Source organism: Ambystoma mexicanum, chromosome 5p (assembly GCF_040938575.1).
Source record: "Ambystoma mexicanum isolate Mex_15411 chromosome 5p, UKY_AmexF1_1, whole genome shotgun sequence".
Lineage (NCBI taxonomy): Eukaryota > Metazoa > Chordata > Amphibia > Caudata > Ambystomatidae > Ambystoma > Ambystoma mexicanum.
Genome location: NC_090930.1, coordinates 873,560,794 through 873,632,882, shown reverse-complemented (window position 1 = coordinate 873,632,882; position 72,089 = coordinate 873,560,794).

The window sequence follows — 72,089 nt, the reverse complement described above, 5'->3', positions numbered from 1 at the left end:
TGCGCCCTGACCATTGTGAGCCGTGCCTCTTCCGCCCGCTGCCGCTCCGCATCTATGGCGTGGCCCAACCGCTGCCACACGGAAGACACTCTCTGTCCTGGGTCCTCCTGCCCTCCGGCGATGCCTGCCCCTCCGATGTTGAAGGCCCCGAGCCTTCATGGCTCCCACCACGTTGCTGCTGCTGCTGTGCCTCTGCCCGTGCACTGCCTCCTGCTGCCTGCACATCCTCCGCCGCTGGGGTGCAGTCGTTGATGGGGCCACCCCTGCTGGACGTCCGACTCCCGACTGTGGCAGGGATGCCTCCTCCACCAGCCTGGCCGCACCGTCAGAGGCAGCTCCACAGGGCACCCAGGTGACTGATGGGTGGGAAGATGGCACGGAGGACGACTGGCGCGCAGGGGGTTCAGTTGAGGAGGGGGGTCGTAGCAAGCCCCATTAAACGGAGGAATCCGGCCTGGGTGACCTGTCCCAGCAGGCTGACGTGGTCAACGAGCCATTCAAGATGACGTGCAGTCTCCTCATGAAAAGACTGCAGGTCACCTCGCATGGCCCGTTGACGCAACGCCACACCAGTCAGGACAGGCTCAAACCGGACCCGGATAGCCACGTCCGCAGGCAGAGGAAGGCCAGTTGTCGTTTGCTCATCCCCTGCCTGAAAACGGGTCTGGACGTAGGCATCCCTGCTGGTGCAAGATGATGCAGGGACAGGATCAGGGACAGGATTGCACACAGGCACCTCCGCGGCGGCCTGTGCTGCCTCCTGTCCCTGGTCCTGCACTGCACCACTAGCACCAGTGGGATCCCCACCTCCAGACCCCGTCTCTGTTGCTTGCACGGCCTCCTCCTCCACCAAACCCCCCACCAACCTGGATGTCTCCGTGCCATCTTCCCCCGTTGGGCCCTGTGGGGTCCCAGCTGCCCCTTCTGCTGCCGAGGAGTCCAACTCCAACCTCCGCCTCTTGGACCTCCCCCCGGCAGCTGCGGCCTGGGACGCGGCACCGGACTCCTCACTCCCCGACGAGATGACAACATGGGAGGGGAGCCGGGCCTTGCGTCTCCGGCTGGCGGTGGGATCCCCGCCGCTGTGCTCCACAGCACCTTCTCCGCCCTCTTCATCAGTTGACGCTGCAGACAGGGAGAAATAAAACACAGGCATCAGGGCACTGTACAATGGACACATACACACATGACAGTTGTACATGAGTGGCATTGGCAAACCTCAGACATGCCTTCACAATCCCCAACACACATGTCATTTCAACTCGCACACATGAGCCATACCACAGCCATATCGCAACTGCCAGCACCATCCATACCCATACAACATCATGAGCAGGCAAAGCTGAGCCAGACATCACATGCAACACAGGAAGTGCACCACACATGTACACACACCACCACACGTGCATGCATGTGTACACCTCTGCCAAGTGTCGCAGTGTACAGATGGGCATCCATGTCACATCTGGCAATCAGGCTTCCACATCCCGCTATCACATGCATCCATGTTGCATCACTGTTGCACCCTTGTCAAATACACACAAATGCACATGTACACTGTGCTGATACATGCAGCTGAAAACAACATACATGCGTGACATCACGGACATGTCTACTTACATACACATTCATCCAAACATGTGTGCCCACACAACTGCATCTGGCATGCAAGCCTACACACACAAGCACCATCCATGTCTCACACATTCCAGCCCTCGCATGTGTTAGCCCCACGGCCCTGTACACCCCACCCATACTCGACCCCATACAAACAGATGTGCAACCTGCACACTACTGAAACATCACCACACGCACAGCTCACAATCAGGATGCATGTACACTTACCGCTCGACTCCAGACGGGTCTGCCTCTCAAGGACCTGGACGTGGAGCACTGGGGATATGCGTTCCATGACCCTCATCTGATCTTCTGACAAGTGGCCCCGGCGCCCCTTGGCATCCGCTGCCTTCAAGAGGCGCCGGGCCTTGTTCAGGGTCCTGGACCTGAAGTCCTCCCAGCGCTTCTTGACATGTTGGAAGTCGCGGACTGCCAGCCCCTCCGCGTTGATGGCAGTCACGATGTCAGTCCAGATCCGAGTCCGTCCTTCCTTGTCGGCGCGGGAACTTCCAAAGAGGGCATCATACTGCCCCAGGACTTGCTCCACCAGGACACCAACTTCGGTGGCACTGAAGCTGGTGGCCCTCTGCCTCTCTGGCCGGGGGTTGTCAGTGGTGCCAGATGTTGCAGTGCCCGACATGACAACCCCAGAGGCAGGAGTGGGTGGGCAACTGGGTCCTGGGGCTGGGCTGTGGAGCGATGGAATCCCAGTCGGGAGTCTTCGGTTCCAGCAGGGGTGGTCACAGCAACAGCACCCCTGGCTGATGTGCAGGCAGCAAATGGCAGGGCACATGGGCAGCAGGCAGTCAGGCAGCAGCAGATGGCAGGTGGGAGCGTGCTCGGGGCTCTGGGGGGCAGTAGTTCGGCCTTCTGGGCAGGAGCGTGGTCTTCCGTGTGCTTACGCGTGGCCAGCTTGATACGGAGTGATTTGGCACGTGAAAATTCTGCACGTCAGCGTGTAATTCGAGGAAAGGCCCTTAGCGCGTAAGCCCGTCAGCACGCATACGCGATTCCATTGGACCAAAGGCCCTTAGCGCGTATGCGCGTCTGTGACGTATCGTGCACGGGCGTTGCTTTTCGTGGGGTGCGGTGCGTGTGTTTTACAGGCGTTGGGGTTCACACGCTATCACTTCACAGCGGGTGGGTGTTGGCTACGCGTTCTTCTACACGCAAGGCAGACGGTGAGTGGTACCCTGCTCCCCTAGGCCCGATCGCGTGTGAAACCGCCCGCGAGCCACAGAAATACACGTACCCAGCTCCCCCAGGCCTGATTGCTTGTAAAACCACCCGCGAGCCCCTGAAATACACACGCCCAGGCCAATCGCGTGTGAAACTTCTCGCGCACCCCTGAAATACACGCGCCCAGGCCAATCGTGTGTGAAACTTCTCGGGCACCCCTGAAATACACGCGCCCAGGCCAATCGCGTGTGAAACTTCTCACGCACCCCTGAAATACACGCGCCCAGGCCAATCGCCTGTGGAACTTCTCACGCACCCCTGAAATACACGCGCCCAGGCCAATCGCGTGTGGAACTTCTCGCGCACCTCTGAAATACACGCACACGCTCCCCCAGGCCCGATCGCGTGTGAAACTTCTTGCGCACCTCTGGAATACACGCACAAGCTCCCCCAGGCCCGATCGCGTGTGGAACTTCTCGCGCACCCCTGAAATACACGCACCCAGGCCAATCGCGTGTGGGACTTCTCGCGCACCTCTGAAATACACGCACACGCTCACGCTCCCCCAGGCCCTATCGCGTGTGAAACTTCTCGCGCACCTCTGAAATACACGCACACGCTCCCCCAGGCCCGATCGCGTGTGAAACTTCTCGCGCACCTCTGAAATACACGCACACACTCCCCAGGCCCGATCGCGTGTGAAATTTCTCGCGCCCCTCTGAAATACACGCACACGCTCCCCCAGGCCCGATCGCGTGTGGGCCTTCTCGCGCGTGTAGAACTTTGGCGCACATTTTATTCCTGCGCAGGGACGCTACCGCCTGCTTTCGTGTGGCGGACATGTATGGGCCTGTGCGCGTCTTTGGCCGTGCGCTGTTTTTCCCTATTCGATTCCATGAATACGTGTTGTAGGCGAGCGTATGGGCGTTCTGCGCACTTGCCTCCTGTACTTCCCCCGTGACGCCCACATTTTCACGAGTTGTTCCCCATTCTGCGTGTGACGCCCCGTGTTACGCCTACTTTTGTTATGTGCGCCGAGCTATGTGCGAATTCGCTCTGAAATACACGCACACGCTCACGCTCCCCCAGGCCCGATCGCATGTGAAACTTCTCGCGCACCTCTGAAATACACGCACGCGCTCCCCCAGGCCCGATCGCGTGTGAAACTTCTCGCGCACCTCTGAAATACACGCACACACTCCCCAGGCCCGATCGCGTGTGAAATTTCTCGCGCCCCTCTGAAATACACGCACACGCTCCCCCAGGCCCGATCGCGTGTGGGCCTTCTCGCGCGTGTAGAACTTTGGCGCACATTTTATTCCTGCGCAGGGACGCTACCGCCTGCTTTCGTGTGGCGGACATGTATGGGCCTGTGCGCGTCTTTGGCCGTGCGCTGTTTTTCCCTATTCGATTCCATGAATACGTGTTGTAGGCGAGCGTATGGGCGTTCTGCGCACTTGCCTCCTGTACTTCCCCCGTGACGCCCACATTTTCACGAGTTGTTCCCCATTCTGCGTGTGACGCCCCGTGTTACGCCTACTTTTGTTATGTGCGCCGAGCTATGTGCGAATTCGCTGTGGCCTTATCGCACGGCGTTCGATGACCTGTGTGCCAGCGTGCGCCAGCGTGCGCCGCACACTTTTTCAGCGCACATCCCACATTTTGCGCGTGCACGGACTTCCATGAATAGATGTGCAATGTTTTCTGTGCGATAATCGCACTTGCACTGCGATTTTCGCTATTTCACTGCGAATCGCACGTTTTCGCACGCGTGCGCCGTTTTTTTGGCGCACATTAATTCCATGAATCGGCCTGTTAGGGACAATGGGGTGTGACAAAGTATTAGGGGGGATTGATGGTGACAAAGGGAAGAGGCCTTGTCTCCGTTCCGAAGGAGCAAGCCCAGAGCAGGAGGCACTGTGGAACGAAGAGGAAGATACAGAAAGGGGAAAACGAGAACTTTAGTGATGCCTTGAGTGCTCCAAAGGCAGATTGCATAGCGCAGATGATGTCACCCCATATGAGCAGAGGCTGAAAGCATTACCAGGACGAAAGAGGACTAGCATGATGAGAGCATTTACAGTTACAAAGGACATAGGGAAATATGACAGCGGTGTGGGGCTGACACAGTTTCCACTGCTAGAAAAGGGTGGCAGACAACCACAATATATACCGTGGCATCAGATGAACAAAGATCATTTGAGGTGTATGTTGTCATTGTTGACTGTAGGAGCAGGGAAATGGATCTATGAACTAGAACGATTGAGAGCAGGGATAGCACTGGCAGTGGGGGACATGAAGAGCTTACTCTCTGCCATTCTTAGGGAGGTAACTGATGATGTTTGGAAATGGGCAGGATATCCTGGAGTGACAGCCCAGAGCACAGGCAACAATGGGGTGCTGTTCAATAACTGCAGAGTAGCCATATGGCAAGCTCTGAGGGTACAGTACCCAGACATATCTGGCATAACCACAATTATGGCATGGAATATGTGTGAGGACAAAGACCCACTTCAACATATTCAGGAGCTACAAGAACCTTGGCATCCAAAGACGTGTGAACCGTGGGATAAAACAGTGGGTTTATTTTACCACATTAGCCAGGGGTTACCAGAGCAGGTGCAGAAACAATTGAAATAATTGGTGGAGGTTTAGGCAAAGCCATGGTCAGAAATTCAGTTGACTATAGTGTATTATTGCCGACTCATGCAGGAGAACGCAAGAAAGAAACGCAAGGAGAGAAAACAGGAAGAAGAGAAGTTAGTTCTATAAACAATATCAAAGTATACAATGGGAGGGCCGATGTTGACCAGTGGAGAGGGAGTGGTTACCCAGAACATGCAGTATCAGCAGCAAATGACAGGGTGAAGCTTTGTAGGAAGGAGGGACACTAACTATTGGCCCCAGGGAAGAGGAGGTGTTTCCAGGGGGAGAGGATCAGGGTACCCAGCGCAGAAGCGATGAGACGAGTTTAACGGGGGACAGCTTAGACCCATGGGAGGTCCACCACAGTTTTGGATGTACGGAAAGGTAGGCCATATATTCCGAGTGTGTCGAAACAGAGAAGGAATGCAACAGAGTGGGAAGGTGACATACCCACCAAGATACAATACTGAGCAACCCGACTACTATGCCCAAAATCACACACAGACGCATGCAAATGGCAACAGCACAACATGCACCAGCCCAGTCACAACAGCCCATGACATATACATTGCAGGCGCCAGTCTACACACGATTACCACAAGCAGCCTTGCGAGATCCGGTGCAGCAGAACACTGCAGCCACAAGGCAAGCAGACACCGCAATGCACATGCAGGTTAAACATGGGTGACAAGACTTTCTCTTTTTTCGTGGATATGGGGGCAACCGGTTCCTGTATTAGGAAGGGGAGATACCCTATCCCAGGCATTGCCATGAATGCTCAAGTCTTCTCTGGGGCTACAGATTTGGTTCCATTTACTGACGAATTGCCACTGTGGAGCATAACCTCACTATGCCACTGTTATATTCCCACCAGACAAGAGTTAACATAATGGGAAGGAAGATGATGAGTAAACTCAATATGACCATCTTGTTTGCTGAGCAAGGGATAGTGTGTTCTACTCCAGGAATCCACTATATGAATATGCAAGAATGCATTCATGCATTTTGCATTCAGACTGTGCAGAGGGGGATGCCCCTGGATCCCGAAGTATTCCCATAAGGGCTGGAAGTGTTGTTAGCATGCCTTCTGATGATACAGGGCAAGCTGCTTCACCTGCCCAATGAAGTGTTGTTCAGACCAGAAATTCCCTTGGACGAGGAAGAAGGACAGGTGTTGCCACTAGAATTGTCGACAGTTATAGTAAGGGATGAGAGACTAGTATTGCGTAGGACTGATGATAGAGGCCAAGCTTGGAGAGTAGTAATTGCAGTAGGAGAAGGGCACAGACTGACTGACCAGAAAGATGAAGAATTGTTTTGGGACTACTATTCAGATCTTGAGACAGTGTTTTTCATGAGCATCACTTACTGGGTGAGAATTAATTACAGGGAAGTCGCACAGATAATGGCCCTGATGAAAAAAACACCACTGCAATTTCTTGAGGAAGATCAAGCACAGGTACAGAGCATACTGTGGACCAACAGCCTGTATGACGTTGGCCTGTTGGCGTGTCACCCTCTGTCACAATGTCTAGATATTGTTCACCACTGCAATCATTTAATCAAATCAAGAGATGATTTTCGTACCAGCAATTTATAATGAGTAGGCCATGTGAATTCCTAGATATGAGCATTGTCTTCCTGCTCTACATGAGTGTATCCACAAAGAAGGATGGATATGGTAACGTAAATGAGTAAGCCATGTGAATTTCTAGACACATGCACTGTCTTCCTGCTCTGTATCCACCAAAAGGCTTTCATACAAAAGCATCACTAATGCAGTACGTTATCCCCAATTTAATCTCCACACATACTCTCTTTTCTGACAGGCAGCGCGGGGTGTGGGGTGTCAGCAATGTCATCACATGCCCACATGTGTGACATCACAACACCATGCGCTAACCAAGGGATACCTAACAAACATTAACAGCGTTCTCATGCGAGACAGCACCATACATTGCATTCACTGAACACTTCTGCATGTATTCAACTCTAAATACACTATTTTTTGTATATAAGGGACTGTGATGGAACCGCATTAAGATTTTGCAGCAACTGCCCAGGTAAGGGCTGCGAGCCACCATATACATGGTAATCTATGTAAATCATGGGATAGTACAAGGTAACAGAGCAATTTGGCATTTTCCTATTTCTGATTTCCTTCATAGATGCATGTATAGGCCTCGCACAACAGGTAGTCCTTCGATATATCAAAGAAGCTGTATTGAACTGTTAAAATGTGGATACATTGGGCCTCATTACGAATTTGGTGGTAGCCGTGCCAGTTTTACAGGCACGGCTACCGCCAAGCTCGCTACTGGTACCGCCACCCGTGATTGGGCAATAACCGGCCCATTACGAGTTGAATGAGCCGGTTATTGCCCATTCGTGGGTGGCGGTATTGCCGGGCTCCTGATCCCCATTCTGCCCTACAGGGCAGAATGGGGTTGGGGAGCATGGTTGCACCGGCACCATTGATAACGGGTCCGGTGCAATTATGAGTTATGCTCGTGGGTGCTGCAGGCTGTCAGGCACCCGCAAGCAGCACTCGTAATTCGGCAGTACGGTATGCACGGTGCCAGTGCCTTACCAGCACAATTCATACCGTATCCGCCAAAATTAAACATTATAATGAGGCCCGTTGTCTTGATTTTTCATTCATCCTTTTTTCATTTTTATATTATTTGATGTATCTGAACCAGTGCCTTGTGGGTATGTGTATTATTTGGACCTATATATTGTACTTGTATCATGTTGTGACATTAACAGTATTCAGCCCTGGCGATGGAATGACATTCCGAAATGTATTGGCACACCATTGAACACTGACCAGATTGCCATTGCCTTTCATGAAATGAGAATTAAAAGTACAATTGGGCATTTGACAAATGGTCAACTCTTGAATTTCTTCATGCCATAATGAATCTACAATATTATGAAAGTTGTTTGAAACGCACGACACAAAAGTTGCAGCTTATGCATAGAGCACATTGAGAGCACCCAGCCAACTGAGTGGCAATGCCCAGTTTCTTTCTACAAGGCCCAGCACACCAGTATCTCCTGATTTGCCCTCCCGTATCCACCTCTTTCTTGTCTGTGGTGCCTGATGACACTTCTGTACATGCGACACATGATCCATCAATACATGAACTGTAGACACCATGCACAGGCATCATGTCAAATGTGTTGTTGGGATAGTGTGTACGGGAGCGTGAGTTGGGGAGGGTGTGAATTGCAGAGGGTAAATTGGGGAGTTGGGGTGGGAGAGTAGGGGCTGGTGGTGGTGGGCCACAAGTTAATTTTTAATTGTTTACACACCAATACACATGGTTCTGCATATGAATTCAGATCTGGACATTCGTTTTGTGTGTTTGATTGCTTTATTTGTGCACAGATTCACATGCAGTGTGGAGCACGAGTCGTGTGCAGATGCTGTGGGCTCAGAAGGAGTTCTGTAGGAGGTTCTGGCAGGCTGCACGACCATCCATGTAAAACCTTTTTTTTCTCGATTTACAGTACTCTCGCAGCAGAAAAAAAAGGTGTACTCCATTCTTTGGGTGCTGGTGGGTGGGTGATGAAGGGTATAAACAGACATGTGCAAGTGAGGAGGCCGGTGCACATTCATAAAAGTGCCCCACACACCTTCATGGATCATAAAACATTTGGATCAGTAACTACAAAATTAAATTGCTCACTCTTGAGTGATTCACCGACCCCTCCTTACTATTTATACCTAGATCGTTTGGTTATGGAAAATTGTTCCTCGGAAATTTCACATAAATACAAAGAAGAACAGGGTATGAAGGACCATGGTCTCTCCTTCGTGGCACCTGAGCCAGTTTTCCTTGCCACCCAGGCCAACTTGGCAAACCAACTGTTGCATTACTATCTTGTTGTAACCTAGAAATCTATACCAATTACCTAATTTCCTGATCTAAAAAAACAGGCACAGGAGTTATCAATGTCTCTGCCACCTCTTCCATCCCAGAAGCACTGTCTTCCATAATGGATTAATTATATAGCTTGATATACTGGTTTTCTGTTTTACCTGTGTTGTTTCCTATGAATTTTTGGAAGCCTCCTTCATGCCATCCTGTGATGGACGACAGGGATTATCATGAAACGCTGCAGAGTACTATCCGCCAATGTGAGAGTAAAAGGGCTTTCAGGATCTGCTTATATAGTAAGATTAATCTTGTTTTACTCCTTTGTCTACCTTTCATCAGATCCTGAGGGTTCACAATGTATTGCACGCTCATTCTTATCTTGATGCACACTTTCATTGTTCTGTCTGTATGGTTGTGTCTGTCTTCGGGTCTGAGTGATTTCTTGTGCTGCTGCTGAGTTTCTTGTTATGTGCTGTCTTTGAACATACTACTTGATTGGACATAATGTTTTTTTTTGTTTAATACATTTTTATTGAGATTATTGAAATATGAGCAACAGGATAAAACACGTAGTAGTACAGAATTCCTGCAAAATCAATAGAAAAAGGATTATGAAAGCAAACTAACTGTACAATGTATAAAATATATTACTATAGTTATAGACTATAAATGAATCAATATAGGATAAGCCAATAAACAAAAGGAAAGCAAAGCATGAGAGAACAAGAATGGCATACAACGAATGTAAAATCTATGCAAGCATGTTTATACATACATAACAGGAGAATCTACTGCAATAGAGACTAAATGACCAACATTCAGAAAGGGGAAGACAGAGACAAACTACACAAAACATGAAGAGGAAGGGAGAGTGATCCAATATACAGAGTATATAGATGCAACAAACCACATCTAGATAATGGTTCAAATATCATAAAAGTTATAATTCAGTTGCTACTGAAAAAGCAAGTGCCACGCATAAACAAATGTACCCTTTGAAATCCTGTTTCACTAATAAATTGAGACGTTTGGCCATGCAATATTTGAGTCTATGAACATGACAAATGTTATTCCACCAGCTTTTAGTAGATACATTTTGAAATTGTTTCCAATGTGCAATAATTAGTTTAATGGCAATAACGATGAATATATCATAGAGATTGCCCAGTCCATCCCCACCAACAATGTCCAAAGCAGCGTTGCCCAATAAGATGTTCGTGAAGGATAAAGGTATGTTCATTTGAAAAATATTTCTCAACTGAACCCAAATATCTTGGCAAAACTTTACAAATACAGGGGCATTCATAAAACATATGCTTAAAGGATACTAAGGTGTTCTTACATAACCAACAATTGCCAGCAAATCTTGGGTAACCCCTTTGAATTCTCATTGGGGTAATACATGCTCTAAGTAAAAAAAAAAAGATACTTTGAGACATGTTGGACAAGGAACATGTACATTTCACTTTAGACCAAATTAGTCTCCATATCTTTTTAGCAAACACAGTACGACAATCCATTTCCCATTGGGGAAGGTCTATTTTGCAATATCAATTTATACAGTTTAGCAACCTTTTTGGATCAATGCCATCGCCAATATCTTCAATCTATTGGGATCAGGTATTAAATCATTGTTGACATATAAATCAAAATAGTGAAGGCAATTGTTAATCAATTTATTGTAGAAATAAAAGTCAGCCATAGGAAGAGGGAATTATTGTTTAAGATCATTGAATGATCTTACATTTAATCCAGAAAAGATTTGATGAACATACCTAATACCCATGCTAAGTCATGGCCTCTGAAACAAAGTTCTTCCATTAGCAGTAATGGATTTATTCTGCCACAAGTAAGGTGAGAAAAAATGTGTGGACGACCTTGTAAGATGGAAGAGGAGACCCTTTAGGGCACTACATGAAGCCCTAATGGGGCTGGAAAATGTAGAGGAGAAATGACCAAAATAAAAACAGATGGGGAAATCATGTGTTTTTCTATACTGAGCCATGTGGGGGTATCAATATTGTCAGTGAACGCGAATCAGATATGCAGATATGCACTTGTTTCAATAAGAATTCAATGTGATAGCATTCGAGGTCTGGGAAACAGACCCCCAAACCCCTTTTTCATATGGCACCTTAAGATTGCTGATGGTAATTCTCTCATTCTTTGTCAGGCCCCCATGGAAAATTGATCAGAATTGAGTTAAAAGATTTAAAGATGGAGGATGGGAGAGGGACTGGAAACATTTGTAAATAATACAGAACAATAGGTGATGACATCATTTAATAGTCTCCAAAGGTACCCACCAAGACAAGTATAAGAGGGACCAGGTGGACTTCAAATCACTAAGCCGATGCTCTAATTATAAAAGGCCTTTGTTGATATTATCAATTCTATTAATTAGGACAATATCAACCTGTGACAGAATGCCAACTATGAGGGCAGGCTGATCTGTCTCTGAAAGTGAGGTCTGCTAATCAGCCCCACCCCCAATTGATAATGCTCCATGCTGAAAACCATAGTGCAAACATGTAGATCTGTATGGGCTGCTTACTGACTCCAATCAGCAGTGGCTTGTAGTTTGTGGCCATATGGCAGTACAAAGTGACATGTGTATTCATGGCAGCAGAATGATGGTACCCAAACCTCCAGTAGCCAGTATCTCCCTTTAATGATAGGAATCCCTAATCCAAAAGCATATAATTGTATGCTCCCGGGACCTGGCAGGAGAATAAGCCACATTGTATCTGGGAATCAAAAATTATAGTGGACAAACTCATTTGGAATCATTTTAATGTCAGCTTGGTATCTAGTGCCCTTCCTGTCAGGGCCTCCTCTGTATTCAATGTCTGGGACAGAGTATTACAGAAAACACACTAGTTGGGCTCTCCCCTATTGAAAAATGGTGTCTTCTCTTGGAAAGGCTTGTCACCCTCCAGGAAGACAGGAACTGCCCCTAGAGGGCAATAAAAGGGCCAGTGCTTCCAAGGACAAGCGTTGTGAAGTAATGTGATAAGTAAAGAGGATGCGTAGTTACTTGTAATTATTTATTAATAGATTGAGAGGTAATAGAAAGACCCTCTCTATAGGGAGAAGGTGAACACAATATAACAGTTGAACTGTCAATGACATCCTGTGACGTCAAAGCATCAGTGCGTGAGACAACTTGCGTGGATGAGCGAGCCGTCTTGCGGATCGTATATTACAACACTTTGCCAACCCAAAGCAAATCACACCCGGGTGGTAATTACCAGACTCTTTTTGATGTAGGGAGACAGGAGAAGAGGGCAGAGTGAGAGTAGCTACGCGAGAATCACTAGTACACAGAAGGGTGCCGCCATCTTGCATTCTCTCATGGCACCCAAATGCCCTGTGCCTTTTCCCCACTTCCTGTAGACAAAGCACGTCGGGAATGATATATCCATGCAGAAAACTTGGAAACAGGTGCCAGGATTTGATATCTTACAAAAGGCTAGAAGGGAAACATGCTGCAGTAGAAGATTGCCTATTTAAGAGAGTGAAGCCACTTCCCATTGAATCCTCTATGGACCACTGAAGAAGAAGGATTACACCTGAAACTTTACTGGGGGTGCACGCTGCACAAAGGTCCCCTTCTGCAGAGGTGAAGAGAAATACTTTTCCCTGAACAATCCCAGGGGAATATTTGGGATGCCCTGTTGACTGGATAAGACCTAATGGAAGCTGAGACCACGGGTACACAGGAACCTGCTCATGGGATGTGGCAGACCCTGCAAGTACTGCAAGACCAAATGTGTCCTATTTGGTCCCATCACCAAACTACAACTCGTGCAACAATGGCTGGATGACATGTGCCTGGAGGGATTCACACCTCAGCTGTCAAAATCCTTGGGCTTCATTGTTGACTTTAGCCTTTCCTTCCAAAAGCACATAGACAAAAAGACACAAACTGCATGGTTACAGATCCACACACTATGCAAAACTAGCCCCTTTGTTCCCCCAAACGAATTTCGTACGGTAGTCCAATCCCTTGTTATCTCACACATTGATTGGAAATGCCCTCCTTACTGAGCTTCATGCCTCACAACAGCCCCCCTCAAAACTGCACAACATGCTGCAGACCACTTCATTACAGGTGCCCGCAAATTTGACTGCATCCCTCCAAAGCTGTGCACGCTTCATTGGCTCCCTTCCCTGATAGGATCATATAGGATCAGATAGGCATCCCCAAAAGGGAACACATAACTGCCGCTAGAAAACAGGCACACTGGCTACCTATTAAATAGCATGCCCTCTTCAAGACCCTCGCTCTGACCCACAAATGTGTGTACCAAAGTGCCCCCCTGCCTGTCCCAAGAAATACACTAATCTGCATCCACAAGACCAATCAGACGCCTTACTCTAACATGCGCACACTTCCCAAAATCAAGCGTGTCAGAGCAGGAGGAGGCAGCTTCCCCTACTTAGCAGCCCTGCAATGGAATGCCCTTCCGCCATCCCTAAAATCCTAAAACTCACACATTGCCTTCCGCAGAGCTTTCAAGATGCTACTCTTCATCTAATCATCACCATATGCTACATCTATACAATGCTTTCAATATTACCTGCCTGTAACATATATTGCTTGCCTACAATGTATAATGTATGTATCTAATATGTATTGACCCCAAAGGCCTCTCAGATGCCTCATGTATCTAAGCTCATCACATGTAACAGCGCCTCGATGCCCAAGGGCTGTTTGCATGCTATATACATTTAAATAAATAACTATTAAAAACTGCATGTATCACTTACAAAGCAGTCTCAAACAAAACACCAACATACTTGGTGGCTAAACTCCACACCTCTGGAGGCTCTCGCAACCTCACATAGCAAAACGATAAAAGGTTGGAGGCAAAGCTAGCCTGCAAAGAGAAGACTCGCGAACAGTGCTTTTCCTGCCACTCCCTGAATATCTGAAGCACAATCCCAATAGAGGCTCAAATTGCCCTAACAATCCACCAGTTCTGTAAAACACAAAAATGGGACTCTTTCAACAATACCTGCCATAGGAATAAAAATTCCTCTCTCCCTCCACCAACACTACTGCATTATTGTATACATTGCCAGGCCCAATTCTGGCACAATCCTGTTGTAAAGTGCACTGCTGCTCTTGAGCTAGGTTTGTGCTATATGGTGTTATTTTACATTATCTTCATGCAATCTGTGAAATCACGTTTGTGCAAAAAAAGATCCACTCCCCCCTAATTATGTGTCACCTGTAAGCAAGCTTGGACAATGCACATATATCAGCTAATGTGATAATGCAAAAAGTGTGTGTATGGGTGTGTGCGTATGTAAATGTTTACTCATTTTGTTGCTCAGCGTTGGTAAGTCTTGAAAAAATGCCTAGTGTAAGGCTTCAGTAGTATTACCAATTTGTAAGATGGATGTAATAAAATATTTGGTCCACGCTATGAAGAGCTGCTGTTCTATGTGGAAAGAGATAGTCAGTGATGGCTCACATTTTCCTGTGCAGATGTCTGATTTCACATAAACATCAAGACTAAGCCCTGTGCATTTGACAGACTTTGGCAGACAGTTAATTTACAAAAATGTATGTTTTAACTTGAATTAAATACACTGTAAAGGTCAATTTAAATACATTGGAAAATTCACAGGCAGCTGTCAACATCTGCACTTAGATGCACAACGATGCCTTCTAGCAATGTTGCACATTTCCAAAACAGAATGGAAATGTAAAGAGGAAAAATCACCTTTCACCTTTGTTCTCCACTTTTCCACTCCATTTTCGAAAACATGTAAATGCTTCACAATATTCATGATTGTGGGAACAATTTACAATTAATTCCTATGACATTTGCCTGCTTTTTCCAATAGGTTCTCCCTGCTCATCAAGAACCATCAAGGACCATATTGACACCCTTGTTTCAGCCTTGGCCGATTTCTGCAATCACTCTTTTTACACTGGAACATTCACCTCCCCCCATTAAGCACTAACTTGTGCACCCCCTTCTAAAAAAGCCCTCTGCCGATCCTTCCTCTCCGGCTAACCATCGCCTGATCTCCATCACTCTTTTCCTGGGAAAACTCCTGGAAAAGCTGGCCATCTCCCAGCTTAATCTGCAAACAGATTCTGTTGATTGTCTCCACGACCACCAGTCTGGCTTCAGAGCTGCCAGAAGCATGGAAACTGCTCTCCTGAACACCTGTGAAGACTTTTTCTCTAATTTTGACTCTAACCTTCCTTCTGTCCTCATTCTCGTTGATCTGTCCTCTGCTTTTGACACAGTCAACCACGCCATCCTGCTCAATCGCCTCTGTGACAACCTGGGTATCACTGGTCAGGCCCTGGCCTGGTTGACCTCGCTTCTTACTGACCAACCCTCCCATGTCCAAATTGGGTCTTTCCTCTCTTCTATCGCTCTCTCTACTTGTGGTGTTCCCCAGGGGTCTAAACTTTCTTCCTGTCTCTTCAACAACTACCTGCCACCTTTTGCCCACTGCATTGCTGCCTTCTGCTCTAACTTACAGTGCTATGCAGATGACACCCAGCTCTCCTTCAGGCTCCCCTCAGCCACCTCTGCTCATTCTCCCATACCAGTCTGGCCACAATTCAGGAATTGTGTGCCACCAATGATCCCTGCGTTAATGCCAGTATGACTGAGATCCTCCTCATCAGGACACCTGCTCCCTCCTTTCCTCTCTCTCTCTCTGGCCACCCACCTTGGGCACTCTTCCGACTCTTTCCTGTGGGGCTAAGAGTCTATATGTCATCTTTGACTCCACCATCTCCTTCTCTCCTCACAACTCTGACGTCTCTAAGAAGTCACACTATCAGCTGCACCTCATCAGAGGTATTCTGCCTTTTCTCACTTTCCCCAGAAGCTCACTCTGTCTCAAAGCCCTGGTCCAATCTAGGCTAGAATATTGCAACAGCCTCTTTTTGAATCTGCCTGTCTCTACTCTTCGATCTTTACAACTTATCTAGAACAGGACTGTGAGACTTGTCCTTGGCCTCAAACCCAGGGATCATATCTCTCCAGCTCTGAAATCTCTCCACTGGCTCCCTGTGGCTGCAATGATCAAGGTCAAGCCCCTTTGCATCGTACAAAATACTTTCTGCAGCCTGCGACCACACTACCTCCAACTTTCTTTTCCTAAACTTCTTCCTTCTCAAGCCCTCCGCTCATCCACCTCCAACTCTCTGAAGGTCAGACGCTTATCCATGCAGAGAATGGGGGATAGATCTCATTCCTCTGCTGGAGCCTCCCAGTCGAACAGCCTCCCTGCCTCTCTCAAACTTGAGCAGAACCACCTCCAGTTCTGGAAGCAACTCAAGACCTTCCTTTTCGCTTCCGCTTTCTCTCTTCCTCTCCCTTGAAGAAGTCTCTGTACATCTTGTCATTATACGTAGTATCTGCTCTGCGGAAGGCAGCATGGACCATCACATCCTGTTACCCAAAATCCCCTTCACATGGATTTCATGAGCCACTCGTATTTTCTGGTAATTCCCTTTTGATATTGAAGTGGAGTTAGAGTGGCACTGATATCCAGGGATGGGCTAACTTCCCTGCATTCATCTGAAGTTCATAAACATCACAGAATTTGGTCGGACATTTGGTGGTTCAAGGAAAGCAACCTGTTAATTTTTAATAAAATAATTTAGTAACATTGAGAGCTATGCCTGTGAATACCTCTGAACCTTAGATAACTGAACTCAGGTACCTAACATGTCAGAAGGGTTACTCCATGCAGCGTAATAAAAGAGATTGCACTAAATCGATTTAGAGAAAGATGAACATAACAAATATAAACAGGAATTAAAAATCCAATCAAATGTTACACTTTTAAGCATTTTTATGGCATTCCATTTTTAAAAAATAAGCAATTCTGCCTTATGTATGTACCTGTTCCTTGGACTTTAAGGGTTTATCTTCTAATTTCTAAAACTGCGGGACTGGTGAAACCATATGCATTTGTAGGGACATCTCGGTTTGGAAACCGTACACATTTCTATCTGAATGTGTACTGTTTCCAACCCCTTGTTTCCTGCTTCAAGGAATTATTTTGGTCTTTTAGATAAGACAGCGGTTTCCAGAACCCCATTCCACGCATACTGTTCCCTCGGCCAATGAGAAGAAATTCTGCCGTGGCTTTCTCTTTATGAATCATTTCACACTGCACCATCTGACAAAGAGGTCTGTGGGACTTTGAAATCTAATCCTCTGTACCATTTCCGAACAGTATTTTCATAAAGTTCATTAAAAGGCATCAAAACCTGCAACTTGTCTCATTTTAAAACGGAACTGACATGGTGTTGAACTTCTTTCTTTGCACTCCGCGCTTCTCTCAAAGGTTGCATATGGTTCCGTAAAATGTTTGGAGTTTAGAAATTCATCCAAAAAAGTAAGACATCTTGATTTATCTGATGACAGATATGACATGTTCAGTGAGTGTGCTGTTTTTCGTCACATCACCCAACATTTGAGTACATAACAAGATTAAGGGGCTGATGGCAAAATACAGACAGTTTTACCACCCATCCAATCACATCATATATAGCTGACATGGGTCCCAGAGAGCTCTTGATGATTATCTTCCGTCTGAATCCTAAAATGGACTATTAGTGATACTGTTGGAAACCTGCTGTACAGACACATGTGGTCTATGCCTCAGGCTCTGTTCATGTAACGCCTGTCATACAGATATAGGGATTGTTTCTTACAAACTAATCTGGTGACCAACCACTCACCATCTAACTACATCTAGTACCATGTCTTGTTGGTTTTAGATATTGCAATAACAATCAACACTGCTCTTATCCGAGCTGTACTCTCCTGAGTCCAATATTGATGCTTACCAATAACTTATCACATTTGAGAAACAAACATCCTTACTTAGGCTACCATATCCCCTTTTACTTAGAGCAACTGTTTTTCCTCTTTGTTTTTGGTCAGTCTTTTGTCTAGTTTCTCTTTCCAAACACTTCCTCCACAAACCAACCCTTCCCTTCCACAGACTAGCATATGGCAGAAACCAGGCAGGTTCACAATATGCCACCTTTCGGAATTAAGCCATGTTCTCTCGTTTTGTATACTAACCCAATACGAATATGAATGTGTTTATTTGTTGTTTAACTGAGGTTTGAGAATTTAGAATGTATAAGACAACACATGCCTTTTTTAATATAATGATATTATCCAGCTAAGAGAAATGTGATTAATCAATAAAAATAGTTTTTGATAAAGGCTTACAAAAATATCAGCATTGTGTTGGGATGGTGTTTATTGTATTCAGCGGTTGGCAGCGGTGACCGTATCTCCAGTCAGTGCTCTTCCTTAAAAAAAGGAGGAAGTCTGTGATCCTTGTTTTTTGATCATAACCGTTCGGTCAGGGCCAAGTGCCATAAAACCACTATGAGGGTGATGGATGGAGTATAAATAATGGATAACATAACATACAGAGCGCACGCTTCACTATTCAAGAACAACAGTGACACGCTGGGGCAGCCTGTCACCTGCTATGAGAGAGAATGTTCTGAACGTCAGGCTGGCTAGTGGCGTGCCCGCCTAGCTCCTGGCATAACCTCTGCTAAAAGAGGATCCTGAACAGGCTTCAATAACAATAACAGCCGCTAATTCAATGATACACCAGACCTGCTTGGACCTGATTTCCCACCAGCGGTAAGAGCGCGAAATTTTGGCGGATTTCCCCCAAGTTCAGAGCTGGGGGGAAATCTGCCAAACCCGTGATTTGGAGGACCCTTAAATGCGGTGTTAATAGTGCTACTGTCACATTTAAGGTTTACCGCCAAACTCGTGATGAGGCCCTATATCTTGACATCTTCTCACAGTGTCCAAGTTTGTTGAGCAAGGTGCCAACCAATCAGCGTGAATCTAGCCACACCGACCAAGATGAATGATGTCAGCCAATTAGTGACCAACATAGTGATGTAGTAAATGTTTTATCTGTAAGAGGATGGGCACATGTGGAGACATCAGATATGTTCTAACCAGTGATAGAACTAACCCATATGCATTGCACATGTAGCTTGAGATAACAACCAATTACAAACACTCATAGGCTTTGTAACTGAGATTTTAATGTGACATCAGTAGTGACAAATTTGTACCTTATAAACTGCTCACACCCATTGTGTAACCAAGAGATTTTTGTATGCTGTCCTGGCTGCTTATTCTGTAAATCGAATAAAGCTTGTTTTTGCTGTGCACTTTGAGTACTGCCTTATTGAGTATTGTTTTAATGCTATTATGGTAATCTCGGCCCTCTTCAATACAAGCATATCAAGGCCCAAGTGTGCAGATTTGAACCAGCGAGGAAATAATTCTAATATTTATTTCACACAATGCACCAGCCAACCTCTTCACCTGTGATTTTCTAAACTAACCTGTTATTTGATTTCAAATGGAGCACAACTATTTCATAAGTTGATTGTGTCCTGCAATGTATTTCATTGAAATCATGTCAAACAATTTTGAATGTAAAAAGGATGCAATTATAAATGATGAGAATAAACAATCAATAGTTATGTTGGTTTGTATAACACAGTATCAATCCAGCCAACATTGTGCTTAATCCCTCCCACCTTTGGATGACTTTCAGGTGAGGATGTTGAAATATATTTTAGAATGTTTAGGAATTAGAATGTTTAGGGCTTCACAAAACATTCAGATCTGAGATCGCCAGATGGTTGGACCCATGCAACTTTATGGCCAGCCTGAAAGGCAAAATAGTACATTGGTTGGCAACCTATTATCTATCACCATAAAATACAATATATCCATTGGAATAATGCAATGGGAACAAATTAACGCTGTTGACTGGCATATATTAACCATTAATCAAGGCCTCAGAAGGAACTCTTCCCATGCACTGAGTAAGAGTCTCTCAGGGGAATTACAAGGAAGTTTAGGCAAGTATATTTCCCTTAATTTTAAAAAGCACACATTTATCATTGACTTTACATGTAGAAGGGGAATATTACTCATGTCCTTTTAACAACAAAACATAGGAACAACAAGAAACCAAAAGTGATATAAAGCTCAAGGACTTCTCTTCGATTTGACAACAAATTCAACTTTTATATGATACTTCATGATTAATAAAATGAGAAATACTCATAATTGAAGAAAGCCAAAGGCCAAACAATAATATCACATATCTACATGTATGTCTGCAAATCCGGAGTCCACTCATCTTGGCTTCATTTTACTGTCATAAATTATGAAAGAAAATTAAAATGTCGTACAAAAGTATTATAAGCCGTTTTGACCAGCGCCATTTTTTGATCCCAAGTATACAAATAATAGTCATCCAATGAAGACTGGGGGTGTATATTGAACAGGAATGTCAAACTATAGGTAGCCAATCACATACTGTGACATAATTATAACATAAGGTGGTAACAACAGAGATTTAAAAAACAGTCTGAGTGCAGAAGAGTGGGACTCTTACACTGCGAAGAACAGTGGATTAGAGGAGACCAATTGAAGGTATGCCGAAGGAAAGGTTCCTGTTCCAGGAGATTACTTCTGTACATAATGAGGTCTGCACATGGGAAGCCAATAATGACTGAGACTCCCCTCGGAACACATGAGGATTTTTTCCTGCTTTCATATATCTAAAAACTAGCCAAACGTTAGTAAGAGATTTCCCCAAAAGAATTGATACACACTTTCTATAACTATTTTCCTGCCAAGCCCTGACAAAGGGTTATTTGGGAAGGTGCCATGAGAATACATTTATTTAAATGGAAAGTAAAGAGTGGAATCTCACTGCATGTACAATTAAGTGATATATCAGTTCAATTCAATTCAACTTCTGAGTTATGTGCACAATGATATAGATATCACAACTCTCTGCAGGTTGGCCCCCCACTCTTTAAAATCATAATCTCATTAAATTGTACCCAAAGTCTTTTCACTGATAATGTTACAATGGTCTGTGATATGATGACATCCATAGCACATTCTAATGAAGATCAGTTTCATTATATATGTTCTGTGAAGTCTGTGGTTGCTTAAACTACATTTTAAAATTAGAGTAAGTCTAAAGGAGTGATTAATATATTCCAATAAAAACTGTGTGCATATTATTCGTATACTACCCCTCATATGGGATTTGGAATGGGAGGGGTATTTATATGTATTCAATAAAACCTGAATAAACATTTTCTCAGGTTGGATGGATGTATCAAAACAGTTTGTGCGTTCTAAATTGAAACTATTACTTCACAAACCCAAAACCTGCAAATTTTTGTAAACATAGTGTACATAGCACAAGCATGTTCGTAGCCCACAGCACCACATTTATGGGAAAAGCGGGAAACCAGAAATGGTTCTTTGATTCCAGCTTGTACTAGTGTCAATGGGGAAACGGGAGCAACATTATTGATTAATTTACAATTTGGAAATTTTTTAAAGTTAAGTCAAGGATGTTGATGTACTAAGCGACAAGTGATAGAAGTATAATTATAATGTCTAGTGTATGTGTGCTTGTGATAGTGAGTGTAAATTGTGGTGACCTCCCCCGCAATAAACTGGAGAACTTTTGAGCAAACCACATGTTTCTTGTCCAGAATTGCGGGATGGAACAGTTTGGGGGTAAGGGTATGAAATTGGGGTGTCCACCTAATGAACAACTCAATTATTAACATGTTATTCAAAATGTATCTTACAAAGTAGTCTCACGCCCCGCCCACTAACAAAACCAACCCCTTCTACATCAGATGTGCCAGATTGCCTGGGGCCATACAAATTGTAGTGGTGGACTGTATAACTCCCAGTGACACAACATAGTATCTTGTCTATGGCCCTGGTGTGCATTTGAGACATACAAAGAACAAACAAGCCTGCAACCATGTGATAAATAAATGAATAGCAGATGCAGATTTACCCTCCCACTGAAACAGGCTCTACAGATCAATATCAAGTACCTTTGAAGCAGGTCCTTTTGAAGTAGCATGTTGGTAGAACAGTCATCCAGGTCAGCCACTGGTCCCTCCAGTACCTCACATGCTCAGATAATCAATTATGTGTGCATGTGAGGCGCTGGAGGGTTTAGGGGTCAGGCAAGACCGCTCGGAATCCCAGCAGATGGGGCAGGCATTCTTTACTGGTCATACCCAGGATGGAATGCCATGCCTGCACCGGGCCCAAGTGTCTCACACGCACACAATTCAGTTCCCCTTTGAAAGCTCAGCCAGAAAAGTAGCTCTCCCTCAGCTGATAAAAACAGCTGAGGGAGCGCTCAGTGTTTCACTGGGCTGACTCCTCAGCTCCTCCATTATGGGCAAGGGGGCCGGGTGGGTCTACACCCCTCGGCCATTATGGATGAGCCACCCCTGGGTCTGGCAATGTACTCACTATGACATGCTGGATGTTTCTGGCGTTAGCCACTGAAGGCTAGAAGGCAGGCCCTGAGGATGTCAACAGGCTCAATAGTCAAAACATGAACAACAGCCACTGTGATGGGTTCAACATGAAATAGCCTTCTGCAAGGGTGGGTTAGCTTGAGAGTTTTGATTTTTATTCACATAACATGATGCAGGCAATTCTGTTGCTGAAAGTGAGGTTGCACAATCAGACTCCCCATTCATAAATGGTCCATGGCTAAAATAATAATGCACACATGTATCTTTTCTGGAACAGCATACAGGGGCCCTGCGAATCCAGCTCTGTTGTGCCACACTGCGGCTTCAAAGGTGACATGTGCATCCCCACAGTAGCTGGAACAGAAAGCTCCTGCTAGAAGAGGTGGCTTTTTAATCTTCTGTAATTCTGATCTAAATGGTAGTAATTGTTTGCCTTAGTCATTATGGTGGCACGTACATCTTTAAATATAATCCATGCTTATTGTGGCATACTGACTAATAAGAGCACACAATTATCCAGCCACATTAATTTGATATCACACTACTGGCAGCTTTGAGAGCAGGACTAGCTTCGAGAGTACTAATGTGAATTGTATGTCTGCTCTGACTGTCTCCACTACAGCCATGTGGAAAAATAGCCAGGATGCTGCCCAATTGATTATTTTTCAGGAAAGTTAACACCTCTCCTCAGGGCAAAGGAGCCTCCACTAAAAGATACCTTTGGAAGTGTGCTTTAAAAGATGGCACTGGCATAAAAAAGTCTCCCTCACACGAGGGTGCTCATCATTGGAGTCCCTTTGATGTCAGCTGGCATGGGAAGGGGGTGGCATTAGAGTACCAGAAAGGAAATGGAGGCCAGGAGATGGGTTCCACCAACTTGGTTTCTAATAGGGCCTGCTTCCTTTTTCTTGTCTGCTCCATTACATCCAGGCAAGGTATTCTGGGTGTGATGGCATAAGGCAAAGGACACTTGTTACAACCCCCTGGATTGGACACCTTGCAGTAGGCTTGCTTTGGACCAATCCGATATGATGTTTCGCCTTTACAAGACACGAACAACCCTAATTTTTTCATTCCTCTTTGGACCTCTATAAGAACATGAAGAATTCACTGGCACTCAGTTGGAAGTACTGGCTACTTCAAAGGAGCCTGCCATAGAGATGAAGACAGAAAGCATTCAAGGCAGAGGAAAGCTTTGTCCCCTACCCATCCCCATTGAACATTGGGGGTGAAATGCTGAAGTAAAAAGACTTCATCTGCCAGCTGCACTGGACCCTGTTCCCTGGTAACTGGAGGTGCCAGTCAAGCTCCTTGGAATCTGAGTGCAGACAGAAAGGACTCACCTTGTCCTGTAGCCCAAGCATTGGGACTCCCAGCAGCAACAGAATCAAGGAGGTAACCCATGGCTCTCCCTGCATGTCTGAACCACCTCAACACAGTGTTGGCCACCTTCAATTCTTTCCAGCCTGCTAATATATAAACCACCAAAGTAATCTCCAATCTCGATGTCAGACCACCATTGGATATCTGAATTCACTCGATGCTGAAGCTTTGCTGTCTCCACATCTGAGTCCCAGTAAATCTTTTAACATCCGAACCTCAACACCGCTGCCTGGTCACAAGCTTCTTCGAGCTTCAGCCTAACTTCACTTTAGTACACTGACTCTGTGTTGTGCCAGCCAAGCCCACTCTCCGCCAAAGGCCAGTCTTCCCTTCTCCACACCAGAAGCCAATGTGTCTTCAACTGCCGCTGACCTATCACCTGCTGCTTCCAGCATTTTCCACCCGCAGGCCATTACTGTTACTGAACAGCAGTGCACCACTGAATCTGGTGCTGCCTCTCCTCCACACAGCACATGCCCAGTGCCAAAAGCAACAGGGCTCTTGGAAAAGCACTGAAAAGCAAGGCTCAACGATGTTGAGCCCCAAAGAAAGAACATTACGTACTGTGAAGAGTACCTGACACTTTTTTGACATTTGGGACCATAGTGATTTTTGAGCCCCCTTATCTACCTTGTTGTTAAAGACATATCCTTTGCACAGTGACATTGTGCCAATCTTGTGCCTGAACACCCAAGCTCATCTAGCCAGAGTTCCTTATCTCATTATTATCTTATTAGTGTATTTATCCAGCATGAGCCTCACTTCGGGAAGCAACAGAACAATATCCAAGTCATAAGGGGAACTACACAGGAAAGGAAGCAGAGATACAAGGACACAGTGAGCTAACAATGGGGGGGGGGCAATTCCGTAGCAAGGGATCTACAAGCAGCCAGGGGAGAAAACAGCGTAGCAGATTCCCTATCACAGGTTAGGTGGTGAGTGTGTGTGGACCTAGCAGTTTGGGAAGAGCCATACATACCTTCATGAGGATGGTCTTGAGTATGCATTCTCTGGTTTCCATTACAGGAATGTTTTTTGTGGTTAATGATTAGTTGTTTGCATTTTATTGTTTGTGTTGAAGTCGCAATTTTTATAGAACACTGATTGGACATTCTTTCATTTTGGAGTGGTGGTACTAGGGTTGTTAGGGCTATTACTTTTATCCGCTCACACCCCTCCTGATGGAGCCTGCCCTCAACATGCGCTCCCCACAAGGTGAATGAGGTATACCTTTAGGGATGTGCCTATTTCACATTTATCATTAGGTTCACTGATGGTTTAGTAGTAGTGTGGGGCTAAGTAGGTGGTTTGCCATTACCCATCCCTGTACTCCTGGAGAGCAGTTGCATTTTGTCAGAAGTACATCGTCCGTAAGAGGCACCCCACTGCAGGGGTAGGCACCCAGTGCTGCACCCTTAAAGGCTGATGGGGAGGGAGGGCTAGATGCAAGAGATAGATTTGTGTAATTATGGTGTTGTCACCATTCCCAAGGGAGCCATCTGACTGCCTGTTCTGAGTCTACCCATCTCAAACTTTTAATTGTCTGGTGTTGTTCTTAATTTTGTGCTACTGGGCTGCTGGGCTTCAGTTACTTTATCGGTCATTTGGAACTACTTGTTAACATTGCACTAAATTGATATGATATGGCATTTATAACGTGCCTATACACAAGTGTTTAAAGGCACGATGAGGTAAGGGAGGGGGAACAGAGGGAAGACAGACAACGATCTTACTAGGCCACGTGTCATTCAGATTGCACAAGTGCATGGGAAGGGGAAAGGTGTGCGGGGGGAAAGGGGAGGGGATAGTGCAGTACATGGGATAATAGAATAAATAAGATAAATAAAAAATACGCCCAGCTGGAGGCAAGTGCAGGGTAAGTGCAGACATAAGTGCTGGTAAGGGGACTGTAGGGATACAGAAAACAGTCCCCAGGTGCAGGGGCTGCCAGGGAGGCAGTGCAGGTGTGCAACTGGCGGAGCCTGGGCCCGAGATCGGAAGGGTGGGCAGGTAACCAGTGCATTTTCAGTTTCAGCCAGGAATTCAGCAGGGGAGAGGGGGAGATAAAGCCGAAGCAAAGAGGAAGATTTTAAGGTGCGTCCAGAACCGTAGATGGTTCTCCTCAAGTTTCAGGGAGGCAGGGAGGCTGTTCCAGAGGCAGGCCGCAGCCGAAGAAAGAGATCTACCACCAACCCGTTGCTTGGAGAAGCGACTGACCCTGAAGGAGTTGGAGGCGGATGAGCAAAGAGCTCAAGAAGGACGATATTTAGGAAGGAAGAGAGAGTTGAAGGTTTTGAGGCCCCAGGCCCCAGAAGGCATTGTAGACAATGCAGAGGGTTTTGAACTTCATCCTTGCAGAACTTAATTAATTGTATCAATTAATCATATTTTGTAACATTCTTTGGTGTGAAGCTCTATGGAAGTAAATAAAACAAACAAATAAATAACTCCCCTTTTTTAAACCCACTGCAATCTAGAGGCGAAAAGAAATATGCTGCAAGATAACCCTGCGACAGTTTCTTTAATACCAGGTATAGTGCTAATATGTGGTATAGATGTTATTGCAGAACGCAGACCTCTTAATGAGCACCCATTTTCGATGTTGCATGCACATTTTACCAGTCACATGCTAATTTTGAAAATGTCAGAAACTACCTGCATATTTGTGTTCTATAAATATGACTTTCTTTTAGCAAACAACACTTTCAGTCTTGGGCAACGTAGCATGCATACGCTTAATGAGGGATAGAGTATTGCAATAAACTAGCGGCGTGGCATCAGTGGCTGCTTTTGACATAGATTGATGACCCTGCTCCCACTGACTGCGGTACTAATGTATTGTAAGGCCAGGTGAGCTGGTAGGTAAGTGGAGTGAGAGGTAGGCTGTACAAAACCAAATGCAAACTGTTTGTTTATTTACCACCTTTTTTTTAAGTGTGCTCTAAAAAGGCACCATTTTGACCAATTTTTTATTTTTTAAACTGAGGGGAGGCCCACCTGGCCCTCTCGAACCACCCATGAATGGTTCAGGCTCCCTCACTACCCTCGGTCGCTATGGCATTTCTGTGAGAAATATTTATACCCCACCACTTAAACCAGCTGCCATTGGCCAGACTCCAAGTCCATGTCCTCCTCCTCCTCACATTCCTTCTGGTACTCATAGAGGTCATGATACTCAGAGCAGCCAGCTCTCATTGTGCCGGTAATGTCGTCTCTGCTGATGCAATGGATCCCTATTGGGTATGCCTGCTTTCTGCTGGTGCATAAGGCTGCCATTCCCCAGAGGGATCTCCAGCATTTGCGCCGATATGAAAATCCTGAAAAGGCTGGAGCATTTGTATGCCGGAGAGGAAGGGAGGTGGCAGAAACGCAAGTTGCTCTCTGCCCCTGCTCTCTGCCATACACATGATTCACTATGAGCTGTAACATGAATGAATGGCGCAAAAGCCTTACACAGGGCTTTTACAGCATTCTTTTACGTTCGTGCTCATAGAACATTAGCCCCAGTATGTTCATTATCCAGAAAGAAAAAACGACATTAGCCTGCGGCTGTTAAATGAGTAACTGGTCCCACTGAACAGATAGGAATAATTGAGTGCTCGGGCATAAAATTAAGTGATACTGTGTGGGTGAATTGTTTTTCGGATTCGCTTGATATATTTTCTTCTGCTATTCTTCTCTTTCCCTTTCAGTTTTAATCATCACAAATCTAATGCATTTATCTCTTTCATGCTGTTAGCACTTACCATATTTTCAGCTTCAGGGCAGTTCAGATACTGTCAGTATCACAGTTTTTGTAGGTCTCATTACGAGTCCAGCGGTAGCTTTGCCGGTAAAATCGGCAGGCTGCTGCCGGACTCGTGCTTTTTTACGGCACCTGGCGCCACAGAAACACCAGGGGATTACGACCCCGGTGTCCCTGGAAGTCAGGTGCTGGAAAAATGTAAATCCCCATTCCCATTGAGTCCCAGAGGACTCAATGGGAATGGGGATGAGGGAAGCACCGGCACCGTTAATAAAGGTGCCAGTGCTTCCCGGAAAGTCTGCGAGCTGGTGCCGTCCTGCCCCCCAGGTCTGACCCGCCAGGCCAGGCTTACCAGCACCGTTGTTACCGGACCTACTATTCCCAAGCAGGTTTATCTCTGGAGACTAACAACCACAGTGATGCTTTCTTCAGGCAAAGGATCAGTGATGAAAATATTTCTGTAAACTTCCACCTTATAAAACTATGCCCTAAAGGATATTGCCGTACTGCTTTGTCTCTCTTTTCTTTATATTTAGTTTTGGGTCTTGGGGGTGCTGAAAGTGCTTCCTATAAACTGAAATTATTGTCATAGGAAGTTAAGATATGAGAGCGATGCGATGTGAGGAGGGATACACAGCATACAGGTGTTGCTTGGTTATTTACCCAACCATTCACCGGCTGTGGCCATGATAGTCCTATGGCCATTCACACCCATTATCTGCCCCTTATTGCCCTTCTTGCCCAAACCACATCTCCTTGGGATCATTTTGAGTCCAGCTGTGTGGTTTCTGTGCAGCTTTCTGAAAGGTGGTGGCTTATTTTCAGCCATACCATCTAAACCATCTCCTGATGGAATAAAGCTGTCTTAACTGAAAGTGCTTCCACCACTTGATTTCCATCTAGTAGGTGTACGCTTGCATTTGTTCTTTATACTGAATTCTTGTTAAAAACAAGCATTGGCAAAGCCAACAGTTTTGGCTCTTGTACATAGGCATTTCTCAGGCACTGCCTTAACACACCCAGATGTTAGGCCCATTTGCCAGTTATTGCCATCTTATGGCCAGGCTGTACCATTATGGTGTGCCTGGAAAATGTGCAGCCCATATCTACACAGAAGACAAAACTGTTGGCTTTTCCAGTGCTTGTTTTGATATTTGCACTGACCCTGCAATCTACTTAAAAGTGAACTATTGATCCCGGCTTTAAACGACTCAAGTCGCCTCATTAAAATAAGATTTGGAACAAGGCAAAACATGCATTTATGTCACCACGTTTTCTTTTGAGGAATTACTGACTGTTCTTTAATGAGCAGTATTTGCATTACCCCTCTCTGCCTTTCCTCATGGCGCTGAGCTCCTTATACTTCTCAAGTTCTTGCCAATCAAAAATCCAAACTACTGGCTGTATCACATTTTGTTTTTTTTAAGTGAAATAAAATGTTTAGTTTGGTATCGGTCCAAGGATGGGGTCATTCCTAAATTTGCAAAAACATATCGCTTGCTGATGTTTCTTAGTAACATGCGTAAATAGGAAAAAACAGTTGGACTTTCAGAGGTCTGGTCTAGCCACATGTGACTTCAGTCGAACACGATGCGAAGAAAGTGAAGGGACTGCGGCTGTGCACAATCCCCAAATGTAAGAATCCCAGTCAGAAGAGTGAGCCTACTTCCCCTTTGAGCAGTTTATTCGAGGAGAAATTGCAGCATGAAAACCTGTGCTTTATGGAGTGCGCCATATGTTAGGGTCATTGTGGAAAACTGGACTAGCACAGTGCTGAACAGATAATGACACGCTTGTGCTTTTGTGGGAAATGGCTTTGAATTCCCGTGTGAAGATGTTGCTGGAAGTTATCTCCAGACTTCCAAACTCTCAGCACACTAACAAACACTGCGTTCGCGGCCCTCCTTCTATGAATTAACCTCTGTTCGGCAAAACCAAGGGTAAAGGAACCACGGTTGATGGGGCTGTACGTCCTTCAACTGCTCGAATGTTCCTCCAGGCAATATTAAGAGTGCCATTTTTACACGCGTTGACTGTCTGATTGAGATTACGAAATGAATGCAAAGATTGTAGCTTTTTCCCCAGTAGAGATAATGCATTTTTTTATTTTCACAAAAGATTTCAAAACATTGAGTAATCTTGACAGGTACTTTTTTAAAACTCTGGTTTACCTGAGACAGTCACATCATGTCTGTGCCACGCCGTTAGCCCTTTCTAGTATATTCCAATGACATATTTTCTTAATTTTCTTAATTTTTCACATCTTAAAAAATCTCTTAAACAAGTCTTCAGTAGTTAACGGTGGCACTTACATGGCGTGTAGTTGTATGTATAGGATGAAGGGCGGTGGATGCCCACTTATTTCGAAAGCTACGTTTCTAATGATCTATAGCTCTTGTTGTGATTCAGATGCAAGGTCGAAACGCCTATTTTGGCTTTAAATAATGTTTGGTACAATTATATATGGCTTGTATTGGCCAATGTAATCGTGTGTTTCAGACTGGTCATGGGTTGGTGGTATTCTGCATGATGGTCCCTGCAGCATTGTTTTCGTTTTGGAAAGGGAGTGCATCACTCTTCTCTGCACACATGTTCTAAAATGCACGACGGGGCAACAGAATTGATTACAGTTGGCGACAGCAGATATATGATATGATATGATAGTTTATATATATGGCTCCTACACACAATGTGTTTCAAAGCGCTTCATGGCAAGGGAGGGAACAAGGGAAAATACAATGACATTCTTACAGGCCATGAACAGTAAGGATGTGAAATTAACTATCATACCCTGCCTGACGAAATTTCAAATAGTGCAAGAGCTAAAACATATCAAGGAATTAAGGGGCAGAGTGGGAAGGAAATGGAAACAGACAGGCAAGGGGTTTGTCAAATGTCCAATGGAGTCAAACTGCCAGGCCAGACTGTGCGTCTCCCTGGGAGGCCTGGGACATGGGGTTGGTCTCACTGCAAAACACTTGCCAAAACCTTAGCCCTGAAAGCAGTGGTCGAAGTGAGCGGGAGTGGTTGGGAGCGGTGCTCCTCTACTTTAAAAAAAAAAAAAAGTTTTACTGCTCCTATACTTTTATTTTAAAAAGAAACCGTTCCGGAATGCTTTCGTTTTAAAAGAACAGTGTAGGAAGAAGTTGAATCTTGCACTTCACTGAACGCTCCTTTTAACAGCAGATGCATGTGTTTGGGGGTTTATATTGTGTCTGGGAGGCGGTGTGGTGATGGGGTTTTTGGGGGAGTGGGTCAGGCTAGCAGGAATATAGTTCCACTACTGCTTTTCATACACTTCAACCACTGCCTTAAAGTGGGGGGACTCATTAACATACCAATTGGATGTGGCGTCACCAGAAATTAGCATATCAAGGTGCCGTCTGAAGAAAGCGGGGGACTCCGTCCACCCACATGTACCCTCGACCTGAGCCCTGCTTAAGGGTTGGCATAGATGAGAGTGTGCGCAGATCCTAAAAGGATTAAGCCCCCAAAAGAAGACTGTATGTTATATTATGCTATGTTATGCGTATGTGTTGTTACAGGTTATTTAAATAGCATACATTTAGCACTAATATCACCTGGTGGTGCTGGGCAGCATCTATATTCATCTCTGATAAATGTGATTTTGGCAGAAATGTCACGATGTACATTCAGTTTTGTAGGGTCAGCAAAGTGTGCAGTTCTGGCCGAGAGGTCAACTGCATAAAGGCAGTGGTAGGCCGAGAAGCAAAAGTGGGCTTGGAAATGTTTTTTAAAGTGTCCGCAGATTACACAGTACTGGGGAATGTAGCGGGCATGCCAATCCCCTTTAAATAAATTGGGGTTGGGGGTTCTGTGGAAAAATTAGTCCAAATAGCACATGTTAAAGCACACTTGTCCCAATAGATGGTTTAACAAAAATGTAAACATGAGAGAAAAATGTACATAAAACATATGTTAAGAGTGAAGAATAATATGCTGGAAGCTTTAGAGCAAATGATGTGCTTCAAAGTGATGTGAAGAATGAGGAGAAATGGAAGTAACAGGGAGTGATGACTGGGAAAGAGGAGCAGAAAACCAGGATACCCACACAAAAGAGGCCCACTGAAATATCTCCAGGAAAAGTGAGCAGTCCTTTTAGAGGAATGTGGATCTTTGTAACGTCCCCTTCCTACCTGTCTCGAGGGGTGATGTAAGACTGCACACTTCTGTTCTACCAGAGGATTCACTCTGGTGAGACGCCCATTGTAGCAAGAGCTAGACTCATTCCCACGAGGTGTTAACCCTGGTGGTTTGTTTTTGGGTATGCAGTTTGAAAGCGAGATGCTCCAGAATAAATAGTAGTTTTAAAGCATGGGCACCAGCTTCTTCCCTGGAACATGTATCATTCTTACAAACAATTGTAATCTCAATTTCTGGACTGCTGCAATGCTGTCTACTGTCTCTGGGCAGCAGCAGGTAAAGCTTCAGCAGCAGGCAAAAATGGAGGAAGTTTCAGAATATGTTATTGAAGAATATCAGGAAAGCAGGGAGATGTGATCCCTCAATCTTCTTGGAAGGATCCTATTTTTGCATTTGTGAACTTTGGGGCATGTCCTATCCTCGGCATTAAGCCCACACATTTCCCAGAATAGTGGACTTCCTTTAGATGCAGGTGAGGAGCGATGACCATCATGGCCCACAACTAACAACCAGATGGAGAAACACGTTCAAGCTGCTAGGGATGAGTGTGGTGTATTTACACCCAAGCTCTCATCCTGGGGCACATGTAGCGTCTGCTCTGCAGAGAAGGGGTAGAACCCCTTTATTTACATCTTACTATAAAGGTCCAATTCTGACTAAGAGAGCACGGTCTAGCTTGTGTTGCATTGTCTGTGGACCATGGGGGTGGGTCCCACATATATTCTGATGCCTGGGATATGCAGCTCTTTCCTGAGAATTTCGGTCATTTACCTGATGGAGATAGCATCCCAGATGCCAGTGTGGTATTTCACCCATAAGGCAGCTGCATGTTTCAGTCATGTTTTGTTATGTTAAGACCACTTGTAACGCGCACTCTTCAGCAATAATACATACTTACTCCAACCCCCTCCTCCTCATATTGTTGAATATGTACAGCCCCACATTAATGCCAGAATAGATTCCTCGGCTAGGGACATGAAGAGATTTCAACGTCCTAGCTTTGCATTTCCTTTTAAATGTGTGGCCACTACCTCACTGTATCCAAGATTGGTATGTTTTTAACAAAGTATTTTAAAGTGCACCGGTAAAGGTGTGGACAATGCGTGGTAGGACTGTCAGGGGAAACTGCTGGATACTGTGGGCCCAATGAGCTTGAACTTTTTGAGCAAGCCGAACTGGATAGTGTTCCTAATGAGCGAGAAGTACTCAGTGGGCGAGCTCAATAGTTCCAATGCTTTCTTGGCAATGCTAATGGGTCCCTAACTGCAGACAGGACGAAGGGTGTTGTCCTGAATATCAGCCCCAAACAGGGTAACTTAGCGGATAACCACCCTCGTTCAGAAGTTCTGCTTTTAGAGAAAAAGCAGGTTAAGGAGGTGATCCATTACAGACCCACCTTCACCCTAGATAAAGCCCAAGAGACTATGAAGCATCTATTTTACCAGCAGGTCTCTTTCAGGTCTGGTCAAGGTAGGCAGAATTCTGCCAGCCAAACACACTGTCATGAAGGCCCTTGACTTGCCAGTGGCATCATTCCCTGTCATTCAGGATGCTCAGAACAACTTCTTCCTTCAAAGCGGCCAAGTGTTTTCTCTGGAAATGCCATTTCTTGCATGGCCCTTTACCTGACTGTCTGTATTGTTCTACCCAAGGTTTCCAGGAATTCCAGGAATGCCACATGCGCTTGGCTGCATATACGGGAATAAGTAGGAAGAGGTTGGGGGAGACTGGGGGAGTTTTGAGAGGTAAGGAATGGGGCTGCGGAGTGAATGGAGAGGGGATTTCATATGTCGAGAGCGCACAGGGACAGGCAGAAAGTCGTGGGCACTTGGGATAGAATAAATGAGGCCTGGTGGAGATCTCGGCTTGTTGGGGTGTATCCTGCAGAAGAGAACGGTGTAGGTGGGATTCAGGGAGGGGGCATAACTTTTTCCCCCCTCAAGATGAGGCTAGGGAAGGGGAGTCAGAAAATATAATTACATTCCATGCAGTGCCAAAACTGTACCTGGCAAATCGGGCCTGTAGGCAATTCATGAAACAATTTCTCTGGAATTTACACAGCTTCCAAAACGAGTTCTTTTTCCATGGAATATTCATAATTCCAGAGCAAGTGGAGGTGATCTGCTCTGCCTGGAAGTTCAGACTAGTCTTCTGGGTAGAGAAGCTATAGTGAAGATTTCTCCCTTTGAAAAAGTGTTTTGGTGCAGAAGAAGGACAGAACCTTTCCGGCCAATGATACATCTCAGGACAAATCATGTCCTAGTCTTTCACTATTTCAAAATGAAAACTATTGCTACTCATTGGGACATTTTAATCCAGGAGATTGTCTCGTGCGTCAGGACAACACAGGACATGCTTACCATAAAATGCCCACCCATCCCAGATCCAGAAATCATCTTCAGTGCAGATGGGGAAGGCTTGATTATCAGTTCATTTATCTCGTGTCCAGCCTTTCATCCCTCCCTTGGTACTTTATCAATATGTTCCATCCAGTAATGGGGTATTGCCACTGCAGAAACATTCACTTCATTGTTTATCTGGACAACATTTTGTTAATGTTTCAGGAGCCGATGGCCAGTGCTTCGCCTGCAGAGGATGAGGTCTTTCGTACATTTGGACACATTTGACACATGCCCCTCCCAGTCCATGCAAGTCCTGGGGTTTCAGATCTGCTGCCTGGGGTGCTCCTTTATCCCTCCCCTAGTAAAATTCTGAAAAGAGAAAGAGAGAGGTCAGGAGGGATCTGTGGTTGCCTCCTTTCTCCCCAAAGATACTATGTTTCTTGCACGCCTGCAGTAGAGGGCTCTGAAGAGAATGACGATAAAGCACGTCCAAGAAGGGGTAACTTATTAAATCAGGATTCCATTGTCAGAGGAAAGAAAAGAAGAGATGCACTGGTGGTTACACCACATGGACACATCTAGCAGGAGAACAGTTGTTGGGTCTGCCCGATATCTTCTATTAGAATCTGATGCAAGGATGTTTGTATGTGAAGCCCGATGTGATGTTATCTTGACTTGTAGGCCTTGGTCACAGGTGGAGTTGAAGGAGCACATCTACTATTGAAGCTACAAGCAGGTCCCTTTGCTGTAAAGACTTTCATAAAATGGAAGGTGCAGTGCTCCAGTCTTCTCCGAATGGACAACATTTTGGCCATGAGGTACATCAATTAGCTTGGGGGAACAAAGTCCAAATATATGTCAAATCTGGCAAGAGCATTCTGGGAGTTCTGCCTGTCCTGTCAGGTCTAGGTAAGAGCGGAATCTTATCCAGGATCATGCAACAGATCTGATTGGTGCTCAATGAAGCTCAGAGGATCCATCGTATGACCTTTCTGCAGCTTGCACTTTGATCCCTGTGTCCCATCCTATCAGCCATTGTTGTTCTGTTGGAGGCCTGCCAAAGATGCTATGGCAACAGATGCTTTGTTTTCAACCTTTTAATGACAGTGTTTTTATGATTTGCCCCCCTCCCCCCTTTCTCTCATTAAAAAGGTCCTGCTGGAGTGCCTCAAGAGGAGGAAATATCTGGAACTGGTAACTCTTGATGGGCCCGCTCGCGCTTGGTATCCCATGGGTTTTAGGTGTCAGAATGTCAGGGTTCACTGAACTGCCCAGGGAATTTCAGAGTTTCCCCTGGGCTTCCTATTAGATTCATGGACCCCAGGCACCAGGAAATCCTATCTTTCTGCTTGGCATTTATGGCCACTGTTGATTTTCTTTCTGCACAAAAGGGTCACTTCTGGCAGATTTATGCATTAAATGGGTAAGGGGGTAAGAGGAGATAATAATAAATGTCCACCTTGTACCCCCTCAACATGGCCATTTGTACAAACATTATTTTCTATTGAACGACATCACCTGTGCTTCCATTCTCTACAGTAAAAACAAATATTTTAAATTGTTGGGGTCAGTTTTTGTTTTTTACCGCCAGCCGCAAGGTGGAGGTGAACAAAGATGGATTTTCTGCGAAAGGTCTTCCTAAAATACCACTGCCACTATTCCCATGGAATACCACCAATGGTATGTGATTAAACCCTGAATTGGATGGTCAGTACAATCAATGTTATTTGACAAATACAGACGAGTTTACTGTTACCTCCCAACACTGAATGACTGTCTTCTAATTTTTCTTTGTCTTGTCCAGAACACTTAAGTGACCAACAAAAACCACACATGCAAATCAACACCACATGCATACAGATACAAAGTCACATGAATGCAGATACATCCTTCCGCATATACTTTACACCGTCACAAATACACCAAAACACATTTCCCAGAAACAGAAACACACGCAAATCACCTTATTTGAGAACACACATATATATCATAGGCCGCCCTTGCCATCGCTCCATCACCAGGTCCAAGGCAAATTCCCCTTGCAGTTCTCTCTGCTTCCGTGAGTCGAATTATACAGCTGACTTTCAAAGAAAGTGCAACTTGGGAGCACAAAAAAAGCCATGTTCCCTCGCAGTCTGTCCAAGTGCAGACCCCATATTCTCAATTACCAGCAAGACCCCAAACACAGCTTCTTGTCTTGTCTAGAAGAGGATGACTGGCAAATCATGGTGGCCTACTGGCTAACTGTAAGCCAGGGCAATTGAAGGTGGTAATGGCCAGGAAATGGGCTTGATGTGAGGGGCAATTAAAGGGTGCGAGTGGCAAGGAATTGGAGACTGAGCAATATGGGCAAAGGAAGGAGGTGCGTGCAAGGTAAGAGGATTGTATTAATAGTTAAAGGATGGCTCAAAAGGGGAACAGAGTTAATTGTAAGAAACAGGAGCATTGAGAATGTGGTGCAAGGGAAGGGCACAGAGGAGAATGGCTAAGGAAAATAGTGTAATTGAGACATAGGTAAACATCTAGAATGGAGGTGAGCAGGTTGACTGTTGCTGAGATCTATGTCTGACTTGCATGTCACTGCACCAGAGTGTGGGACTGCCTTGGCACCCTTTCTTTTTTTCTTGCTAATTGATACATACTTGCTTTATGACATATGTTTCAGTTACTACTTCGCTTATATTTTTCAGGTTGCTTTATCATGTGACTTGGAGCTTTGTATTTGCCTCAGGATATAGACAATTAATAGGATTCCACCTTGTAGATACATTGGTGCTTTGAAAATCAGATTTATTGAACATTATACTCGTTTAGCTTTTGACTAATAATGTCTTTACAGAACAGATTTTTTTGTTTCAAATATTGACGATGGAATAAGAGAAGATGAAGTCTCCCCGGTTTTCTTAATTGGGAACGGCAGAACCAGGAAGACAGGGCTCAAATTCCCACTTTCCAGACTTCCTACATTATGTGATCATGAGCAAATCACTTTTTATCATGGTGCCTTATTTTCCTTAACTATTTGTATAGAAAGTCTCATTGATATTAATTTATACTCTATGGTGTTACTCTATAAATCATTTTAATAATTCATTTTAAACATACTGGTGTAGTGGTCAGGAGGCATGTTGATAAATGAGGGTTTTATGTTGTGGGGGGTGGGTACACAGGGTGCAGGTAAAAGTTTTATGTTGTGGGGTGGGGGGGTGCAGAAAGCCAGGTGTGGGTCTTCTGCCATGCCAGCCCACATTTGACTCTGAGAGCAAGCCCAGGACTACTGAATCAGCAATGACTCTGCTCTACCACTGAATTCTCTAGCTTCGCCAACTCTTTACATTGTTCTAAACCTGAAGATGAGATGGGATGGGAGGAGACATTGTTTCCTGTCAAATTAAAAACTGTAACACATTGAAAACTGGGCTCAAATCCCAGTGTTCCCAGTTCACCAATTACATTATACTGGTGAAATAAGTGTGTTGTGTTTGGTAATTGGGAGTATTTCCTACGGTCCAGGTCTCTAGGAAATCACAAACATAACATACAATATGTTGCAAAAAAGGAAAGTAATGTAAGTAATGTCTACTATATATACTTGAGAATGTGTGGGAGAGGAAAAAGTTGGCATTGAGATTACTTGAAGTTGGGGCTGCTCCACTTTGTGCTTTGGCTATTGCACTATGGCCAGAAAAGTAAACTTGCTTCTCCGCCCAAATGTCTCCTGTCCTCCCCTTGACAAAGCCAGCCCATCTCTACACTTTTCAAAAAACTTAATTCAAATATACACCATGAAAACACACATTGACAACTCAAACCAAATTCAACCTTGACACAATTCTGAAATTCTGTCCATCGGTTAAATCATTTGACTCTTGCGACTCTGCCACATATTGCAAAATTACTTAATGCACCTATTCCTTTGCCTGATAGGTATGTGTTGCTGTTAGCTACCTCGCTAGTCCCTACCCACCATCTGCGCTGAGCAAAAACTCACAAACTTATTTTACAAACCCTCTCTTCATGTCTGCCGTGAGTGAGTATGGTCCTCAAATGGCCGTTCAAGTACACAGCACCTCTTGGATACACCAATGGGATTTTAGATCTTGAAATACATTCCAAACAGTCGATAAACACAATACTACACACAGAAATAGAAAGTTACAAACCTACCTGTACATCGTGATAGTAGGATAATGGTTTCCATCGGAGAATGCGCTATCGAGCTACAGCCTTGGACAAACATTTGGGTAGATCAACAGACACATGTTTACAGATGTAGATGGTTGCATAGAGAGTGAAAGATATCTAAAGATGAAGACAGTGACAAACACTTTGAAATTGATGTATGCAGACCAATCCATAGAGGCATATATAAAGAAGAATACATGCAGAAGAATACATGTACATGGATATAGATCAATCAAGCTATACATTAATTTATGCACAAAAACAAAGAAAATATTTGCAGGTACAGATGGATAGAGTCATTGAGACATGCCTATGGATCAAAGTATATAGACAGAAAGTGATGGAGAAGTCCTTTAATATACATAAAGCGAATGTACATAGAGATGTGGATGGACAACGATAAACTCATAGATGTGAATGTATTTGTCTCTTTCTATATTACACGGCCTGCAATAGTGGCCGTTTGGTTATGGTTAAGTTGCTCAACCTGTAGGAAGAGCACTTTTTGGGCTGCTTATAACTTTACCCCCCCCCCCCGGACGAATCCTTACCAAACTTTGAAAGAAAAGTGTATGGCCCATCAGATTAATTCTGCAAAGATTTGTGAGGTATCGTCCAGGGAGGGCAAAGTTATAGGGGTGGTCTCAAAAAGTGTGGTTTTCCACATAGACGCAATGGAAAAAATAAATTGCACACACCTACTGCCCAAACCGCTGGACAGATTTTCACCAAATGTGCACCAGTAGCAACGGCTTGGTCCCAAAGGTGTGTTATTGTAAACTTGGTTTAAATCCACCCTGTAGTTTTTTTAAAATGTCAAAAAAGTAGGTACAAAGAAATGAGTGATATCTGAGTCCGGTCTGCTGACTCACTTCCCAATATGGTCCACAGACACCCCACTGGACCAATAAGTGCCTGGGGTGATGTCTGCGGACATCGGATGCGACCACTGATTGGATGGTGAAATACGGGAGCTGTGTCAGATATTTTTAAATCATCGCCATGTTGGATAAGCGGAAAGCCACCAATGTCCACAGACATTGTGGTAAAAACATGTTAAAAAACACAACATTGCACTTGTCAAACTAATGAAACAATCTCTGGGGAGTTGAGGGGTGATGAGAATGGGATGGGATATAGCCATAAAAAGCCAAAAACAAGTTTTTTTCATCTCCGCCCATCGCCATACCTTGTGTTTGCAAGAAAAAATGATCTTTATACTTAAAGTAATTTTTTTCGAGGGTGATCTCTAACAATTCCAGAATAAATTCAGCAGAGACATCCCGTGGTGGGGGTTCAGTGGTAAATATCTCCCGAATGCACTGGATTGCCTCCCCATGTGGCATAGTCGTGTATAGCACCTGTATGTCTAGAGTAATCAAAATGTCCTGAGTCTAATTGAAAGTTCTTCCTTCAAACAGCTGGATAACTGACATTCTGTCTTGAATTATAGTGCCCATTTTTTGGCTAAGGGGCTGTAAGAATGTATCAATGAATTTACAAATCGATTCCAAAACCGATCCACAGCCCGCGACTATTGGGCGCTCTAGTGGTTTGGTAGCATCCTTATGAATCTTAGGTGCAGCATAAAATGCAGGTGTACGACCCTCAGAAGTATTAATAAAATCAAATTCTTCCTTTGTGAGCCAACCTCTCTGTTGTGCAAAAGATGTGTTTTCCAATATCTCTTTCTTTAGATCATGACAGGGGTCCTTGCATAGCTTTTTGTAACTGTCATTATGATCAAGGAGGTCCATCACCATGCTATGATACTGTTTTTGATTAAACACCACTATCCTGCCCCCTTTGTCCTCAGGTTTTATTACGAGTTGGGTATCATTGGATAATGTTCTGATGGCATGTGTTTCAGCATTAGTTAGATTGTTTCTCAATGACTGTTTATTCTGTTCTAGTTTTCTTACTTCCATAAGGACACATTTCTCGAATGTTATGTTTTCTTTTGGGACTTTATTATCAGAAGGTGTAAAGGTGGAGGGGCACCTCAAGCCTGTATCTATGATGCTTTCTGGTGGGTCTGAGTCCCTAAAGAAACAGCGCAATCTGATCTTTCTCAAACATGTGCGTATGTCTGCATGGACTGAAAACCAGTCAGTATTCGTAGTGGGGGCGAAGGTTAGTCCCTTAATCAGGACACTGAGGAAGAGAGCCTGGCATCGACCACTTTTCCTTGTGCTCCTGCGTCCATGTAGACATTCGTGAAAATGCTTGTTTTACTTCCCATGACTGCATGTCTGAGCAATGGTACAGCGTTGAACGCCACTTTTCAAGAATAATATCTACAATTTCCTCACAAGTTTTTGACCTCAACCAAAGATGGTTGCTGATAGACTGTGACCATTTTAAGATTTCTTCTATACCCTTTTTTACCAGCAGCTGTTATTAATTTTGATATTGATTTTGCGATGTGCCATAAATTTAATTGATGCTTTATGTGTGGGAACTGCTCTTGCATTGCCTTTGCTATTCCAATGTCCCTGTCAGTGGCTATCAGTTCTATTTGCATTTCCCTTAATTGCAGATGTTCAGTGGATTTAATGAAACCATATTTCTCCATGGCAAAAGAAGATGTACCTTCAGACACTGTGATGCCATCATGAAGTAAGACACAGACAACGGATTCACATTTCTAAAATAGAGCTTTTTATTTCTCAATATTAGGATGGATTAAGTCCTAGCTTGCCCTATGCTAAGGTGGGCGTTCCCTACTTTAAGAAACTAAGGATAGTTTGAGCCTCATTATGACCCTGCCGGTCCAGAAACAAGGGTGCCGGTATGCTCACTGGCACCCTTATTTCCGGACAGTCAAACTTCAGTGTGCCTACCGGAGCCACTGTGCCCAACAGGTCTGAACCTGCCGGGCGCAGCGGTCATGGTAAGCAAAGCCATTACAGAAGCACTGGCACTGTTAACAATGTTAACAAGGTCCATGTCCCCACTCCCATAAAGTCCTATGGGAATGGGGATTAACAAAATGACTGGCGCCTGACTTCCCGGCCGCCAGAGTTGTAATCTCCCAGTGGCACCGGGAAGTCGGGCGCCGGTAATTATTTACGGGTCTGGCAGCAACCCACCGGTAGCACCGGCAGGGTTACCACCAGGCCCATAATGAGGTCCTCTGTGTCGAAAAGTTCAACTTAAAAGTCTGTCTGTATTCAAAACCTATGCTTGCCCTCACAACTAAATCTATACAATGTGTAGGGATGTCAGCAACCAAAGAAACAGTGAGTTCCTTTCAACTCCTGCTATTTTCCAGCTTCTTCTTCCTTAGACTGAAAGCAGTTCCACAAAAAGGTCTTGGAGCTCCCTTCCCCAAGTTCAACAAAGTTGCAAACAACCTTGGGGTTCCCTTCCCCAAGTTCAAAACAGTTCACAGTTAATTCAACTTTGTTAGCTTTCAGTATGAATGGTATCCTTTTAGTCTTCCTCAACATTTGCGTGGCTCTTCATTCTCTTTTAGTCACTTCCAGACTGATGAAACAAAACAAAACAACTTCAATCTCTTTGTTTTCCTTGGCTCACTCCATGTAGGGGTTACTCAATCTAGGCGCCGTTGTCAGACCACACAGTCCACCCATCAAAGGTCACGCAACCGATAACCCTTTGCATTTTATAATGTTAATTGATTCTCTTTGGACTACTTTACCACCATATGTTTCCTTTCTGCACGTGTGACAGTCCATTTGCACTCTTGTTTCTTCATGGCAGTTTCTTGACTCTGCCAACACATGCCTTCCACAGACTTCACTTCGCTGTATTTAATCCTTGTTATCACCTTGCTTTCACACTAACCAATGGTGCTTCCTATTTGCCTTTCACGTGTTTCACCAATTCTAGATTACTGGTTTTCACTTGGCTTTTTACTTTCACATCGTTCATAAATGCTTTTTCCCTAATTTCACTCCGTTCGTAAATGAACATCACATTCTCTCCATTTGAGCGGTATTTTCATTTCACTTATGCATAACCTTTCTTTAGTTCGGTATTCAATATTGGTTAAGTACTTGGTAATTCTGTCAACACTTAATATTGTTCTTCGGGTCTGCAACCCATTCATTATATGCATTTAATTGTTCAGCCCATTCTTTGGCCCAGATTAAGTCCTCTGAGCGCCCCGATTCGAGTGCTCTCTCTCCTTGTCACTGACTGATATGGAGCAGCTCCTTTGGATGCTTGCGTGGTCCTCTTCTGCTTTCGCTTGCTCCCCTCTCTGACATAGAAAGCACTGACAAGCCGTGTTTGCATCTTCATGGCATTCATGCTGCCCCCTACAGCAAAGTGGTAGCTTCTGTGTCCTCCAGCTCTGCAGGGCTCTGTACTCTTTCGTGGCTCTCGCCAACCTCGGCATCCTTCCCGCTCTCCTGCATCCGCTAGCATCCTTTTCACCAGCTTGCCCGCTCCAACCTGCTCCATGGCGTCCTTGCTTCCCAGGCGGTACTCTCCTCTCATGTAGGTCACTCCCTTTTATATGCCCCTGTAGTCTCTTAAGGGGCTGCAGGTGCAAGTCCTTTGCCTGACTACAATTAACTCTATTACTGGGACATGCCTGACTTTCAGAAAGGTGTTCTACAGTCCTTTTCCTCGTCCCAGTACCAAAGTGGTGTGCATAAGTGGAAATGTGCATTCCTCCTAGTCACTTCTTCCTCGTCCCAGACATAAAGGGACCTGAATAAGATATATGTGGAATGTGTGTCAGTGGGGAAGAGTGGTAATAATCTATCAAGGTTGGGGATGGGTAGGATGTATTTTGCCCATTTCATGATATACCGAAAGGAGATGAATGTGGGTCTTATCTGCCCATAAGAGAAGATGTTCTCCTTCTTGTTCTTTTCCCTGTTCCTTTGTACGGATGCTTAACCTGATGTTTGTATTGTAAAGAAGGATGGGGGGGGGTTTGGCAATATCCTATAAAGGTTTCATCGACTGTGTTTTCATTGTGGATTGGAAATCGGGGATACTATGTCTCACCTAAAGATACCCTCCTTCCATTCCCCAAGATTTCTCAACCCAGGTGATCCTCCCCCTGCATATCCACCCTCAGTTTAGGTATCTATAAGCGATGGCCTTTCCCTGGTGACCTGAGTAGAGGATTCTGGGGAGAGGGAACTGAGGATGCATTCAGGGTTCTCACAACTCTTGCACAAAGACTGCACTGTCCAACACAAGCAAGCCTAAGCCTTTTGCCTGTGAGAGCATTGTCAATTGATATCTGTTCGGATTCCAGGCCTAATAACGGGGAACAAAACATTTCTCTGATATTTGTAGTATGCCGTTTTAGCAAGGAATTCAAGTCCTACAAATGTACAGACACTAAGAAATCTTACTGAACATTGATCCACTAAACAATAAAGCAGAAGAACAAAGTACATTTCCAGCAGGCACTTTTCTAAGAATAGGATGAGCGGACCATGAAAATGGGTTATGTTGGTGGACTAAGCCACTCTTAATCTTCAGGTTGGTGCCTTTGACTACATGAACAAACTTAACAAATGTCTCACCACAAATCCTCCTCCTTAATTTGTGATTTCATTTAATAATGTTGATAATTTGTAGCAGGCAACAGTCAAATACAAGGTAATTTGCCTACCTTAATAACCAATCCTCCTGCAGTACAGTGGTTTGTGATTCTATGGGGGTGGACAAGTCTTCCACACTATAAAGAGTGAAACCTGGATCCTGAACACAGTCGTCCACCAATTCCCAAGATGCATCAGTGTTTTCAATCTGTGATATTTCTGGATTTTCAGAATGTATTGGGTTTACAGGGAACATTAAGGGGCCGATTCATGGAACAAACGTGCGCCGAAAATCTACGCGCAAGCAGGCGCAAGCGGAAAAAAACAGGCGCACGCGCACGCGTGCGATTCATGGAAGTCCCTGCGCGTGTCTTCCTCTGGATGTGCGCCAAACCCGTGCATGGCGCACACGTCACTGCAACATCCCGAAAGACGTGCGCGACGCGCACAGTGAAAGCGCACAACCTCTGCGCATACACTAGAAAGTGGGCGGAACACGGGGCGTAACGCGCGGAATGGGGAACAACTTGCGAAAACAAGGGCGTAACTGGGGATGTACTGCAGGGAAGCAGAGGGAATGCCCACACGCAGCCGAACCACACGTATTCATGGAACCGAATAGGGCAAAGCCACGCACAGCGAAAGACACGCACAAGCCGATACACGTCTGCCACACAAAGGCAGGCGGTAGCGTCCCTGCGCATTACAAAAGTGGCAACATACAGCAATTGTGCGAGCGGGGCACGTGTATTTCGGGGTTGCGCGTGAAGTTACACACGCGATTGAGCGGGATACGTGTATTCCGGGGGTTCGCGTGAACTTTCTCACGCGATCGGGCCTGGGGGAGCGGGCTACGTGTATTTCAGGGGTTCGCGTGAACTTTCTCACGCGATCGGGCCTGGGGGAGCGGGCTACGTGTATTTCAGGGGTTCGCGTGAACTTTCTCACGCGATCGGACCTGGGGGAGCGGGCTACGTGTATTTCAGGGGTTCGCGTGAACTTTCTTACGCGATCGGGCCTGGGGGAGCGGGCTACGTGTATTTCAGGGGTTCGCGTGAACTTTCTCACGCGATCGGGCCTGGGGGAGCGGGGTACCACTCACCGTCTGCCTTGCGTGTAGAAGAACGCGTAGCCAACACCCGCTGTGAAGTAATAGCGTGTGAACCCCAACGGATGGAAAACACACGCACCGCACAAAAAGCACGTACAGAACATAAATGCACGCGGGATCACCAAGCCCTGCCAGGGCAACGCCCGTGCGCAAAACGTCACAGACGCGCTTACGCTGTAAGGGCCTTTGGTCCAATGAAATCGCGTATGCGTGCTGACGCGCTTATGCGTTAAGGGCCTTTCCTCGATTTTCACGCTGACATGCAGGATTTTCACGTGCAAAATCACTCCGTATCAAGCTGGCCACGCGAAAACACACGGAAGACCACGCTCCTGCCCAGAAGGCCGAATCACTGCCCCCCAGTGCCCCGAGCAGCCTCCCACGTGCCATCTGCTGCTGCCTGCCTGCCTGCCTGCCTGCTGCCACCGTGCCCTGCCATTTGGTGCCTGCACATCAGCCATCTGCAGGGGTCCAGTTGCTGTGTCCACCCCTGCTGGTACAGAAGACTCCCGACTCGAATAACATCGCTCCACAGCCCAGCCCCAGGACCCAGTTGCCCACCCACTCCTGCCCCTGGGGTTGCCATGTCGGGCACATCCACATCTGACCCCAGTGGCAACCCCCGGCCAGAGGGGCAGAGGGGCACCAGCTTCACTGCCACCGAAGTTGGTGTCCTGGTGGAGCAAGTCCTGGGGCAGTATGATGCCCTCTTCGGATCGTCCCGCGCCAACAGGGAAGGACGGGAGAGGATCTGGGCCGACTGTGTGGTTGCCATCAACGCGGAGGGGGTGGCAACCCGCACCATCCAGAAGGTCAAGAAGCGCTGGGAGGACTTGAGGTCCAGGACCCTCATGAAGGCCCGGCGCCTCGTGGAGGGGGGCCGGGGCCGCATGAGTACCATCCAGTTGAGGGTCCTGGAACGCGCACACCCAGCGCTCCACGTCCAGGTCCTTGAGAGGGAGACCCGTCTGGAGTTGAGCGGTAAGTGGCCAAGCATTGCTGTGTGTGACAGGGCATGTTGCAGTGTGCTGGTTGTCTGATACTTGCCTGCATGTGTGACATAGGCCATGTACGCATGTATGTGTGCAGGGACATCATGGGAATGCATGTGCGACCTGTAATGTGTGAACCGCACGGTTGTTGCATGTGTTTGAATGCGACATGGGGAGCCCTGTGCAGATTGCACACATGAGAGCATGGCAGTCTCTGTTCCTGGAATTGGGTGGGGGCGAGGGATGGGTGCTGATGCCAGATACATATGTGGTATCCATGTGTGTGTGCCTGACCTGCGTGTCTGTGACTTGTGAGTGCCATGGATGCATGACACATATCTGTGACAATGTACAGATTCACTGATGCAGCCTAGTCATCCTTGTATGCACTGTGATTGGGGTGTACGGGGCCAGATGGATGTGACTGAGGTGAAGTGTGTGCATGTGATAGGCATGACCCATGATGCATGTGAGTCCCATTACTTTGTATGATTCGAGAGTCCATTGGACATGCATTGAAATGTCCATGGCACGCACCATGACTGTCACTGTGTGTGTTTTGCCTGGACTGACACATGTGTTGTGGTGTGACATGATGGAAGTGTACTTTGACAGTGGCACTCATCTGCTATTGCTTCCTGTCTAGGGGACCATTGTACAGTACCCTGATGCTTGTGTTCTATGTCTCCCTCTACGCAGCGGCTAGTGAAGGAGAGGGCGGAGGCGGCGCTGTGGAGCAAGGCGGCGGGGATGCCCCCACGGCTGCAGCGGAAGGGGTGGGTGAGCCCCCACAGGGGCCTGCTATGGCGGTAGACGGCGAGGAGCCATCCAGGTTGGTGGTTTCCACAGAGGAGGAGGAGGCCGCCACTGAGGCGCACATGGGGCCTGGTGGGGGCATCCCTGCTGGTGCAAGTGGTGCAGTCCAGGGGCAGGGGCAGGAGGCAGCACAGGTCACCGTGGAGGGGCCTGTGCATGTCGCTGTCCCTGAACCTGTGGGTGCACCACCTTGCACCAGCAGGGATGCCCCGTCCCAGGCCCGTCCGCAGGTAGAGGGGATGTCCATGTCATCTGACTCCCCTCCACCTGCGGACGAGGGGACCCCTGGCCGTGTGGAGAAGGTCCTGATTGGGGTCGCGATGTGCAAGGCTGTGATTCGTGATGCCGTGCGTGCTTCCCAGGAGGAGCACGCACGTCATCACGAAGAGCACCGTGCCGACGTGGCCCAATTGGGATCGGCCATGTTCGGGGGTTTCCTGCATGTGTCGGCCAATCTGGCGGCCCTCTCCTCCTCTGTGGAGACTATACGCCAGTCGTTCTCCTTGCCGTCGTCCGGCCCAGATGCCACCAGGGCCCCCTGTGGACCTGCCCTGACCAATGCAGCCAGCTCGGTGGGGATCCCATCCCTGCCACAGTCGGGAGTCAGAGGTCCAGCAGGGGTGGACAACACAGCAACTGGACCCCAGCAGATGGAGGATGTGACGGCATCATCGGGCAGGGCACGTGCACGACGGCGTCGGTGGTTTCCATCATCCTGGATGCCGTCGTGCTGGCAGAGGCAGTGGCGTCGGAGGCAGCAGCAGGCTCGACGTGGGAGGCATCATGGCTCGGGGCCATCAAGATCAGAGGGGCAGGCATCGGCCGGAGGGCAGGAGAACCCTGGGATGGTAGTGTCTTCCGTGTGGGAGCATTTGGTCCAGCGGATAGGTGCGGAGCGGCAGCGGGCGGAAGAGGAGCGGCTCACCATGGTCAGGGCGGAGTTCTCCATGCGTCGGGCGTTGAGGCGGGCTGAGTGCCTCGAGGAAGCTCGCAGGGAGTTTGAGGTGAACATGGGGTTATCCCTGCGACACCTCGGGGCCAGGACAGAGTCCCGTCTCCAGGACATCGACATGGAGTTCGATGATGCCCTGGCCGGCAACATCACAGAGTGAGCCGCAGGACTTGCCCGCTGCCATTGTATATAGTTATATAGTTAGTGGTAGGTTTCCTTTTAATTTTTTTTTTTTTATTTGGTTGCGATTGGACAATGCGCCACTTTTTTGTATATAGTTCAGTTTTTAGTTAGTTGACATAGTTAGGTTTCATTTGGTTGGGCTCATGGACCCGGGATTGTCTTGTAAATAGTTCTTCTATGGATTTTTTGATTTTTTGGATTTTTTTCATGGACATTCATCTTCTTTTTGTTGTTTTGCTTTGTGGTTTTTCTAATTACATTTCCATTCTAGTTTATTTTCAATACATTTTTATTTTCATCCTTCAATGTGTCGTATCATCTCATTACTTTCATGCATGTCATGTTGGGTGTTTTAACATTCACTTGCAGCCATTGTGTGTGACAGACATGTGTTCATTTGCATTATTTACATTGGGTGTGTAACATGTAATTGCCTTTGATATGTGGGTGGATGTGATAGTTGGTTGGGCCTTTTGGCAGGGGAGGATGGCCATTACGGACATGATTGGGGATTGTTGGGACCCAGGTGCTTGGGGGCATGGATGGGACATGAGCGAGGGCCTGGTGGAGGGTGCCCCGCAATGCTGGGGGGTGGGGGTGGTGGGGGACATGAGTTGGACATGGGTGGGGGCCTGCTGGCAGGTGCCCCACAGTGCTGGGGGGTGGGGGTGGTGGGGGACATGAGTTGGACATGGGTGGGGGCCTCCTGGCAGGTGCCCCACAGTGCTGGGGGGTGGGGGTGGTGGGGGACATGAGTTGGACATGGGTGGGGGCCTGCTGGCAGGTGCCCCACAGTGCTGGGGGGTGGGGGTGGTGGGGGACATTAGTTGGACATGGGTGGGGGCCTGCTGGCAGGTGCCCCACAGTGCTGGGGGGTGGGGGTGGTGGGGGACATGAGTTGGACATGGGTGGGGGCCTGCTGGCAGGTGCCCCACAGTGCTGGGGGGTGGGGGTGGTGGGGGACATGAGTTGGACATGGGTGGGGGCCTGCTGGCAGGTGCCCCACAGTGCTGGGGGGTGGGGGTGGTGGGGGACATGAGTTGGACATGGGTGGGGGCCTGCTGGCAGGTGCCCCACAGTGCTGGGGGGTGGGGGTGGTGGGGGACATGAGTTGGACATGGGTGGGGGCCTGCTGGCAGGTGCCCCACAGTGCTGGGGGGTGGGGGTGGTGGGGGACATGAGTTGGACATGGGTGGGGGCCTGCTGGCAGGTGCCCCACAGTGCTGAGGGGTGGGGGTGGTGGGGGACATGAGTTGGACATGGGTGGGGGCCTGCTGGCAGGTGCCCCACAGTGCTGGGGGGTGGGGGTGGTGGGGGACATGAGTTGGACATGGGTGGGGGCCTGCTGGCAGGTGCCCCACAGTGCTGGGGGGTGGGGGTGGTGGGGGACATGAGTTGGACATGGGTGGGGGCCTGCTGGCAGGTGCCCCACAGTGCTGGGGGGTGGGGGTGGTGGGGGACATGAGTTGGACATGGGTGGGGGCCTGCTGGCAGGTGCTCCACAGTGCTCGGGGGTGGGGGTGGTGGGGGACATGAGTTGGTGTTCATTAGTTCAAGGAGACATGTGCCTTTGCTGGGGGGCATGCCCATGTTGGGTGGGCTGCCTGCGGGACATGACCAGGGATGCAGGGTAGTCCCCTGTGGTGTGGGCTGCCTGCAGGGGCCGTGGAGGGTGTACAGGGAACACCTGGGAGGACCCACACTGTCAAATCACATGTAGGACTCCCCGGCACCCCTGAAATACACGTACCCTGCTGAAATCGCGTGTAAAACTTCCCGCGCACCCCTGAAATACACGCGCGCAGGCTATTCGCGTGTAGAACTTCCCGCGCACCCCTGAAATACACGCGCCCAGGCTATTCGCGTGTGGAACTTCCCACGCACCCCTGAAATACACGCGCCCAGGCTATTCGCGTGTAAAACTTCCCGCGCACCCCTGAAATACACGCGCCCAGGCTATTCGCGTGTAAAACTTCCCGCGCACCCCTGAAATACACGCGCCCAGGCTATTCGCGTGTAAAACTTCCCGCGCACCCCTGAAATACACGCGCCCAGGCTATTCGCGTGTAAAACTTCCCGCGCACCCCTGAAATACACGTACCCTGCTGAAATCGCGTGTAAAACTTCCCGCACACCCCTGAAATACACGCACCCAGGCTATTCGCGTGTAAAACTTCCCGCGCACCCCTGAAATACACGCGCCCAGGCTATTCGCGTGTAAAACATCCCGCGCACCCATGAAATACACGCGCCCAGGCTATTCGCGTGTAAAACTTCCCGCGCACCCATGAAATACACGCGCCCAGGCTATTCGCATGTAAAACTTCCCGCGCACCCCTGGTATACACGTAGCCCGCTCCCCCAGGCCCGATCGCGTGAGAAACTTCACGTGAACCCCTGAAATACACGTAGCCCGCTTGCCGTGCTGGTACAGGGTTAGCGCAGCCCTTTGCGCTGGATTGGGGATTTTGATGGCTTTTCCCTGCGCGGAAGGCGTTCTTGGGGGCGTAACTGGCGCTGCTGCAAGGTCGCTGTGCCACTGTGCGCCACGGCTGGTTTTGGTGGCTGGAATCCATGAATACGCTGTGCGCGGAAATGGGTTTTGGCGCACGCGGCTGGCGCAGGGATTCGCACGCGCACACTGTGCGCCAGCCGCGTGCGCCACTTGTGCGCTGAATTCTATGAATTACCCCCTATGTCTTTCTCTGATTGAAATTGTTGAGAGGGTGTGGATTGTGTGTGCAGGTCTGCAAGTAAATCAGAAACATCTTCTGAGTTGTCTTTCACTTCTGGGGGATGTTGTGTGCTGTAACAATGATCCATCGTTGCTTTCCATTGTTCGCTGGTAAATTCTAGCCACTGGACATCTGCATCCCGATTCTGAAGTTTGAGACAAGCATGATGAACCTAAAATGTTAGTTGTTCCCAAGTGACATTGGTTTGGCAAGCAACATCATTAGCTAGTGGTGTGGTCTGAGCCTTTCTGCTTTTCTGCTTCCTAGGCCTCTAATTAATGACAAAAAAACATGAAGCATTTTTTGCTCACTTACTGAACATATGAATTCCAGCCTCAAAATAAAAAAATCAATTAAATAAATTCTAAACTAACCAATAAAAAAAAGTCAGGATGTGCTTTTCCCTTGGTTTCCTAGTATGCTTTGATGCAGAGAATTTTGATTTGCCAACTTTATCACACAACTGAAAAGAGCATTTGGAAAATTTAGAAACCAACCATTTTACACTTCCATTTCAAGATACATATGTACAATTACAAAAAGAACCTGATTTCCATATGAAAAACCCTTCCCACATATTAAAAATTACATGGAAATTAAAATTGATATGAAATGATATGATATGATATGGCATTTATAATGCGCCTGTACACAAGTGTTTCAAGACGCGACGAGGCAAGGGAGGGAAACCAGAGGGAAGATAGAGACAGCAAACCTACTAGGCCAGGTGACATTCAGATTGCACAAGTGCAGGGGAGAGGGGAAGGGGAAACGTGCAGGGGGGGAGGGGAGGGGGCAGTGCAGTACATAGGATAACAGTAAAATAACAGTTAAGATAACAGTAAAATAAATAAAACAATAAATAAGAATGTGGCCAGCTGGTGGCAAGTGCAAGGGTAAGTGCGGATAACGGGTGTCAAGTGCTAGTAGGGGCTGTAGGATTGCCAGGGGGGCAGTGCATGTGTGCAACTGGCGGGAAGGGGACCTGGACAAGAGATATGAGGGTAGTCAGGTATCCAGTGCAGTTTCAGATTCAGCCAGGAGATCAGCAGGGGAGAGGAAGAGAGAAAGCAGTAGCAAAGAGGAAGGTCTTGAGGTGCTTCCGGAACTGGAGAGGGTTCTCTTCAAGTTTCAGAGAGGCAGGGAGGCTGTTCCAGAGGGAGGCCCCAGCAGAGGAAAGTGATCTACCACCAACTCGCTGCTTGGAGAAGTGACTTAACCTGAGGGAGTTGGAGGCGGATGAGCGAAGAGCTCGAGAAGGAAGATATTTAGGAAGAGAGAGTTGAAGGTATTGAGGTCCCAGGCCCCAGAATGCCTTGTGGAAAATGCAAAGGGTTTTGACCTTAATCCTTGCCGCCACTGGGAGCCAGTGCAGAGATTTCAGTCCTGGAGAGATACCATCCCTGGGCTTGAGGCCAAGGACACGTCTCGCAGTCGTGTTTTGGATGACTTGCAGAGGGCGGAGAGTAGAGGTAGGAAGATTTAGAAAGAGGCTGTTGCAGTAATCAAGCCTCGAGAGAACCAGAGCTCTGGAGACAGTGAGCTTCTGGAAGAAAGAGAGGAAAGGAAGAATAGGAGGTGCAGCTGGTAGTGTGACTTCTTAGAGGTGTCAGAGATGATGTGAGAGAAGGAGAGTGTGGAGCCAAAGATGACCCCCAGATTTTTAGCCTCACATGGAGGAGCAGGAAGAGGGCCAAGAGTGGCCGGCCAGAGAGTGACGGGACAGGAGGGAGCAGGTGTACTGATGATGAGAATCTCTGTCTTACTGGCATTGAGGCAGAGATCATTGGCTACACACCACTTCTGGGTGGCGGACAGACAGTCAGAGATGAGAGAAGGAGAAGAGGTGGCAGAAGGGAGCCTGAAAATGAGTTGAGTAACATCCACATAGCACTGAAAGTTGGGGCAGAGAGTGGCAATGCGGTGGGCAAGAAGTGCCAGGTATTGGTTGAACAGCCAAGGAGAGAGGTTAGACCCCTGGGCAACACCACAGGTAGAGATGGAGATAGAGGAGAGGAAGGACCCAAGTTGGACCTGGGAGGGTCGATCGGAGAGGAAGGAGGTCAGCCAGGCCAGGGCCTGATAAGTGATACCCAGGTTATCACAGAGACGGTTGAGCAGGATGGCATGGTTGACCGTGTCAAAGACTGAAGGGAGATCTAGTAATATGAGGACACAGGGGGTGTTGGAATCGAGGTTGGAGAGCAGGTCTTCATGGAGCAGTTTCTGTGCTTCTGGCAGCTCTGAAGCCAGACTGATGGCCATTGAGACAACCAAGAGATTCAGTGTGAAGGTTAAGCTGGGAGATGGCCAGCTTTTCCAGGAGTTTGCCCAGGAAAGGAGTGATGGAGATTGGACCATAGTTAGCCGAGCTTGATGGTAACTGATTTTTCCAATATCATAATTTTCCTGTGATCCTTGTGTCTCTTCAATCTCAACCCCTTCAGTACTGCACTCCTTGTACATAACACAGGTAACCAAAGTAGGTTAATAGTTAAACAATGTAATGTTAAATTCTTTAATCACAAAGAGTACATCTTCAAAATGTCATTTTTATGAATGTCGACTTTACAACATCAACTATTCAAAGAAAACAGAGACGGTAAATCCCTTGAAGAAATGTTTTAGTCAAAACCTTTATAAAAATGTATTTTTTAAGAAGATAAAATCAAACACTGTGTAACTCTAATGTTTTAAAAAATATACTTGAAATTGTACCTGGTGAACTTCAAAAGTGTCACAGGGAATTGGTGTGAGAGTTAGCACTACACTATCATCCTGCAAAACAAAGTGAATACATTGTTCCCACCAAAAGTATGCTGTATTGTAATGCAGTTTTGAATCTATTGAGCTTTAGGTAGGCAGTGGCAATTTATTAACACTTATTATTATTATTATTATTGTTATTATTATTATGATACTTATTGAGCACAGACCTAGGTTTGAGAAGCAACAGAGCGATTTACAAAGGTATACACCAATATAGATACATAATGGAGTGCTTCACAGAGGTGTAAAACATTACAGGTGCATAACACAATGCTTTTCAGTGGTAACAACAGAACAGATATACAGTGGGGGATAGGATACAGAGGTGCACAGAGGAGGGGTTAATCTGTATCGGGCGGTGAGGAGGAGAGAGCCAGATGGCAACTAGTGAGTCAGGTGGCACAAGGGGCAATGTGTTGGCCTATTTGTTGAGGAGGAGAGACTCCTTGAAGAGGTGGGTCTTGAGTTATTTTCTGAATTGTAGAAGTGTGTGGGCGAGTCTGATGCCAACAGGGAGGAGGTTCCATAGTTATGGGGTGTAGGCAAAGAAGGATTGTTTTCTGGTAATTTCCTTTTCGCGGTGGCAGATTTCAAGTCTGCATGCATCCTGGCTTCTGGTGGTACACTGTCTGCTGGAGATGCTGAGTTTCTCTGCGAGGTAGTTGGGTGACTTTAGGGCAACTGCATTTTAGATGATGCAGCAGGAATTGAAGGTGATTTGTGCTTGCAGTGGGAGCCAGTGAAGGTCGATGGTGGCCGGGGTGATGTGGTCGTATCTGCATAGACTCTTGATGAGGTGTGCAGCCACGTGTAGGACACTTCTCAGGGGCATAAGGGAGGATGGCGGGAAGCCTTTGGTGAGAGCATTGCCCCTATTGAGGTGGTATATGACCAATACTTAAACGGTGGATCTAAAGCTGTCTGGAGGGAGGAAGGACTTGACCTTTCACAGGAGGGAGAGCTGATACCAAACTGTCTGAGTTTTCTTAGCTATGTGTATCTTGAAGGAGAGATGATTGTCTATGTGGAACCTGTGGCACTTGGAGAAGGAGGTGAGCTTGGGTGTGGTACATACATAGACCATTCAGAGAATGAAATATCCCATGTATTTCTTCTACAATCAAAGTTGTATTGATGCATTACTGTCATTGTTGCATATGGGCAGGTGACTGACACAACAAGATTTTTCGATTGAAGGCTTTCCTATTTGTCAAAATTATTATTAATTGTAAATAAATTATAATGTTTCTTATTACTTTTAAACAAAATATTATTAACCAACAATCATTAATATCATTCAATAAAATCTCACGTCTCATATCTCATCCCCCTGACTGGTTGCAATACAAGAATAGTACATTATTGAAGTTCCTACATTCCCCTGTCTCAAAATAATTGTTGTTATAACAATAGTGATGTATGAGAAATATAGCAAGAACATGTAATGAAAAAGATAATGATATTGTGATTAGATCCTGCATGCCAATTTATATCAATCACAAATATAATCAATACCAATGATAAGTATGTTTAAAGTTGAACTTGACCGTATACATGTATTTTATAGTTGCATCTTACTGGTTAGTATACAAATAAATACTTGAAAGGGGAGTGAGGTTGATGGTTATTGATGAATAGTTGTCAAAGTTGAATCTTGGCCCTTATTGCAATTTATATATTCATAACAGTGTTCAATTGAAAACATACATTAGTAATACAAATTAGACAATTTGCATGTCAGTTGTACTCACCATTTCAATATTTGAGGTGTCTGTCATTTCCTCAGTGGTACTGGTCTAGACTTCCATAAATCTGGTCTACATAAAGACAAATTTCAGATCACGCTATTAAAGTTTTTAGAAAGGCTCACATTGCACTGAACTATTTGTGTATCCCTAAAGCCAGTATTTATTCAAGAAGAAAGTGTAACATTTATAAACTACTGAAAATTGTGTCGCAGTGGAAAATTGGGCAACGAAATATTGATACCAATATTACAAAAAAAACTCCAAACCTTTCATCATGTTACCTTTTGACTCACTATTTCAATAGATTATGTGGTCACTTTGACGAAATATGCATACATACAAATTGTCTACATATGAATATAGATACATACATAAATATTTCAGAGTGCACTACTCAGTTGAAACTGGGATGATGCTTTCTAGTGTACTTTGATGGTTCATACCTATCTTCCAAGAAGTGCATGCTGCAGATGCGGAATTGATTGCCCCTTATCTCCTCAAATACATCCTTGGCTCTGCTTTCCATCTCAGATACTGGAAACCCCTTAGTTTAGCAACCAGATTTTTAATGTCATATACTTTGGGAAAATATGCATAACTGCACTGGGAGTTCTGACATGGCTGATATTAGGGCAACCTAAAGCACTGCATGAAGACATTGTTTGATTGTCCAGAAGATCTAGAAAATATTCCATTTAATAAAGTATCACAGCAAGTAATTCAACCATCACAGAGCTTTGAAAGCAAATTTTTTTTTAGAGTTTGAAAAATGCCCTGTAACGTGGTCTAAGCATCACAACAATCAAACGATTAAAAAAGCATTGGTCTACCACAATAAGAAACGTATTACTGGTACATTGATCATCCTTTTAGTCACGTAAAGAAAACATGCATTGAAAACAGGCATTACGAAACATTACATTTCCAAATGATACACTGTCATGTGATGTGGTAAATCCAGAGATAAAAATACATAGAAAGGTTCATAATGGTGAAGTCATTGAAATACATGAAAAACAAAATAAGTAGTACATTGAGTAAAAAGCCCTAGTAAAGTACTGAGCTGACAATGATGGCATTCGAAAAACCAAGAGTTCACTAACCTGAAGTTGGAAAAATAGATGAGCCGATTCAACAACCAAGGTAACAAGCAGCTCGAGCACGATATCCATTGTAGATTGCAGAGAAGCTTTCTTGATAACTTTCAAGGTACTTATAAATGCTTAGAAAAATGCATGTGTATATGATTGCGTGACGTGTTCGTTCCCACCCACCCAGCCCCCTTGTGAGTGCACAGTCACAGGTGTGAACTGCCATTGATACCGGAGGGGGATGGATGTGGATGAGGCAAGTGCAATATGCCCAGAACCTATTCAAAGGACACAGACATATGTTGACTGCAGGGTCGGGTGTTCAAAGGGGAGTCTGGAGACACTGTGTCTCGGGTGACCATGTGGCCAATGGTCCCCATGCGAAAGACTCCTTTGAGGTGTACATGGTATTCGGCACCTTCTTCATTCCCATCCACATCCCCCCCTTGTGAGTGCATGGTCCCAGGTTACAACTTCCTTTGGTAAAGGAGGGGGGATAGATAATGATGAAACTAGTGCAATATGCCAGGAACCTTATTAAAGGACACAAATATATGTTTACTGCAGGGACGTGGACTTGTAAGGTGTGTATGTAGACAACAGGTCCTAGGTGGACAATTGTCGATAGACATTAGTACACATTGAGTAGCACATTCACAAAAGATATTGACTACACAAGTGCATTATGAAGGGATAGCTCTTTGGTTTGAGTATGATATACGTGGAATGATATTTAAAAATTCTTCATGGAATTAACAATACTCTTTCTTGATCGTCTTGGTATAGCATACATTTTAGATTATTGTATGTTTGGATGTGTTGGTGACTTACAATTTAGTTTTAATCACTTTTAATATTACCTCATTTATTTTATTTAGTATGTCACTGAAAGTTTGCTGATTGTTCATTTTTACTGAAAGAGTAGTTTATTCTGAAACAGAATGTGATGTAATACAGAGTAAATGAATGCAAAAAGAAACATATTGGTAAATGATAAAATTATGATTTGCAATTGACCTTTAAATGCAAGTACTCTTATTTTATTTTGACGGTAGCATTTGCACCTTGTTATATGTTGATGGTGACAGTTTGAGATTAAAATGTAAACTTTTAAATGAAATGCAGGCTCAATATAAATATTTTATAAAAAATACAATGTAGAAATATTATACACATACACTTTTAATAGAAAAATAACATAGTTGTGTAAATAGCCACTTTTTTAACATAAGGTTGATGGCATGACAAACTACATATTGTACTGCTGTGGTTTAGCTACTGTCTGTATAAATCCCTTATATTGTCCGGAGTCACTGGGAAACTTCTCACGAATGGCTCGAACCACGCAGGCAGGTATTACTCATCAAAAGCAGAATCACAGTCCTCCATGAATCCACCATTTAAAGGTTCGATAGGCCACAAGCCTGTACCTTCTGTGTAGAGATAAGAGAAATAGTTCACTTGAATGAATCCAATAAATGCATTTGTCTTGTTTAGACTATTTTCTAAAATATAAGGCATTCTTATGCTTATAAAAAGTACCTTTGAAAGCAAAGTACCAACAGTACTATTGTTTTCAAGTAGGGATGTATTAGAAATGCAAACACTTATTCCAGCAAAAAGTCTTGGGACATAGGGAAATATTGTTTTTAACTTTAAAGTAAAAGAAATGTAATTGTTAGGTTGTTAAATATAATGTTGAATACTTTGACTTGAGATTAAAATGAGACCTTTTTTCAAATATAATATAAATTCAGTGTGACAGAATTCTGTGAGTCCCAGCGAAACATTGAAGTTATAATGTAGAAGGAAAACAGCATAAAAGGCTAGAAGTCTAGGCCATCATAAATACAAGGTATGACCAGGAAACATACTCATTACTTGGATTCTGAGGGCAAACTGTTACTCTAAGTCTGTGCATTAGGACCATCATCATTTGCAATAAAGATCTTGTAAGACAGGCTGCCCTGGAGTCATGCAGCTGTGTAATGCATAGTGCTGGTGTGTCTTCTTCAGCGATGTATGCCATGCAGCCAGAGTTTTCTCTGCAACACCTCACATTGATGACAGGTACACCATGCGGAAACGTCTTCCATACAGCTAGAATCAGGCTCTGGTTATTGATTGTCACGACTTTTATCAGATTCCCCATCATTTTGGCTTCTCTCGCTTTCAACCATTTCCTCTTCTGTATATTTGGGCTCGTAGAGGAAGGGCTACATTATTGCCATAATTCCTGAGTATTAAGGAAGTATACAATCAACACTGCAAAAAGTAACGAAAAGAGGTTTTACTTTAAAATGCAATGTAAAAGAAAAATAAGAGAAGAAACAGGCTTGTTAAAAACCCCATAGTGCAAATACAAGAGGAATAGGCACAAACATTGACATTATGTATTGACACATGTACAAAAGAAGTCGTGTAAGTACCTCTTCTCAATACGTTGTTCTTAGTAAATAGCTGAACAGAGCAAAAAGAACTTGTGGAAGCTCATTAAGAAATACACTGACACTAAGAAACAATAAACTCCAATGTTATCTTATCAGAAAGGGTTTGTTGATAGTTATGGAGGTAAGAGGAATCTTAGAATATCCATGGAGACACATCAATGGATTGCGCCCAGAGTACCTTGACATGAGACGTCCATTGGTGTTGTGCAAAGGGGCATACGCGTCTAACAATGTCAGCTTGAGGGGTGGGTGATTTGAATTACTGCTGCAAGGTCACTTGAACTTAGTCAATGGATCAACGGATAAGGTTAGCACAAGATGGTGGTTCCCAAACCGTGAGCTTTGTATGTGTAAATGTGAGACAAACAAAGGTAAAATGCACCAGATCTCTTAGAAGCCCTAACAATAGCCGTAATGACTCTTGTCAATCAGGGAGTGTGCCTCCTGAGCTGAAATCTGCCAGGGTTGTTCCTCTCCTTAAGAAGCCCTCACTCGATCCAATTGTCCTTGCCAACTTTTACCCTATCTCTCTGCTCCCCTTTCTCTCTAAACTACTGGAGTCATTGGTTGCACCCCTACTGTCTTTCTTTCTTGAACTCTCTAATATCTTTAACCCCGCACAGGCTGGTTTTAGACCCGGCAGGGGCACGGAGAGCGTGCTTGTATCCATCCAGGATGACCTGTCCAGGCTAGTGGATGCAGGTGGGGTAGGGGCCCTGATTTTATTAGACCTATCAGCAGCGTTCAACACTGTCAACCACCCCATCGTGCTTTCTCGCCTGGCCCAGATAGGAATATCTGGCCAGGTACTATCCTGGTTCACTTCATTCCTGGCGGACCGCACACAAACTCTTGCCATGTCGGCTTTCCTTTCTTCTCCCTGTCACGTCACTTGTGGTGTTCCCCAGGGCTCATCTTTGTCTCTCATCTTATTTAATATCTATATTTGGGCCTTGGTGTGTCTCATCCGTTCCCATGGCTTCAACTGCTACTCTTATACCTACGACACCCAGATCTTGATCCGGTTAGATCAGGATCAGGCTGAGGTGTCGTCGTGCCTTCAGAGCTGCTTGATGGCCGTTGATGTATGGATGGACCACAATTGGCTCAAACATGACGTAAGTCCTGTTGGTTGGGTGTCCCCCAGACCCTTCACTTTGGGTAACTGCTTTCTGGCCTTCTACTCTTGGTTCTCTTCCTAGTCCATGTCATGATCTCTGCTTCCAAAAGATCAGGACTTGCCTGACTCCCTTGGAAGCAGACCCATAACCCCGGTTCCGAGTGCCAGCCAGTCCCAATTGGGACCTTTTGGACCCTGTCCTGGCGCCAGTGGCACCAGGCTCATAAAGATGCCCAGTCCCAGTGCTGGAAGCGCCGGGCTCATAATGCTTGGGTGGACTTACCTGCAGCAGACCATGCTGCTTACTTACCTGCCAGTTGAACCCCTGATCCTCTTCTGTTTGGGACTACTTTTCCTGTTGGGTGGGGCAGGAGCCACTCCCTAGGTTCAGAACACTGGAACTCTTCTGGAAAGCAGGAACTCTTTTCTTACCTAGGCGTGGCTGTGGAAGGAGACACCTAAGCACTACAGGAGGCTATTTAAACCACACCCGATGGATGAATCTTGCTTTGCGTTATTCTGCATTCTCTGCAGCAGAACGCTCATCATGTCTTCTGCTTCTGATCCTGGGCCTAAGGGAACAAAGGCTTACCATCCTGGAATCCAGTCTTCAGCAGCACCTGTAAAGACAAAGAAAGAACAGGTTAGCACTACGGTCTTCAGTGGCAGCGCATCTCTTACCTGGTCCATCGGCTGTCACCAACGCCTCGCGCTGCATTCCGGCATCTGAAAGACAAAGGCTTACCTACTCTTCGCATGCTCCGGAGGTCTTCGCACTGCATTCCGGCATCTGAAAGACAAAAGCTTACCAACTCTTCGCACGCTCCGGAGGCCTTCGGTGCTGCATCCCGCATCTGAAAGACAAAAGAAGGTGCGCTTAAAGACATTGGGCAACTTTATTACTCACGTACCATTACTCCTTCCCACGCCGAATCCAGTGGGTATTCCAGCACCCTTCAGCTTCTCTAAAGCTCCGAACTTGTACCTGCAAGATAAAAGGGACAGTTAGTGCGCATCGTGAAGCAGGCTACAAGCGCTTACTTATGTGCTTCCAGGCGCTTCTATTCCTCACGCGGGTTCGATCCTCAACTCTCATCAGCCCGCCATCGCCGGAACCCTGCAAAACAAGAGATATCATTACAAAAGACTTTTAAGACATTTGAAGTGCCCAGAACTTACCGTTCGTGCAGTTAACGACGGACAGCAGTCCTCTGAGGTCAAGAGGCCTGCACCCTTATCCAGTGAAGAAACTGGTTACGGCACCCTGCCCCGAGGCAGATGGAGAGCTCGGCGTTCACTTACCTAAGGTGAGGGCGTTAACCTTTGGGGTTCTACAAGAGAAGAGAAAGGGAAGAGGAGAGAGGCACCCAATAACCCCAGTTCATTAATCCCATATTTTCTATCTGCAGACATCTTACTCTTCGAGTCAGACATACAGTGCACAGAGGTCCAGCCCAAAGAGCCAACCGTGTGTTACACATCACCTTTGAAGATACGGCATTCACCCAGTCAAGACCGGCGCCTCTGCGGGAATCAGGTGAGCGTTACAGAACGCAAAGCCTACCGCAAAACTCCCACCCAGGTGCTATGGAAACCTCGGATACCGACCAGCTAGCCCAGTTACTTGGGGAACTAAGAGCAGAAGGGCATGCAGCCCGTCAGGAAACGAATGCTCTAAGAAGGGAACTGATTATTTCCAAGGAGCGAACAGACGATCTCGCTAGACAATTGCTCCAGTCACAAGCCGGACAAACTCCGTTACCCGCATCAGGGGCAAATCTTCCTTCAACATCCTCTACGAACCCAGTGCAGATCAACCTACCTGGGAATGTACCTCTGGCTCCGCCCGAATGATTTTCTGGTGACCCAAAGAGGTTTGCAGTATTTATTAATCAGTGCCGGTTGCACTTCTTATGCCGGCCAGCAGCCTTTCCAACTGATCAAGCTAAGGTAGCTTTCGTGCTTTCGTACCTTACTGGCAATGCGGCAGACTGGTCGATCCCTCTAGTTAATCAAGATGATCCGGTTCTCCAGGATTTTCAAGCTTTTCAGCTCAGTATGGAAAAACTATTTGCAAGACATTCACAGGGGCAGGCCTTGGACAATGAGCTCCTTTCATTGCGACAGGGTAATCAAGACCTTTTGGCTTATATTGCGTCTTTCAACAGACTGATAGTGGAAACTCGATGGCCTGAGGACAAAAGGATTACGCTGTTTTATAGAGGTCTACGTGGAGAGCTCAAAGATGTGTTAGCCCAAGTAGTGAATCCCCCGCAAGACTGTTCGGACTATATTGACTTAGTCGTTCAAATTGACCACAGACTGCAGAACAGGAAGGCCGATCGTTCCAAGTTTGATGCTCGAGTATTTTCCAAACCACCAACTCCTACCAAAGGAGTAGACTCCGGGGAACCCATGCAAATAGGGGGCCTGAAAGGACCACTAACACAAAAGGAGCGGGAAAGGAGAAAACAGCTGCAATTATGCCTCTATTGCGGAAACTCGGGGCACTTTCTTCGAGACTGTCCGGTGAAACCAGCCAAGAAGGTAGTAGGAGCTGCAGTTACCAGGGTCACAAACTCTGAGCAGGGAAACGACCTCGCCCGACAAGAATAGATGTCCTCTTGCCGAGCGTTAAAACCAGTTCCGTGACCTCGCATTTCGTGATACCTATGGTCCTCATTAGCCCTGAACATCCGGATCGATTACATGCGATTGAAGCTTACGTCGACAGCGGTGCCATCGGCAATTATGTGGATCATGAAATGGTTTTGAGGATGAATCTGACTCTTTGTCCAAAGGCTGTAAAGGACGTCATTACTACGGTGGATGGTACGGAGATAGCCTCCGGACCAGTAACGCATACCACCCAAGAAGTGATGCTAGTAAGTCAAGATGGACACCATGAGAAGATCGTGTTCGATGTGATCAAGGCCCCTCAGTTCCAGATTATTCTAGGAATTCCTTGGTTAGAGAAGCACAATCATCAGATCGATTGGCGAGCAAGAACGGTTCAGTTTCCAGAATGTGTCTCTACTTGTCACCCTCGACCTGGTGTTGCACTGGCAGCAATTTCCTCAGAGGCTCCCCAGTTACCTCCTGAATACCTAGAATTCCAAGATGTTTTCCGGAAGGATCAGGCTAACTCTCTACCTCCTCATAGGTCTTATGACTGCCAGATAGACCTGATACCTGGATCTACTCCTCCTTGTAGTAGAATTTATGCCCTCACCGAGCCTGAGAATCTTCACCTCCGACAATACCTGGATCAATACCTAGCGAATGGGTTTATTCGTCCTTCCAAGTCCCCTGCTTCCTCAGCTTTGTTCTTCGTTCCAAAAAAAGAAGGGGACCTTAGAACTTGCATAGATTATCGCGCCCTGAACCAGATCACCGTTAAGAATAGATATCCGTTACCTTTGATCCCTGAACTCCTGGACCAAGTCAGAAAAGCATGCATATATACAAAGCTGGATCTTAGAGGAGCCTACCACTTGGTACGAGTAAAAGAGGGCGATGAATGGAAGACGGCCTTCCGCACCAAGTATGGGCTATTTGAATATCAGGTCATGCCCTTCGGACTTTGCAATGCCCCGGCCGCCTTTCAATATTTTATGAACGATGTCCTCAGAGAGCTCATAGATGTGTGTGTTGTTGTTTACATTGACGACATCCTCGTTTATTCTTCATCGGAAACTGAACATCGGAAACACGTGAAAATGGTCCTCGAGAGATTGCGTCAACACAAACTTTTCGCTAAGTTGGAAAAATGTGTTTTCAACGTGACTGAAGTTGAATTCTTGGGATTCATATTATCACCTAGCGGAGTGCGTATGGATTCAAAGAAGGTCGATGCAATTCTCAAATGGCCATCGCCATCCTCCGTAAAAGGTGTTCAAAGCATGTTAGGCTTCGCTAACTTTTACCGCAGGTTTATCCCCGAATTCTCTCGAATAGTCTAGCCCATCACCGCCTTGTTAAAGAAAAACAAACGTTTTGAATGGTCTACCGAGGCGGAACAAGCTTTCCAGAATTTGAAGACTAGATTTATCTCTGCACCGATCTTAAAACATCCTCGCCCAGAAATCCCCTACATCGTTGAAACTGATGCTTCGAGCCTTGCCATGGGGGCAGTTCTATCACAAAAGGACCCAGTAACCAATCAGTTGCATCCCGTGGCATTTTGGTCCCGCAAATTCTCGCCTCCTGAAATCAATTACACTATTACTGATAAGGAACTTCTAGCTATCAAGTCCGCCTTTAAGGCTTGGCGGCATTATCTTCTGGGGGCCCGACACACCGTTACTGTGATTACAGATCACCGAAACCTGCAATATTTGAAAACCGCAAAAGCTCAATCCTCTAGGCAACTCCGTTGGGCACTATTCTTTGCCGAGTTTGACTTCATAATTACCTATCGACCTGGTACAAAAAACGGTAAAGCTGATGCCCTTTCTCGGATGGGAGTGGAAGAACATTTGATCAATCCTAAACCTGTACCTATCATTCCCGAACAAAGAATTCTAGGTGTAATCGCCACACAATCCATAGAGGAAGTTAAGGATAAAGCCAGGCTACTGGTAACTCCAGCAGACATACAGAATTGGCATCTGCAGGGAAAGGACTTTACGGTGAAGGACAACCTATTATATTTCCAAGAACGGTTATACCTGCCCAGCACAGATTTACAGAAAAAGGTAATCTCTTGTTATCACGATTCTTTAATGGAAGGACATCCCGGTATGACCAAGACCTCGGAAAAGATCAAGCGCTACTTCTGGTGGCCGTCTTGGAAAAAAGATATCAGAGACTTTATAATGTCCTGTGGAGTATGCGCCCAAAACAAGAGTCAAAAGGAAAAACCAGCCGACCTCTTACGCCCTATTGACATCCCGCCTCGCCCTTGGCATACGCTTTCTATGGACTTCATCACCGATCTACCTCCATGCTCCGGATACAATACGATCCTAGTAATCGTGGACCTATTCTCCAAGATGGCGCATTTCATTCCACTCAAAGGCTTACCAACAGCAGCAACTCTGGCCCGAGAATTTCTCGAAAACATCGTCCGACTGCACGGTTTTCCTTCAGTTCTAATTTCGGATCGAGGTAGTCAATTTATTTCTCATTTTTGGCGAAGTTGCTGTCGGTCGGCTCAAATTGATGTGAGACTTTCGACCAGCCACCACCCTCAAACCGACGGACAAACCGAGAGGACCAATCAAACTCTGGAACAGTATTTGCGCTGCATGCTACAACAAACTGAAAAAACTTGGAAAGATATCCTGTGGATAGCCGAATATGCCTACAATAACTCTGTCCACTCGGGAACTGGGAAGACCCCGTTTTTTCTTTTATACGGTAGTCACCCTCGAACCTCGGAGTTGGATCCACTCCAAGATCTTGGAACACCAGCAGTAGACCACCTGCATTCTACAATCACCCAAGCCTTTAAGGAAGCCGTTTCTCACCTTCAAAGGGCTAAAGAACAATACAAGAAAGGAGCAGACCAACATCGGAAGGAAGCCCCCCAATATCAAGTAGGAGATCAAGTCTGGTTATCCACCAAATATCTACCTCTAAAAGGACCACGCACATTCAACCCAAGATACCTTGGTCCCTATTCCATCACTACCATAGTAAATCCAGTAGCGGTCAAGTTGGACTTGCCCCCTCACATGAAGATACATCCGGTCTTCCACGTCTCTCTATTAAAACCCGTGCAACCTCAAACCCGACTAACTGCATCTCCAAAACCTATTCTAGTTGATGGAGAACTCGAGTTTGAAGTCAAAAGCATCCTGGATTCCAAGATCTCCAAATCTAAACTATTTTACCTGATTGACTGGAAAGGCTACGGTCCCCAAGAAAGATCCTGGGAACCTGCAGAATATGTCCACGCGCCTCGTCTAATCAAAAGATTTCATCGAACATTTCCTAACAAGCCCAAACCCCCGGAGAAGCCCGGTTTGGGAGGGGCCTTGAGGGGGGGTGCTGTCATGATCTCTGCTTCCAAAAGATCAGGACTTGCCCGACTCCCTTGGAAGCAGACCCATAACCCCGGTTCCGAGTGCCAGCCAGTCCCAATTGGGACCTTTTGGACCCTGTCCTGGCGCCAGTGGCACCAGGCTCATAAAGATGCCCAGTCCCAGCGCTGGAAGCGCCGGGCTCATAATGCTTGGGTGGACTTACCTGGAGCAACCATGCTGCTTACTTACCTGCCAGTTGAACCCCTGATCCTCTTCTGTTTGGGACTACTTTTCCTGTTGGGTGGGGGAGGGGCCACTGCCTAGGTTCCGAACACTGGAACTCTTCTGGAAAGCAGGAACTCTTTTCTTACCTAGGCGTGGCTGTGGAAGGAGACACCTAAGCACTACAGGAGGCTATTTAAACTACACCCGATGGATGAATCTTGCTTTGCGTTATTCTGCATTCTCTGCAGCAGAACGCTCATCGTGTCTTCTGCTTCTGATCCTGGGCCTAAGGGAACAAAGGCTTACCATCCTGGAATCCAGTCTTCAGCAGCACCTGTAAAGACAAAGAAAGAACAGGTTAGCACTACGGTCTTCAGTGGCAGCGCATCTCTTACCTGGTCCATCGGCTGTCACCAACGCCTCGCTCTGCATTCTGGCATCTGAAAGACAAAGGCTTACCTACTCTTCGCATGCTCCGGAGGTCTTCGCACTGCATTCCGGCATCTGAAAGACAAAAGCTTACCAGCTCTTCGCACGCTCCGGAGGCCTTCGGCGCTGCATCCCGCATCTGAAAGACAAAAGAAGGTGCGCTTAAAGACATTGGGCAACTTTATTACTCACGTGCCATTACTCCTTCCCACGCCGAATCCAGTGGGTATTCCAGCACCCTTCAGCTTCTCTAAAGCTCCGAACTTGTACCTGCAAGATAAAAGGGACAGTTAGTGCGCATCGTGAAGCAGGCTACAAGCGCTTACTTACGTGCTTCCAGGCGCTTCTATTCCTCACGCGGGTTCGATCCTCAACTCTCATCAGCCCGCCATCCGCCATCGCCGGAACCCTGCAAAACAAGAGATATCATTACAAAAGACTTTTAAGACATTTGAAGTGCCCAGAACTTACCGTTCGTGCAGTTAACGACGGACAGCAGTCCTCTGAGGTCAAGAGGCTTGCACCCTTATCCAGTGAAGAAACTGGTTACGGCACCCTGCCCCGAGGCAGATGGAGAGCTCAGCGTTCACTTACCTAAGGTGAGGGCGTTAACCTTTGGGGTTCTACAAGAGAAGAGAAAGGGAAGAGGAGAGAGGCACCCAATAACCCCAGTTCATTAATCCCATATTTTCTATCTGCAGACATCTTACTCTTCGAGTCAGACATACAGTGCACAGAGGTCCAGCCCAAAGAGCCAACCGTGTGTTACACATCACCTTTGAAGATACGGCATTCACCCAGTCAAGACCGGCGCCTCTGCGGGAATCAGGTGAGCGTTACAGAACGCAAAGCCTACCGCAAAACTCCCACCCAGGCGCTATGGAAACCTCGGATACCGACCAGCTAGCCCAGTTACTTGGGGAACTAAGAGCAGAAGGGCATGCAGCCCGTCAGGAAACGAATGCTCTAAGAAGGGAACTGATTATTTCCAAGGAGCGAACAGACGATCTCGCTAGACAATTGCCACAGTCACAAGCCGGACAAACTCTGTTACCCGCATCAGGGGCAAATCTTCCTTCAACATCCTCTACGAACCCAGTGCAGATCAACCTACCTGGGAATGTACCTCTGGCTCCGCCCGATTCTGGTGACCCAAAGAGGTTTGCAGTATTTATTAATCAGTGCCGGTTGCACTTCTTATGCCGGCCAGCAGCCTTTCCAACTGATCAAGCTAAGGTAGCTTTCATGCTTTCGTACCTTAGTGGCAATGCAGCAGACTGGTCGATCCCTCTAGTTAATCAAGATGATCCGGTTCTCCATGATTTTCAAGCTTTTCAGCTGAGTATGGAAAAACTGTTTGCAAGACATTCACAGGGGCAGGCCTTGGACAATGAGCTCCTTTCATTGCGACAGGGTAATCAAGACCTTTTGGCTTATATTGCGTCTTTCAACAGACTGATAGTGGAAACTCGATGGCCTGAGGACAAAAGGATTACGCTGTTTTATAGAGGTCTACGTGGAGAGCTCAAAGATGTGTTAGCCCAAGTAGTGAATCCCCCGCAAGACTGTTCGGACTATATTGACTTAGTCGTTCAAATTGACCACAGACTGCAGAACAGGAAGGCCGATCGTTCCAAGTTTGATGCTCGAGTATTTTCCAAACCACCAACTCCTACCAAAGGAGTAGACTCCGGGGAACCCATGCAAATAGGGGGCCTGAAAGGACCACTAACACAAAAGGAGCGGGAAAGGAGAAAACAGCTGCAATTATGCCTCTATTGCGGAAACTCGGGGCACTTTCTTCGAGACTGTCTGGTGAAACCAGCCAAGAAGACAGTAGGAGCTGCAGTTACCAGGGTCACAAACTCTGAGCAGGGAAACGACCTCGCCCGACAAGAATAGAGGTCCTCTTGCCGAGCGTTAAAACCAGTTCCGTGACCTCGCATTTCGTGATACCTATGGTCCTCATTAGCCCTGAACATCCGGATCGATTACATGCGATTGAAGCTTACGTCGACAGCGGTGCCATCGGCAATTATGTGGATCATGAAATGGTTTTGAGGATGAATCTGACTCTTTGTCCAAAGGCTGTAAAGGACGTCATTACTACGGTGGATGGTACGGAGATAGCCTCCGGACCAGTAACGCATACCACCCAAGACGTAACGCTAGTAAGTCAAGATGGACACCATGAGAAGATCGTGTTCGATGTGATCAAGGCCCCTCAGTTCCAGATTATTCTAGGAATTCCTTGGTTAGAGAAGCACAATCCTCAGATCGATTGGCGAGCAAGAACGGTTCAGTTTCCAGAATGTGTCTCTACTTGTCACCCTCGACCTGGTGTTGCACTGGCAGCAATTTCCTCGGAGGCTCCCCAGTTACCTCCTGAATACCTAGAATTCCAAGATGTTTTTCGGAAGGATCAGGCTAACTCTCTACCTCCTCATAGGTCTTATGACTGCCAGATAGACCTGATACCTGGATCTACTCCTCCTTGTAGTAGAATTTATGCCCTCACCGAGCCTGAGAACCTTCACCTTCGGCAATACCTGGATCAATACCTGGCAAATGGGTTTATTCGTCCTTCCAAGTCCCCTGCTTCTTCAGCTTTGTTCTTCGTTCCAAAAAAGGAAGGAGACCTTAGAACTTGTATAGATTATCGCTCCCTGAACCAGATCACCGTTAAGAATAGATATCCGTTACCTTTGATCCCTGAACTCCTGGACCAAGTCAGAAAAGCATGCATATATACAAAGCTGGATCTTAGAGGAGCCTACCACTTGGTACAAGTAAAAGAGGGCGATGAATGGAAGACGGCCTTCCGCACCAAGTATGGGCTATTTGAATATCAGGTCATGCCCTTCGGACTTTGCAATGCCCCGGCCGCCTTTCAATATTTTATGAACGATGTCCTCAGAGAGCTCGTAGATGTGTGTGTTGTTGTTTACATTGACGACATCCTCGTTTATTCTTCATCGGAAACTGAACATCGGAAACACGTGAAAATGGTCCTCGAGAGATTGCGTCAACACAAACTTTTCGCTAAGTTGGAAAAATGTGTTTTCAACGTGACTGAAGTTGAATTCTTGGGATTCATATTATCACCTAGCGGAGTGCGTATGGATTCAAAGAAGGTCGATGCAATTCTCAAATGGCCATCGCCATCCTCCGTAAAAGGTGTTCAAAGCATGTTAGGCTTCGCTAACTTTTACCGCAGGTTTATCCCCGAATTCTCTCGAATAGTCCAGCCCATCACCGCCTTGTTAAAGAAAAACAAACGTTTTGAATGGTCTACCGAGGCGGAACAAGCTTTCCAGAATTTGAAGACTAGATTTATCTCTGCACCGATCTTAAAACATCCTCGCCCAGAACTCCCCTACATCGTTGAAACTGATGCTTCAAGCCTTGCCATGGGGGCAGTTCTATCACAAAAGGACCCAGTAACCAATCAGTTGCATCCCGTGGCATTTTGGTCCCGCAAATTCTCGCCTCCTGAAATCAATTACACTATTACTGATAAGGAACTTCTAGCTATCAAGTCCGCCTTTAATGCTTGGCGGCATTATCTTCTGGGGGCCCGACACACCGTTACTGTGATTACAGATCACTAAAACCTGCAATATTTGAAAACCGCAAAAGCTCAATCCTCCAGGCAACTCCGTTGGGCACTACTCTTTGCCGAGTTTGACTTCATAATTACCTATCGACCTGGTACAAAAAACGGTAAAGCTGATGCCCTTTCTCGGATGGGAGTGGAAGAACATTTGATCAATCCTAAACCTGTACCTATCATTCCCGAACAAAGAATTCTAGGTGTAATCGCCACACAATCCATAGAGGAAGTGAAGGATAAAGCCAGGCTACTGGTAACTCCAGCAGACATACAGAATTGGCATCTTCAGGGAAAGGACTTTACGGTGAAGGACAACCTATTATATTTCCAAGAACAGTTATACCTGCCCAGCACAGATCTACAGAAAAAGGTAATCTCTTGTTATCACGATTCTTTAATGGAAGGACATCCCGGTATGACCAAGACCTCGGAAAAGATCAAGCGCTACTTCTGGTGGCCGTCTTGGAAAAAAGATATCAGAGACTTTATAATGTCCTGTGGAGTATGCGCCCAAAACAAGAGTCAAAAGGAAAAACCAGCCGGCCTCTTACACCCTATTGACATCCCGCCTCGCCCTTGGCATACGCTTTCTATGGACTTCATCACCGATCTACCTCCATGCTCCGGATACAATACGATCCTAGTAATCGTGGACCTATTCTCCAAGATGGCGCATTTCATTCCACTCAAAGGCTTACCAACAGCAGCAACTCTGGCCCGAGAATTTCTCGAAAACATCGTCCGACTGCACGGTTTTCCTTCAGTTCTAATTTCGGATCGAGGTAGTCAATTTATTTCTCATTTTTGGCGAAGTTGCTGTCGGTCGGCTCAAATTGATGTGAGACTTTTGACCAGCCACCACCCTCAAACCGACGGACAAACCGAGAGGACCAATCAAACTCTGGAACAGTATTTGCGCTGCATGCTACAACAAACTGAAAAAACTTGGAAAGATATCCTTTGGATAGCCGAATATGCCTACAATAACTCTGTCCACTCGGGAACTGGGAAGACCCCGTTTTTTCTTTTATACGGTAGTCACCCTCGAACCTCGGAGTTGGATCCAATCCAAGATCTTGGAACACCAGCAGTAGACCACCTGCATTCTACAATCACCCAAGCCTTTAAGGAAGCCGTTTCTCACCTTCAAAGGGCTAAAGAACAATACAAGAAAGGAGCAGACCAACATCGGAAGGAAGCCCCCCAATATCAAGTAGGAGATCAAGTCTGGTTATCCACCAAATATCTACCTCTAAAAGGACCACGCACATTCAACCCAAGATACCTTGGTCCCTATTCCATCACTACCATAGTAAATCCAGTAGCGGTCAAGTTGGACTTGCCCCTTCACATGAAGATACATCCGGTCTTCCACGTCTCTCTATTAAAACCCGTGCAACCTCAAACCCGACTAATTACATCTCCAAAACCTATTCTAGTTGATGGAGAACTCGAGTTTGAAGTCAAAAGCATCCTGGATTCCAAGATCTCCAAATCTAAACTATTTTACCTGATTGACTGGAAAGGCTACGGTCCCCAAGAAAGATCCTGGGAACCTGCAGAATATGTCCACGCCCCTCGTCTAATCAAAAGATTTCATCGAACATTTCCTAACAAGCCCAAACCCCCGGAGAAGCCCGGTTTGGGAGGGGCCTTGAGGGGGGGTGCTGTCATGATCTCTGCTTCCAAAAGATCAGGACTTGCCCGACTCCCTTGGAAGCAGACCCATAACCCCGGTTCCAAGTGCCAGCCAGTCCCAATTGGGACCTTTTGGACCCTGTCCTGGCGCCAGTGGCACCAGGCTCATAAAGATGCCAAGTCCCAGCGCT